The sequence below is a fragment of the Canis aureus genome, chromosome 22 (assembly GCF_053574225.1).
Source record: "Canis aureus isolate CA01 chromosome 22, VMU_Caureus_v.1.0, whole genome shotgun sequence".
Lineage (NCBI taxonomy): Eukaryota > Metazoa > Chordata > Mammalia > Carnivora > Canidae > Canis > Canis aureus.
Genome location: NC_135632.1, coordinates 58322662 through 58394256, shown reverse-complemented (window position 1 = coordinate 58394256; position 71595 = coordinate 58322662).

Here is a 71595-nt window from a genome sequence, read left to right as displayed (position 1 = left end):
GTCACCAGGTCCAGGAGAGGTCCAGGTGGGGACCAGAGTCACCAGATCCAGGTGAAGTCCAGGTGGGGACCAGAGACACAAGATGCAGGTGAAGCAAAGGTGGGGACCAGAGTCATTAGGTCAAGATGAGGCCCAGGTGAGGACCAGAGTTATCAGGTACACGTGAGGCCCCGGTGCGGATAAGAGGCAACAGGTCAATGTGAGGCCGACTTGGGGACCATGGTTATCAGGTCTACTTGAGGCCCAGGTGTGGAACACAGTAAGCAGGTCCAGGTGAGTCCCCGGTGGTGACAAGTGTCACCACGTCCAGGTGAGGCCCAGGTGGGGACCAGGATCACCAGGTACAGCGGAGGCCCTTGAAAGAAACAGAGTCAACAGTTCGAGGTCAGGCGCAGGTGGCAACCAGGGTCAGCAGGTCCAAGTCAGGCCAAAGTGGGGTTCACAGTCACCAGTGCACGGTGAGACCCAGAGTGGGACCAGAGTCACCTGGTCCAGGTGAGGTCCAGTTGTGGAACACAGTCACCGGGTCCCCATTTTGCCCAGTTGAGGACCATGGTCAACAGGGCCAGGTGAGGCCCAGATGGGGACCGGAGTCCCCAAATCCAGGTGAAACTCAGGTGGGGACCGCAGTCACCAGATCCAGGGTAGTCTCAGGTGGAGACCAGAATCACCAGGTCCAGGTGAGGTGCTGGTGGCAACCACACTCACCAGGTCCCCGTCAGGCCCTGGTGGGGACCAGAGTCACGAGGTACATGAGAACGTAGAAACACTGCAGCCACCAGGTCCACATGATGTCCATGTGGGAACGAGAATCACCAGTTACAGATGAGGACCAGGTGGGGTTCCGACTCACCATGTCCAGGCGAGACCCAGGTGGGAACCAGTGTCACCATGTCCAGGTGTGGCCCAGGTGAAGACCAGAGTTAATAGGTCCGGCTGGGTCACTGTTAGTGAACAGTGTAACCATATCCTGATGCTACTCACGTGGGTACCAGAGACACCAGGTCCTGGTGAGGCCCAGGTGGGAACAGAGACATGAGGTCCAGGTGAGGTCCCGATGGGAACCACAGTCACCAGGTCAGGTGAGGCCATGCTTAGGATCAGAGTCACTAGTTACAAGTGACGCCCAGGTGGAGCCAGAGTCACCTGGTACAGAAGAGGCCAAAGTCAGGACCAGAGTTACCAGGATCAGGTCAGTCCCAGTGGGGAATAGAGTCACCATGTCCCGATGATGCCTAGGTAGAACCAGAATCAACAGGTCCAGATGAGGCGCAGGTGGGGAGCATGATCACCAGATCCCGGTGAGGCCCAGTTCAGGACCAGAGTCACCAGGTCAAGTTGAGGCCAAGAGGTCTACCAGATTTATCTGGTCTAGGTGACTTCCAAATGGGGACCAGAGTCACCATGTCAGGCTGAGGCCCAGAGAGGTTCCAGAGTCATCATGTCCAGGTGAGGCTAAAGTGTGGAACAGAATAACCAGGTGCCAATGATGCACAGGTGAGGACCAGAGACACCAGATCTGGGTGACGTGCAGATACGATCAGAGTCACCAGTTGCACGTGAGGCCAGGAAAGATTCCACAGCAATCAGGTCCAGGTGGGGAACAAAGTCACCAGAACTGGGTGAGCCCCAGATGGGGACCAGATTCACCAGGTCTAGTTGAGGCCCAGGTGGTGACCAGATCCCCGGATCTGGGAGAGGACCAGGTATGGACCAGATTCACCAGGTCCAAGTGAGGCCCACGTGGGTACCTGTGTCACCAGGTATGGGTGAGGCCCAGGTGGCAGCCCCACTCACCAGGTCCAGGTGAGGCCAAACTGCAGGCAATGCAGAGGAACCGTGTTCCGATGATACCCAGGTAGGGACGAGAGTTACCAGGTCAGGTGAGGTCAACCTGCAGGTCATTCAGTGGAAACATGTCCCGATGATGCCAAGTAGGGACCAGAGTCACCAGGTCCAGGTGAGGCCAACCTGCAGGTCATGCAGTGGAACCATGTGCCGATGATGCCCAGGTAGGGACCAGAGTCACCAGGTCCAAATGAGGCCCAGATGGAGCATATTCACTAGGTCCAGGTGAGGCCCAGTTGAGGACCAGAGTCACCAGACCTGGTTGAGTCCCAGAGGGGTACCATAATCCCCTGGTCCGGGTGACATCCATATGGGGATCAGAGTCACCAGGTCAGGTTGATAGCCAGAGAGGTTTCAGAGTCATCATGTCCAGGGGAGCCTCAGGTATGGAACAGAGTCACCAGGACCAATGATGCCCAGGTGAGGACCAGAGTTACCAGGTACACGTGAGGCCCCGGTGGAGATCAGAGGCAACAGGTCCATGTGAGGCCGGCTTGGGGACCATGGTCAACAGGTCTAATTGAAGCCCAGGTGTGGAACACAGTAAGCAGGTCCAGGTGAGTCCCCGGTGGTGACAAGAGTCACCACGTCCAGGTGAGGCCCAGATGCGGACGAGGATCACCAGGATCAGGGGAGGCCCTTGAAAGAACCAGAGCAACAGTTCGAGGTCAGGCGCAGGTGGAAAACAGGGTAAGTAGGTCCAAGTCAGGCCAAAGTGGGGTTCACAGTCACTAGGGCACGGTGAGACCCAGAGGGGGACCAGAGTCACCTGGTCCAGGTGATGTCCAGTTGTGGAACACAGTCCCCGGGTCCCAATATTGCCCAGTTGAGCACCATGGTCAACAGGGCCAGGTGAGGCACAGATGGGGACCGGAGTCCCCAAATCCAGGTGAATCCCAGGTGGGGACCACAGTCACCAGATCCAGGGTAGTCTCACATGCAGACCAGAATCATCAGGTCCAGGTGAGGTGCAGGTGACAACCAAATTCACCAGGTCCCAGTGAGGCCCTGGTGGGGACCAGAGTCACAAGGTACATGAGAAGCTAGAAACACTGCAGCCACCAGGTCCACATGATGTCCAGGTGGGAACGAGAATCACCAGTTACAGGTGAGGACCAGGTGGCGATACGACTCACCATGTCCAGGTGAGACCAAGATGGGAACCAGTGTCACCATGACAGGTGTGGCCCAGGTGAAGACCAGAGTGAATAGGTCCGTCTGGGTCACTGTTAGTGAACAGTGTAACCATATCCTGATGCTACCCAGGTGGGTACCAGAGACACCAGGTCCTGGTGAGGCCCAGGATGGACCAGAGACATGAGGTCCACGTGAGGTCCGATGGGAACCACAGTCACCAGGTCAGGTGAGGCCATGCTTTGGATCAGAGTCACCAGTTACAGGTGAGACCCAGGTGGAGCCAGAGTCACCTCGTAGAGAAGAGGCCAAAGTCAGGACCAGAGTTACCAGGATCAGGTCAGTCCCAGAGGGGAATAGGGTAACCATGTCCCGATGATGCCCAGGTAGAACCAGAGTCACCAGGTCCAGATGAGGCGCAGGTTAGGAGCATGTTCACTAGGACCCGGTGAGGCCCAGTTGAGGACCAGAGTCACCAGGGCAAGTTGAGGCCTAGAGGGGTACCAGATTCACCTGGTCTGGTGACATCCAGATGGGGACCAGAGTCACCATGTCTGGCTGAGGCCCAGAGGGGATCCAGTGTCATCATGTCCAGGTGAGTCTCAGGTGTGTAACAAAGTATCCAGGTTATAATGGTCCAAAGGTGAGGACCAGAGTCACCAGATCTGGGTGACACCCAGTTAGGATCCGAGTCACCAGTTACAGGTGAGGCCAAGAAGGAGTCCACAACAATCAGGCCCAGGTGGGAAACAAAGTCACCAGGAATGGGTGAGGCCCAGATTGGGACCAGATTCACCAGGTCCCGGTTATTCCCAGGTGGTGACCAGAGTTACCAGTTCAGGGTGAGGACAAGGCAAGGAGCAGATTCACCAGATCCAAGTGAAGCCCACGTGGGGACCTGTGTCACCAGGTATTGGTGAGCCCCAGGTGGCAGCCCCACTCACCAGGTCTAGGTGAGGCCAACCTGCAGGCAATGCAGAGGAACAGTGTTCCGATGATGCCCAGGTAGGGAACAGAGTTACCAGGTCCAGGTGAGGTCAGTCTGCAGGCCATTCAGTGGAACCATGTCCCGATGATGCCAAGTTGGGACCAGAGACACCAGGTCCAATGATGCCCAGATGGAGCATATTCACTAGGTCCAGGTGAGGCCCAGTTGAGGACCAGAGTCACCAGATCTCGTTGACGCCTAGAGGGGTACAAGAATCACCTGCTCCAGGTGACATCCAGGTGGGGACCAGAGTCACCAAGTCCGGGTGAGGCCCAGAGAGGTTACAGAGTTATCATGTCCAAATGAGGCTCAGGTGTGAAAGAGAGTCACTACGTAACAATGATGCCCAGAAGATAACCAGAGTCACCATGTCTGGGTGACGTGCAGATAGCATCAGAGTCACCAGTTCCAGGTGAGGCCAAGAGAGTCCACAGCAATCAGGTCCAGGTGGGGAACAAAGTCACCAGGACTGGGTGAGGCCCAGATGGGGACCAGATTCACCAGGTCCAGGTGAGGCCGAGGTGGTGACCAGAGTCCCCGGGTGTGGGAGAGTTCCAGGTAAGGACCAGATTCACCAGGGCAAGAGGCCCACGTGGGGACCTGAGTCACCAGGTATGGGTGAGGCCCGGGGGACAACCCAACTCAGCAGGTCCAGGTGAGGCCAACCTGCAGGCCAGAGTCACCAGATCCACGTGAGGCCCTAGAGGGGAACGGAGTCACCAGTTAAATGTGAGTCTACAAGGACACCACAGTCACCAGGTCCAGGTGTGGTTCATGTGGGAACGAGAGGCACCAGGTCCAGGTGAGACCATAGGTGGGGACCACAGTCACGAGGTCCAGATTGAGGCCTACGTTGGGGGACCACAGTCATCAGGACCAGAAGAGGCCAAAGTGCGGAGAAAAGTTTTCATGTCCAGGTGAGGCCCAGGTGGGGAACAGACTAACCATGTCCCATTGATGTCAGGTTGGATAAGAGTCACAAGGTCCAGACGAGGCCTAAGTGAGGAGTAGATTCTCCAGATCCTGTTGAGCCCAGTTGAGGACCAGTATCCCCAGCTCCGGGTGAGTCCCAGAGGAGGACCAGAGTCACCCGGTTCTGGTGATATCCAGGTCGGGACCAGAGTCACCAGGTCAGGGTTTGGCCCAGAGGGGGACGAGATCACTAGGTCCAGGTGAGGCCCCCATGTGGCACTGAGATACCAGGTCCCATGATACCCATTTGAGGACCTGAGTCACCAGGTCCAGGTGAGGTCCCTGTGGGAACCGGAGACCTCATCAAGATGAGGCCCAGGTTGGACCACAGTCACTAGGTCCAGGTGAGGCCCAGGTATATAAGAGAGTATCCAGGTCCCAATGATGCCCAGGTAAGGACCAGAGTCAACAGGTGCAGGAGAGGCCCAAATATGGATCACAGTCATTGTGTTCCAGGTGAGGCCAGATGGAGACCACAGGAACCAGGTCCAGGAGAGCCCCATATGGGAACCAGAGCCACCAGATCCAGGTGAGGTCCAGGTGGGACCACAGTCACAAGGTCCAGGTGAGGCGCAGGTGGCAACAGGATTCACCAAGTCCAGGTGAGGCCCAGGTGGCGACCAGTCACCAGAACCAGGTGCGGACCAGCTAAGGACCAGATTCACCAGGCCGAAGTGATACCCAAAGGGTGACCAGAGTCACCAGGTAAGGGTGGGTCACCGAGGGGGAACCTGAGTAACCAGTTTATTTTGAGGCCCAGAATGGGACCAGAGGTCCCTGGTCAAAGTGAGTCCCAGGTGTGGAATATAGTTTCCAGGTCCCAATGATGCCTGGGTGAGGACCAGAGTCACTAGGGCCATGCAGGCCCAGATATGGGAACAGAATCACTAGGTCCTGGTGAGGCATAGATAAGACCACAGTCAGCAGTATCAGGTGAGCCCCTTGTGGGAACCAGAGCCACTCTATCAAAGTGAGTTTCAGGTCTATGTGAGGCCCACGTGAGGACCAGATTCATCATGTCGAATTGAGGCCTAGATGGGGACAAGTGTCACCAGGTCTGGGTGCGGCCTAGGTGGGGCAAGATTCAGCAGTTCTGATTTAGGTCAAAGTGAGGACGAGAGACACCAGGTCAGGTGAGGCCAAACTGAGGACCAGAGTCACCAGATCCAGGTGAGGTCCATGTTGGAAAGAGAGTCTCGAGGTCCAAAAGTGGTCCAGGTGGGGACCAGAGTCACCAGATCCAGGTGAAGTCCAGGTGGGGACCAGAGACACCAGATCCAGGTGAAGCCCAGGTGGGGACCAGAGTCACTAGGTCCAGATGAGGCCCAGGTGAGGACTAGAGTTACCAGGTACACGTGAGGCCCCGGTGGGGATCAGAGGCAACAGGTCCATGTGAGGCCGGCTTGGGGACCACGGTCAACAGGTCTACTTAGGCCCAGGTGTGGAACACCGTAAGCAGGTCCAGGTGAGTCCCCGGTGTTGACAAGAGTCACGTGTCCAGGTGAGGTCCAGGTGGGGACCAGGATCACCAGGTACAGCGGAGGCCCTTGAAAGAAACAGAGTCAACAGTTCGAGGTCAGGCGCAGGTGGCAACCAGAGTCAGCAGATCCAAGTCAGGCCAATGTGGGGTTGACAGTCACTAGGGCACGGTGAGACCCAGAGGGGGACAGAGTCACCAGCTCCGTTGAGGTCCAGTTGTGGAACGCAGTCACCGGGTCCCAATTTTACCCAGTTGAGGACCATGGTCAACAGGGTCAGGTGAAGCCCAGATGGAGACCGGAGTCCCCAAAGCAGGTGAAGCCCAGGTGGGGACCACAGTCACGAGATACAGGGTAGTCTCAGGTGCAGACCAGAATCACCAGGTCCAGGTGAGGTGCAGATGGCAACCACACACACCAGGTTCCGGTGAGGCCCTGGTGGGGACCGGAGTCACGAGGTACATGAGAAGCTAGAAACACTGCAGCCAGAAGGTCCATATTATGTCCATGTGGGAACGAGAATCACCAGTTACAGGGGAGGACCATTTGTGGATCATATTCACCATGTCCAGGTGAGACCCAGGTGGGAACCAGTGTCAACATGTCCAGGTGTGGCCCAAGTGAAGACCAGAGTTAATAGGTCCGGATGGGTCACTGTTAGTGAACAGTGTAACCGTATCCTGCTGCTACCCAGGTGGGTACCAGAGACACCAGGTACTGGTGAGCCCCAGGAGGGACCAGAGACATGAGGTCCAGGTGATGTCCCGATGGGACCCACAGTCACCAGGTCAGGTGAGGACATGCTTAGGATCAGAGTCACCAGTTACCGGTGAACCCAAGGTGGAGCCAGAGTCACCTGGTACAGAAGAGGCCAAATCAGGACCAGAATTACCAGGATCAGGTCAGTCCCAGTGGAGAATACAGTAACCATGTCCCGATCATGCCCAGGTAGAACCAGAGTCACCAGGTCCAGATGAGGCACAGTTGGGGAGCATATTCACTAGGTCCCGGTGAGGCCCAGTTGAGGACCAGGGTCACCAGGTCTAGTTGAGGCCTAGAGGGGTATCAGATGCACCTGGTCTAGGTGACATCCAGATGGGGACCAGGGTCACCACGTCAGGGTGAGGCCCAGAGGGGATCCAGAGTCATCATGTCCAAGTGAGGCTCAGGTGTGGAACAGAGTCACCAGGTACCAATGATGCCCAGGTGAGGACCAGAGTCTCAGGGTCTGGGTGACGCGCAGATAGGATCAGAGTCACCAGTTCCAGGTGAGGCCAAGAAAGAGTCCACAGCAATCAGGTCCAGGTGGGGAACAAAGTGCCGAGGACTGGGTGAGGCCCAGATGGGGACAAGATTCACCAGGTCCGGGTGATTCCCAGGTGCTGAACAGAGTTACGAGTTCCGGGTGAGGACCAGGTAAGGACTAGATTCAACAGGTCCAAGTGAGGCCCACGTGGGGACCTGTGTCACCAGGTATTGGTGAGGCCTACGTGGCAGCCCCACTCACCAGGTCCAGGTGAGGCCAACCTGCAGGCCATGCAGAGGAACCGTGTCCCGATGATGTCCAGGTAGGGACCAGAGTCACCAGGTCCAAATGAGGCCCACATGGAGCATATTCACTAGGTCCAGGTGAGGCCCAGTTGAGGACCAGAGTCACCAGATCTGGTTGAGGCCTAGAGGGGTACCAGAATCCGCTGGTCCAGGTGACATCCAGATGGGGGCCAGAGTCACCAGGTGAGGGTGAGGCCCAGAGAGGTTCCAGAGTAATCATGTCACGGTGAGGCTCAGGTATGTAACAGAGTCACCAGGTACCAATGATGCCCAGGTGAGGACCAGAGTCACAATGTCTGGGTGACGCGCAGATAGGATCAGAGTCAAGAGTTCAAGATGAGGCCAAGAAAGAGTCCACAGCAATCAAGTCCAGGTGGGGAACAAAGTCACAAATACTGGGTGAGGCACAGATGGGGACCAGATTCACCAGATTCAGGTGAGGCCAAGGTGGTGACCAGAGTCCCTGGGTCTGGGAGAGGACCAGGTAAGGACCAGATTCAGCAGGTCCAAGAGGCCCACGTGGTGACCTGAGTCACTAGGTATGGGTGAGGCCCAGGTGGCACCCCCACTCACCAGGTGCAGGTGAGGCCAACCTGCAGGCCTTAGTTACCAGATCCAGGTGAGGCCCTAGTGGGCCCGGAGTCACCAGGTAAGTGTGAGTCTACAAGAACACCACAGTTACCAGGTCCAGGTGTGGTTCATGTGGGAACGAGAGTCACCAGATCCAGGTGAGACCCAGGTGGGGACCACAGTCACCAGGTCCAGACGAGGCCTAGGTGCGGGGACCAGAGTCATCAGGACCAGTTGAGGCCAAAGTGTGGAGCAAAGTTATCATGTCCATTTGAGGCCCAGGTGGGGAACAGAGTAACCATGTCCCATTGATGCCAGGTGGTAAAAGAGTCACAAGGTCCAGACGAGGCCTAAGTGAGGAGGAGATTCACCAGGTCCTGTTTAGGTCCAGTTGAGGACCAGTGTCCCTGTTCCGGGTGAGTCCCAGAGGGGTACCAGAGTCACCCGGTTCTGGTGATATCCAGGTGGTGACCAGAGTCACCACGTCAGGGTGAGGCCCAGAGGGGGACGAGAATCACTAGGTCCAGGTGAGGCCCCGATATGGAACTGAGAAACCAGGTCCCATGATGCCCATATGAGGACCTGAGTCACCAGGTCCAGATGAGGTCCCTGTGGGAACCAGTCACCTCGTCCCGGGGAGGCCCAGGTGGGACCACAGTCACCAGGTCCAGGTGAGCCCCTTGTGGGAACCAGAGCCACTCTATCCAGCTGAGTCCCAGGTCCATGTGAGGCCCACGTGAGGACCAGATACATCTTGTCAAATTGAGGCAGAGCTGGGGACAAGAGTCACCAGGACTCGGTGCGGCCTACGTGGGGCAATATTCAGCAGTTCTGAATTAGGTCAAAGTGGGGACGAGGGACACCAGGTCCAAGTGAGGCCATACTGAGGACCAGCGTCCCCAGATCCAGGTGAGGTCCATGTTGGAAAGAGAGTCACCAGATCCAGGAGAGGTCCAGGTGGGGACCAGAGTCACCAGATCCAAGTGAGACCCAGGTGGGAATCAGTGTCACCATGTCCAGGTGTGGACCAGGTGAAGACCAGAGTTAATAGGTCTGGCTGTGTCACTGTTAGTGAACAGTGTAACCATATCCCGATGCTACTCAGGTGGGTACCAGATACAAGGTCCTGGTGAGGCCTAGGTGGGACAAGATACATGAGGTCCAGGTGAGGTCCCGATGGGAACCACAGTCACCAGGTCAGGTGAGGCCATGCTTAGGATCAGAGTCACCAGTTACAGGTGAGGCCCAGGTGGAGCCAGAGTCACCTGGTATAGAAGAGGCCAAAGTCGGGACCAGAGATACCACGAACAGGTCAGTCCCACTGAGGAATAGAGTAACCACGTCCCTATGATGCCCAGGTAGAACCAGAGTCACCAGGTCCAGATTAGTCACAGGTTGGGAGCATGTTCACTAAGTCCCGGTGAGGCCCAGTTGAGGACCAGCTTTACCAGGTCAAGTTGAGGCCTAGATGGGTACCAGATTCACCTGGTCTAGGTGACATCCAGATGGGGACCAGAGTAACCATGTCAGGGTGAGGCCCAGAGGGGATCCAGAGTCATCATGTCCAGGTGAGGCTCAGGTGTGGAACAGAGTATCCAGGTCATAATGGTCCACAGGTGAGGACCAGAGTCACCAGATCTGGGTGAGACCCAGTTTGGATCCGAGTCACCAGTTCCAGGTGAGGCCAAGAAGGAGTCCACAGCAATCAGGCCAGGTGTGGAACAAAGTCACCAAACCTGGGTGAGGCCCAGTTGAGGACCAGATTCACCTTGCCCAGGTGATTCCCAGGTCGTGACAAGAGTTACAAGTTCCGGGTCAGGACAAGGTAAGGACCAGATTCACCAGGTCCAATTGAGGCCCACGTGCAGACCTCTGTCACCAGGTATGGTGAGGCACAGGTCACAACCCCACTCACCAGGTCCGGGTGAGGCCAACTTGCAGGCCATGCAGAGGAAACATGTCCCGTTGATGCCCAGGTAGGGACTAGAGTTACGAGGTTCAGGTGAGGCCAAACTGCAGGCCATGCAGTGGAACATTGTCCCGATGATGCCCAGGTAAGGACCAGAGTCACCAGGTCCAAATGAGGCCCAAATGGAGCATATTCACTAGATCCAGGTGAGGCCCAGTTGAGGACCAGAGTCACCAGATCTGAGTGAGGCCCAGAGAGGTTCCAGAGTCATCATGTCCAGGTGAGGCTCAGGTGTGGAACAGAGTCACCAGGTCGCAGTGATGCCCAGGTGAGGACCAGAGTCACCAGGTCTGGGTGACACGGAGATAGGATCAGAGTCACAAGTTCCAGGTGAGGCCAAGAAAGAGTCCACAGCAATCAGGTCCAGGTGGGGAACAAAGTCACCAGGACTGGATGAGGCCCAGATGGGGACCAGATTCACCAGGTCCAGGTGATTCCCAGGTGGTGACCAGAGTTACGAGTTCCGGGTGAGGACCAGTTAAAGACCAGATTCACCAGTTCCAAGTGAGGCCCACGTGGGGACTTGTGTCACCAGGCATGTGTGAGGCCCAGTTGACAACCCCACTCTCCATGTCCAGGTGAGGCCAAACTGTAGGCCATGCAGTGGAACCACGTCCCGATGATGCCCAGGTAGGGACCAGAGTCACCAGGTCCAAATGAGGCCAGATGGAGCATATTCACTAGGTCCAGGTGAGGCCCAGTTGAGGACCAGTGTCACCAGATCTGGTTGAGTCCTAGAGGGTTACCAGAATCACCTGGTCCAGGTGACATCCAGATGCGGACCAGATTCACCAGGTCCAGGTGAGGCCCAGGTGGTGACCAGAGTCCCCGGGTGTGGGCGAGCACCAGGTAAGGACCAGATTTACCAGGTCGAAGAGGCCCACGTAGGGACGTGAGTCACCAGGTATGGGTGAAGCACATGTGGCAACCCCACTCACCAGGTCCAGGTGAGGCCAATCTGCAGGTCAGAGTCACCAGATCCAGGTGAGGCCCTAGTGGAGACCGGAGTCACCAGGTAAATGTGACTCTACAAGAACACCACAGTCAACAGGGCCAGGTTTGATTCATGTGGGAATGAGAGTCACCAGGTCCAGGTGAGACCCAGGTGGGGACCAGAGTCACCAGATCCAGGTGAGGCCAACCTGCAGGTCATGCAGTGGAACCATGTCCCGATGATGCCCATGTAGGGACCAGAGTCACCAGGTCCAAATGAGGCCCAGATGGAGCATATTCACTAGGTCCAGGTGAGGCCCAGTTGAGGACCAGAGTCACCAGATCTTGTTGAGGCCTAGAGTGGTACCAGAATCACCTGGACCAGGTGACATCCAGATGGGGACCAGTGTCACCAGGTCAGGGTGAGGACCAGAGATGTTCCAGAGTCATCATGTCCAGGTGAGGCTCATGTGTGGAACAGAGTCACCAGGTACCAATGATGCCCAGGTGAAAACCAGAGTCACCAGGTCTGGGTGACGCGCAGATAGGATCAGAGTCACCAGTTCCAGGTGAGGCCAAGAAAGTGTCCACAGCAATCAGGTCCAGGTGGGGAACAAAGTCACCAGGACTTTGTGAGGCCCAGATGGGGAACAGATTCACCATGTCCAGGTGATTCCCAGGTGATGACCAGAGTTACCAGTTCCCGGTTAGACCAGGTAAGGACCAGATTCACCAGGTCCAAGTGAGGCCCATGTTGGGACCATTGTCACCAGGTATGGGTGAGGCCCAGGTGGCAATCCCACCTACCGGGGCCAGGGGAGGCCAACCTACAGGCCATGCAGAGGAACCATGTCCCGATTGTGCCCAGGTAGGGACCAGAGTTACCAGGTCCGAGTGATGTCAACCTGCAGGCGATGCATTGGAACCATGTATCGATGATACCCAGGTAGGTACCAGAGTCACCAGGTCCAAATGAGGCGCAGATGGAGCATATTCACTAGGTCCAGATGAGGCTCATTTGACGACAGAGTCACCAGATATGGTTGAGGCCTACAGGGATACCAGAATCACCCGGTCCAGGTGACATACAGATGGGGACGAGAGTCACCAGGTCAGGGTGAGGCCCAGAGAGGTTCCAGAGTCATCATGTCCAGGTGAGGCAAAGGTGAGGAACAGAGTCACCAGGTACCAATGATGCCCAGGTGAGGACCAGAGTCACCAGATCTGGGTGACGCGCACATAGGATCAGAGTCACCAGTTCCAGGTGAGGCCAAGAAGGTGTCCATAGCAATCAGGTCCAGGTGTGAAACAAAGTCACCAGGACTGTTTGGGGCCCAGATGGGGACCAGATTCACCAGGTCAAGGTGAGGCCCAGGTGGTGTCCAGAGACCCTGGATCTGGGAGAGGTCCAGGAAAGGAACAGATTCACCAGGTCAAAGAGGCCCCCGTGGGGACCTGAGTCACCAGTTATGGGTGAGGGCCAGGTGGCAACCCCACTCACCAGGTCCAGGTGAGGCCAACCTGCAGGCCAGAGTCACCAGATCCAGGTGAGTCCCTAGTGGGGACCAGAGTCACCAGGTAAATGTGAGTCTAGAAGAACTCCACAGTCACCATTTCCAGGTGTGGGTCATGTGGGAAAGAGAGTCACCAGGTGCAGGTGAAACCCATGTGGGAACCACAGTCAACAGGTCCAGATTGAGGCCTAGGTGGGGGGACCAGAGTCATCAGGAGCAGTTGGGCCAAAGTGTGGAGCAAAGTTATCATATCCACGTGAGGCCCAGGTGGGGAACAGAGTAACCATGTCTCATTGATGCCAGGTGGGAAAAGAGTCAGAAGGTCCAGACAAGCCCTAAGTGAGGAGTAGATTCACCAGGTCCTGTTGAGGCCCAGTTGAGGATCAGTGTCCCCAGCTCCAGGTGAGTCCCAGAGGGGGACCAGAGTCACCCGGATCTGGTGATATCCAGGTGGGGACCAGAGTAACCACGTCAGGGTGAGGCCCAAAGGGGGACGAGAATCACTAGGTCCAGGTGAGGCCCCGATGTGGAACTGAGAAACCAGGTCCCATGATGCCCATGTGAGGACCTGAGTCACCAGGTCCAGGTGAGGTCCCTGTGGGAAACAGTCACCTGGTCCAAGTGAGGCCCAGGTGGGACCACCGTCACCAGGTCGAGGTGAGGCCCAGGAATATAAGAGAGTATCCAGGTCCCACTGATGCCCAGGTAAGGACCTGAGTCAACAGGTCCAAGAGAGGCAAAAATATAAATCAGAGTCATTGTGTTCCAGGTGAGGCCAGATGGAGACCACAGGAACCAGGTCCAGGAGAGCCCCATATGGGAACCAGAGCCACCAGAATCAGGTGAGGTCAAGGTGAGAACACAGTCACAAGGTCCAGGTGAGGCGCAGGTGGCAACAGGATTCACCAACTCCATTTGAGTCCCAGGTGGCGACCAGTCACCACATCCAGGTGAGGACCAGCTAAGGACCAGATTCACCAGGCCCAAGTGAAGCCCAAGGGGTGACCAGAGTCATCAGGTAAGGGTGAGGCCCAAAGGGGGAACCAGAGTAACCAGTTTAGTTTGAGGCCCAGAATGGGACCAGAGTTCCTTGGTCAAAGTGAGGCCCAGGTGTGGAATAGAGTATCCAGATCCCAATGATGCCTGGGTGAGGACCAGAGTCACTAGGGCCATGCAGGCCCAGATGGGGAACAGAATCGCTCTGTCCTGGTGAGGCATAGAATAAGACCAGAGTCACCAGTATCAGGTGAGCCCCTTTTGGGAACCAGAGCCACTCTATCCAGCTGAGTCCCAGGTCCATGTGAGTCCCACTTGAGGACCAGATTCATCAGGTCAAATTGAGGCATAGCTGGTGACAAGAGTCACCAGGTTTGGGTGCGGCCTAGATGGGGCAAGATTCAGCAGTTCTGAGGTAGGTCAAAGTGGGTACGAGAGACACCAGGTCCAGGTGAGGCCAAACTGAGGACCAGAGTCACCAGATCGAGGTGAGGTCCAGGTGGGGACCAGAGTTACCAGATCCAGGTGACGTATAGGTGGGGACTAGAGTCACTAGGTCCAGATGCGGCCCAGGTGAGGACCAGAGTTACCAGGTACACGTGAGGCCCCGATGGGTATCAGAGGCAAGAGGTACTTGTGAGGCCGGCTTGGGGACCATGGTCAACAGGTCTACTTGAGGCCCCGGTGTGGAACACATTAACCAGGTGCAGGTGAGTCCCAGGTGGTGACAAGGGTTACCACGTCCAGGTGAGTCCCAGGGTGGGACCAGGATCACCAGGTACAGGGGAAGCCCTTGAATGAACCAGAGTCAACAGTTCGAGGTCAGGCACAGGTGTCAACCAGGGTCAGCAATTCCAAGTCAGGCGAAAGTGTGGTTCACAGTCACTAGGGCACGGTGAGTCCCAGAGGGGCACCAGAGTCACGTGGTCCAGGTGAAGTCCAGATGTGGAAATCAGTCACCGCGTCCCATTTTGCCCAGTTGAGGACCATGGTCAAAAGGGCCAGGTGAGGCCAAGATGGTGACCGGAGTCCCCACATCCAGGTGAAGCCCAGGTGGGGTCCACAGTCACCAGATCCAGGGTAGTCTCACGTGCAGACCAGAATCACCGGGTCCAGGTGAGGTGCAGATGGCAACCACACACACCAGGTCCCGGTGAGGCCCTGGTGGGGACCAGAGTCAAGAGGTACATGACAAACTAGAAACACTGCAGCCACCAGGTCCACATGATGTCCATGTCGGAACGAGAATCACCAGTTACAGGTGAGGACCAGGTGGGGATCCGACTCACCCTGTCCAGGTGAGACCCAAGTGGGACGCAGTGTCACCATGTCCAGGTGTGGCCCAGGTGAAGACCAGAGTTAATAGGTCCGTCTGGGTCACTGTTAGTGAATAGTGTAACCATATCCTGATGATACCCTGTTGGTACCAGAGACATCAGGTCCTGGTGAGGCCCAGGTGTGACCAGAGACATGAGGTCCAGGTGAGGTCCCGATGGGAATCACAGTCACCAGGTCAGGTGAGGCCATGCTTACGTCAGAGTCACCAGTTACAGGTGAGGCCCAGGTGGATCCAGAGTCACCTGGTACAGAAGAGGCCAAAGTCAGGATCAGTGTTACCAGGTCATGTCAGTCCCATTGGGAAATAGAGTAAACATGTCCCGATGATGCCCAGGTAGAACCAGAGTCACCAGGTCCAGATGAGGCGCAGGTAGGGAGCATATTCACTAGGTCCTGGTGAGGCCCAGTGAGGACTAGAGTCACCAGGTCTAGTTGAGGCCTAGATGGGTACCAGATTCACCTGGTCTAGGTGACATCCAGATGGGGACCAGAGTCACCATGTCAGGGTGAGGGCCAGAAAGGATCCAGAGTCATCATGTGCAGGTAGGCTCAGGTGTGGAACAGAGTATCCAGGTCATATTGGTCCACAGTAGAGGACCAGAGTCACCAGATCTGGGTGAGGCCCAGTTAGGATCATCGTCACTATTTCCAGGTGAGGCCAAGATGGAGTCCACAGCAATCAGGTCCAGGTGGGGAACAAAGTCACCAGGACTGGGTGAGGCCCAGAGGGGACCAGATATACCAGGTCCAGGTGATTCCCAGGTGATGACCAGAGTTACAAGTTCCGGATGAGGACCAGGTAAGGACCAGATTCACTAGGTCCAAATGACGCCCTGATAGAGCATATTCACTAGGTCCAGGTGAGGCCCAGTTGAGGACCAGAGTCACCAGATCTGGTTGAGGCCTAGAGGGGTACCAGAATCACCTGGTCCAGGTGTCATACAGATGGGGACCAGAGTCACCAGCTCAGGGTGAGGCCCAGAGAGGTTCCAGAGTCATCATGTCCAGGTGATGCTCAGGTGTGGAACAGAGTCACCGGGTACCAATGATGCCCAGGTGAGGACCAGAGTCACCAGGTCTGGGTGACGCGCAGACAGTATCAGTGTCACCAGTTCCATGTGAGGCCAAGAAAGAATCCACAGCAATCAGGTACAGGTGGGTAACAAAGTCAACAGGACTGGGTGAGGCCCAAATGGGGACCAGATTCACCATGTCCAGGTGTGGCCCAGTACAAGACCAGAGTTAATAGGTCCGGATGTGTCACTGATAGTGAACAGAATAACCATATCCTGATGCTACCCAGGTGGTAACCAGAGACACAAGGTCCTGGTGAGGCCCAGGAGGAACAGAGACATGAGGTCCAGGTGAGGTCCCGATGGGAACCACAGTCACCAGGTCAGGTGAGGCCATGCTTAGGATCAGAGTCACCAGTTACAGGTGAGGCCCAGGTGGATCCAGAGTCACCAGGTCCAGATGAGGCGAAGGTGGGCAGCATATTCACTACGTCCCGTTGAGGCCCAGTAGAGGACCAGAGTCACCAGGTCTAGTTGAGGCCTAGAGGGGCACCAGATTCACCTGGTCTAGGTGCCTTCCAGATGGGGACCAGAGTAACCATGTCAGGGAGTGTCCCAGAGGTGATCCAGAGTCATCATGTCCAGGTGAGTCTCAGGTGTGGAACAGAGTATCCAGGTCATAATGGTCCACAGGTGAGGACCAGAATCAACAGATCTGGGTGAGGACCAGTTAGGATCAGAGTCAACAGTTCCAGGTAAGGCTAAGAAGGAGTCCACAGCAATCAGGTCCAGGTGGGGAAAAAAGTCACGAAGACTGGGTGAGGCCCAGATGGGGACACAGATTCACCAGGTCCAAGTGATTCCCAGGTGGTGACCAGAGTTACCAGATTCACCAGGTCCAGGTGATTCCCAGGTGGTGACCAGAGTTACCAGATACACCAGGTCCAAGTGAGGCCCACGTAGGGGCCTTTGTCACCAGGTATGGGTGAGGCCCAAGTGGCAAGCCCACTCACCAGGTCCAGGTGAGGCCTACTTGCAGGCCATGCAAAGTAACCGGGTACCGATAATGCCAAGGTAGGGACCAGAGTTACCAGGTCCAGGTGAGGCCAACCTGCAGGCCATGCATGGAACCAGGTCCCCATGATGCCCAGGTAGTGACCAGAGTAACTAGGTCCAAATGAGGCCAAGATGGAGCATATTCACTAAGTCCAGCCGAGGCCCAGTTGAGGTCCAGAGACACCAGATCTGGTTGAGGCCTAGTGGGGTACCAGAATCACCTGGTTCAGGTGACATCCAGATGGGGACCAGAGTCACCAGGTCAGGGTGAGGCCCAGAGAGGTTCCAGAGTCATCATGTCCAGGTGAGGCTCAGGTGTGGAACAGAGTCACCAGGTACCAATGATGCCCAGGTGAGGATCAGAATCACCAGGCCTGAGTCACGCGCACAGAGGATAAGAGTCACCAGTTCCAGGAGAGGCCAAGAAAGAGTCCAAAGCAATCAGGTCCAGGAGGGGAACAAAGTCACCAAGACTGGGTGAGGCCCAGATGGGGAAGAGATTCACCAGGTCCAGGTGAGGCCCAGGTGGTGACCAGAATCCCCAGGTATGGGAGAGGACCATGTAAGGACCAGATTCACCAGGTCCAAGAGGACCACGTGGGTTCCTGAGTCACCAGGTATGGGTGAAGCTCAGGTGGCAACCACACCCACCAGGCCCAGGTGAGGCCAACCTGCAGGCCACAGTCAGCAGATCCAGGTGAGGCCCTAGTTGGGACCGGTGTCACCAGGTAAATGTGAGTCTACAAGAACACCACAGTCACCAGGTCCAGGTGTGGTTCCTGTGGGAACGAGAGTCAACAGGTCAAGGTGAGACCCATGTGGGGACCACAGTGACCAGGTCCAAATTGAGGCCTAGGTGGTGGGACGAGAGTCATCAGGAGCAGTTGAGGCCGAAGTGTGGATCAAAGTTATCATGTTCAGGTGAGGCCCAGGTGGGGAACAGAGTAACCATGTCCCATTGATGCCAGGTGGGAAAAGAGTCACAAGGCCCAGACGAGGCCTAAGTGAGGAGTAGATTCACCAGGTCTTGTTTAGAACCAGCTGAGGACCAGTGTCCCCAGCTCCGGGTGAGTCCCAGAGGGGGACCAGAGTCACCCGGTTCTGGTGATATCCAGGTAGGGACCAGAGTCACCACGTCAGGGTGAGGCCCAGAGGGGGACAAGAATCACTAGGTCCAGGTGAGGCCCCGATGTGGAACTGAGAAACCAGGTCCCATGATGCCCATATGAAGACCTGAGTCACCAGGTCCAGGTGAGGTCCTTGTGGGAACCAGTCACCTCGTCCAGGTGAGGTCCAGGTGGGACCACAGTCTCAAGGTCCAGGTGAGGCGCAGGTGGCAACGGGATTCACCAAGTCCAGGTAAGGCCCAGGTGGCGACTAGTCACCAGATCCAGGTGCGGAACAGCTAAAGACCAGATTCTCCAGGCCCAAATGAAGCCCAACGGGTGACCAGAGTCACCAGGTCAGGGTGAGGCCCAGAGGGGGAACCAGAGTAACCAGTTTAGTTTGAGGCCCAGAATGGGACCAGAGGTCCCTGGTCAAAGTGAGGACCAATTGTGGAATAGAGTATCCAGGTCCCATTGATGTCTGGGTGTGGACCAGAGTCTCTAGGGCCATGCAGGCCCAGATGGGGAACAGAATCACTAGGTCCTGGTGAGGCATAGAATAAGACCTGAGTCACCAGTATCAGGTGAGGGCCTTTTTGGAACCAGAGCCACTCTGTCCAGCTGAGGCCAAACTGAGGACCAGAGTCACCAGATTGAGGTAAGGTCCAGTTGGGGACCAGAGTCACCAGATCCAGGTGAAGTCCAGGTGGGGCCAGAGTCCGTAGGTCCAGATGCGGCCCACGTGAGGATCAGAGTTACCAGGTACACGTGAGGCCCCGATGGGTATCAGAGGCAACAGGTACTTGTGAGGACGGCTTGGGGACCATGGTCAACAGGTCTACTTGAGGCTCAGGTGTAGAACACAGTAACGAGGTCCAGGTGAGTCCCCGGTGGTGACAAGAGTCACCACGTCAAGTTGAATCCCAGGTGGTGACCAGGATCACCAGGTACAGGGGAGGTCCTTGAATAAAGCAGAGTCAAAAGTTCGAGGTCAGGCACAGGTGGCAACCAGGGTCAGCAGCTCCAAGTCAGGCCAAAGTGGGGTTCACAGACACTAGGACACGGTGACACCCAGAGGAGGACCAGAGTCACCTGGTGCAGGTGAGGTCCAGTTGTGGAACACAGTCACCGGGTCCCAATTTTGCCCAGTTGAGGACCATGGTCAACAGGGCCAGGTGAGGCCCAGATAGGGACCGGAGTCCCCAAATCAAGGTGAAGCCCAGGTGGGGACCACAGTCACCAGATCGAGGGTAGTCTCAGGTCCAGACCAGAATCACCAGGTCCAGCTGTGGTGCAGGTGGCAACCAAACTCACCAGGTCCCGGTGAGGCCCTGGTGGGGACCAGAGTCACAAGGTACATGAGAAGCTAGAAACACATGGGATCCCTGGGTGGGTTTTGCGCCTGCCTTTGGCCCAGGGCGCTATCCTGGAGACCCGGGATCGAATCCCACGTTGGGCTCCCTGTGCATGGAGCCTTCTTCTGCCTCTGCCTGTGTCTTGCCTCTCTCTCTCTCTCTGTGACTATCATAAATAATAAAAATTAAAAAAAAAGAAGCTAGAAACCCTGCATCCAACAGGTCCACAAGATGTCCATGTGGGAACGAGAATCATCAGTCACAAGTGAGGACCAGGTGGGGATCCGACTCACCATATCGATGTGAGACCCAGGTGGGAACCAGTGTCACCATGTCCAGGTGTGGCCCAGGTGAAGACCAGAGTTAATAGGTCCGGCTGGGTCACTGTTAGTGAACAGTGTAACCATATCCTGATGCTACCCAGGTGGGTACCAGAGGCACCAGGTCCTGGTGAGGCCCAGGTGGGACCAGAGACATGAGGTCCAGGTGAGGTCCCGATGGGACCCACAGTCACCAGGTCAGGAGAGCCCATGCTTAGGCTCAGAGTCACCAGTTACAGGTGAGGCCCAGGTGGAGCCAGAGTCACCTGGTACAGAAGAGGCCAAAGTCAGGACCAGAGTTAGCAGGATCAGGTCACTCCAAGTGGGAATAGAGTAACCATGTCCCGATGATGCCCAGGTAGAACCAGAGTCACCAGGTCCAGATGAGGCGCAGGTGGGGGGCACGTTCACTATGTCCCGTTGAGGCTGAGTTGAGGACCAGAGTCACCAGGTCTAGTAGAGGCCTAGAGGGGTACCAGATTCACCTGATCTAGGTGACATCCAGATGGGGACCAGAGTCCCCAAGTCAGGCTGAGGCCAAGAGGGGATCCAGAGTCATCATATCCAGGTGAGTCTCAGGTGTGGAACAGAGTATCCAGGTCATAATTGTCCTCAGGTGAGGACCAGAGTCACCAGATCTGTGTGAGGCCCAGTTAGGATCAGAGTCACCAGTTCCAGGTGAGGCTATGGAGTCCACAGCAATCAGGACCAGGTGGGGAACAAAGTCACCAGGACAGGGTGAGGCCCAGATGGGGATCAGATTGACCAGGCCCAGGTGATATCCTACTGGTGACCAGAGTTACCAGTTCCGGGTGACCACCAGGTAAGGACCAGATTCACCAGGTCCAAGTGAGGCACACGTGGCGACCTGTGTCACCAGACATGGGTGAGGCCCAGGTGACAAACCACTCACCAGGTCCAGGTGAGGCCAACCTGCAGGCCATGCAGAGGAACCAGGTCCCGATGATGCCCAGGTAGGGACCAGAGTTACCAGGTCCAGGTGAGGCCAACCTGCAGGTCATGCAGTGAAACCGTATCCCGATGATGCCCAGGTAGGGAACAGAGTCACCAGGTCCAAATGAGGCCCAGATGGAGCATATTCACTAGGTCCACGTGAGGCCCATTGAGGACCAGATTCACCAGACCTGGTTGAGGCCTACAGGGGTAACAGAATCACTTGGTCCAGGTGACATCCAGATGGGGACCAGAGTCACCAGGTCAGGTTGAGTCCCAGTGACCTTCCAGAGTTAAGAAGTCCAGGGGAGCCTCAGGTGTGGAACAGAGTCACCAGGTACCAATGATGCCCAGGTGAGGACCAGATTTACCAGGTACACGTGAGGCCCCGGTGGGGATCAGAGGCAATAGGTCCATGTGAGGCCGGCTTGGGGACCATGGTCAACAGGTCTACTCCAAGCCCAGGTGTGGAACACAGTAAGCAGGTCCAGGTGAGTCCCCGGGTGTGACAAGAGTCACCACGTCCAGGTGAGGCCCAGGTGGGGACCAGGAACACCAGGTAAGGGGAGGCCTTTCAAAGAACCAGAGTCAACAGTTCGAGGTCAGGCGCAGGTGGCAAGAAGGGTCAGCAGGTCCAAGTCAGGCCAAAGTGGGGTTCACAGTCACTAGGGATCGGTGAGACCCAGAGGGGGACAGAGTCATTTGGTCCAGGTGAGGACCAGTTGTGGAACACAGTCACCGGGTCCCAATTTTGCCCAGTTGAGGACCATGGTCAACAGGGCCAGGTGAGGCCCAGATTGGGACCGGAGTCCCCAAATCCAGGTGATGCCCAGGTGGGGACCACAGTCACCAGATCCAGGGTAGTCTCAGGTGCAGACCAGAATCTCCAGGTCCAGGTGAGGTGCAGGTGGCGAACACACTCCCCAGGTCCCTGTGAGGCCCTGGTGGGGACCAGAGTCACGATGTACATGAGATGGTAGAAACACTGCAGCCACCAGGTCTACATGAAGTCCCTGTGGGTACGAGAATCACCAGTTACAGGTGAGGACCAGGTGGGGATCCGTCTCACCATGTCCAGGTGAGTCCCAGGTGGGTACCAGTGTTAGCATGTCCAGGTGTGGCCCAGGTGAAGACCAGAGATAATAGGTCCGGGTGGGTCACTGATAGTGAACAGTGTAACCATATCCTGAAGCTACCCAGTGGACACCAGAGACACCAGGTCCTGGTGAGGCCCAGGAGGGACCAGAGACATGAGGTCCAGATGAGGTCCCGATGGGAACCACAGTCACCAGGTCAGGTGAGGCCATGCTTAGGATCAGAGTCACCAGTTACAGGTGCGGCCCAGGTTGAGCCAGAGTCACCTGGTACAGAAGAGGCCAAAGTCAGGACCAGAGTTACCAGGAACAGGTCAGTCCCAGTGGGGAATAGAGTAACCATGTCCCGATGATGCCCAGGTAGAAACAGAGTCACCAGGTCCAGATGAGGCGCAGGTGGGGAGCATCATCACTAGATCCAGGTGAGGTCCAGTTGAGGACCAGAGTCACCAGGTCAAGTTGAGGCCAAGAGGGCTACCAGATTCACCTGGTCTAGGTGACTTCCAGATGGGGACCATAGTCACCATGTCAGGCTGAGGCCCAGAGAGGTTCCAGAGTCATCATGTCCAGGTGAGGCTCAAGTGTGGAACAGAGTAACCAGGTGCCAATGATGCACAGGTGAGGGCCAGAGACACCAGATCTGGGTGACGTGCAGATACGATCAGAGTCACCCGTTCCACGTGAGGCCAAGAAACAGTCCACAGCAATCAGGTCCAGGTGGAGAACAAAGTCAACAGCACTGGGTGAGGCCCAGATGGGGACCAGATTCACCAGGTCCAGGTGATTCCCAGGTGGTGACAAGGGTTACTAGTTCTGGGTGAGGACCAGGTAAGGACCAGATTCACCAGGTCCAAGTGAGGCCCACGTGGGACCTGTGTCACCAGGTATGGGTTAGGCCCAGGTGGCAAGCCAACTCACCAGTTCCAAGTGAGGCCAACCTGCAGGCCATGCAGAGGAACCGTGTCCGATGATGCCCAGGTAGGGACCAGAGGTACGAGGTCCAGGTGACGCCAACCTGCAGGGCATGCAGAGGAACCGTGTCCCGATGATGCCCAGGTAGGGACCAGAGTTACCAGGTCAAGAAGAGGCCAACCTGCAGACCTTATGTGGAACCATGTCCCGATGTTGCCCACGTAGGGACCAGAGTAACCAGGTCCAAATGAGGCCCAGATGGAGCATATACACTAGGTCCAGGTGAGGCCCAGTTGAGGACCAGAGTCACCAGATCTGGTTGAGGCCAAGAGGGGTACCAGAATCCCCTGGTCAGGTGACATCCATATGGGGAACAGAGTCACCAGCTCAGGGTGAGGCACATAGTGGTTCGAGAGTCATCATGTCCAGGTGAGGCTCAGGTGTGGAACAGAGTCACCAGGTACCAATGATGCCCAGGTGAGGACCAGAGTCACCAGGTCTCGGTGACACGCAGATAGGATCAGAGGCACCAGGTCCAGGTGAGGCCAAGAAAGAGTCCACAGCAATCAGGTCCAGGTGGGGAACAAAGTCATCAGGACTGGGTGAGGCCCAGATGGGGATCAGATTGAGCAGGTCCAGGTGAGGCCCAGGTGGTGACCAGAGTACCCGGTTCTGGGAGAGGACCAGGTAAGGACCAGATTCACCAGGTCCAAGAGGCACACGTGTGGACCTGAGTCACCAGGTATGGGTGAGTCCCAGGTGGCAACCCCACTTACCAGGTCCAGGTGAGGCCAGCATGCAGGCCAGAGTCACCATATCCAGGTGAGGCCCTAGTGGGGATGAGAGTCACAAGGTAAATGTGAGTCTACAAGAACACCACAGTTACCAGGTCCTGGTGTGGTTCATGTGGGAACGGAAGTCACCAGGTCCAGCTGAGACCCAGTTGGGGACGACAGTCACCATGTCCAGATTGAGGCCTAGGTTGGGGGTCGAGAGTCATCAGGACCAGTTGAGGCCAAAGTGTGGAGCAAAGTTATCATGTCCAGGTGAGGCCCAGGCGGGGAACAAAGTAACCATGTCCCATTGATGCCAGGTGCGAAAAGAGGCACAAGGTCCAGACGAAGCCTAAGTTTGGAGTAGATTCACCAGGTCCTGTTGAGGTCCAGCTGAGGACCAGTGTCCCCAGCTCCGGGTGTGTCACCCGGTTCTGCTGATATCCAGGTGGGGACCAGAGTCACCAGTCAGGGTGAGGCCCAGAGGGGGCGAGAATCAGTAGGTCCAGGTGAGGCCCCGATGTGGAACTGAGAAACCCGGTCCCATGATGCCCATATGAGGACCTGAGTCACCAGGTCCAGGTGAGGTCCCTGTGGGAACCAGTCACCTCGTCCAGGTGAGGCCCAGGTGGGACCACAGTCACCAGGTCCAGGTGAGGCCCAGGTATATAAGAGAGTATCCAGGTCCCAGTGATGCCCAGGGAAGGACCAGAGTCAACAGGTCCAGGAGAGGCCCAAATATGCATCAGAGTCATTGTGTTCCAGGTGAGGCCAAATGGAGACCCCAGGAACCAGGTCCAGGAGAGCCCCATATGGGAACCAGAGCCACCAGATCCAGGTGAGGTCCAGGTGGGACCACAGTCACAAGGTCCAGGTGAGGCGCAGGTGGCAACAAAATTCACCAAGTCCAGGTGAGGCCCAGGTGGCAACCAGTCACCACATCCAGGTGCGAACCAGCGAAGGACCAGATTCACCAGGCCCAAGTGAATCTCAAGGGCTGACCAGAGTCACCAGGTAAGGGTGAGGCCCCGAGGGGGAACCAGAGTAACCAGTTTAGTTTGAGGCCCAGAATGGGACCAGAGGTCCCTTGTCAAAGTGAAGCCCAGGTGTGGAATAGAGTATCCAGGTCCCAATGATGCCTGGGTGAGGACCAGAGTCACTAGGGCCATGCAGCCCCAGATGGGGAACAGAATCACTAGGTCCTGGTGAGGCATTGAATAAAACCACAGTCAGCAGTATCAGGTGAGTCCCTTGTGGGAACCAGAGCCACTCTATCCAGCTGAGTCCCAGGTCCATGTGAGACCCACGTGAGGACCAGATTCATCAGTTCGAATTGAGGCATAGCTGGGGACAAGAGTCACCAGTTCTGGGTGCGGCCTAGGTGGGGCAAGATTCAGCAGTTCTGAGTAGTTCAAAGTGGGGACGAGAGACACCTTGTCAAGGTGAGGCCAAACTGAGGACCAGAGTCACCAGATCCAGGTGAGGTCCATGTTGGAAAGAGAGTCATCAGGACCAGGAGAGGTCCAGGTGGCGACCAGAGTCACCAGATCCAAGTGAAATCCAGTTGGGGACCAGAGCCACCAGATCCAGGTTAAGCCCAGACGGGGACCAGAGTCACGAGATCCAGGTGAAGTCCAGGTGGGGACCAGAGTCACTAGGTCCAGATGAGGCCAGGTGAGGACCAGAGTTACCAGGTACACGTGAGGCCCCGGTGGGGATCACAGGCAACAGGTTCATGTGAGGCCGGCTTGGGGACCATGGTCAACAGGTCTACTTGGGGCCCAGGCGTGGAACACAGTAACCAGGTCCACGTGATTAACCGGTGGTGACAAGAGTCAGCACGTCCAGGTGAGGCCCAGGTGGGGACCAGGATCACCAGGTTCAGGGGAGGCCCTTGAAAGTACCAGAGTCAACAGTTCGACGTCAGTCGCAGGTGGCAAGCAGGGTCAGCAGGTCCAAGTCAGTACAAAGTGGGGTTCACAGTCACAAGGGCACGGTGAGACCCAGAGTGGGACCAGAGTCACCTGGTCAAGGTGAGGTCCAGTTATGGAACACAGTCACCGGGTCCCAATTTGCCCAGTTGAGGACCATGGTCAACAGGGCCAGGTGAGGCCCACATGGGGACCGGAGTCCCCAAATCCAGGTGAAGCCCAGGTGGAGACCCCAGTCACCAGATCCAGGGTAGTCTCAGGTGGAGACCAGAATCACAAGGTCAAGGTGAGGTGCAGAAGGCAACCACACACACCAGTTGCCGGTGAGACCCTGGTGGGGACCAGAGTCACGAGGTATATGAGAAGCTAGAAACACTGCAGCCACCAGGTCCACATGATGTCCATGTGGGAAGGACAATCACCAGTTACAGGTGAGGACCAGGTGGGGATCCGACTCACCATGTCCAGGTGAGACCCAGGTGGGAACCAGTGTCACCATGTCCAGGTGTGGATCAGGTGAAGACTAGAGTTAATAGGTCCGGGTGGGTCACTGTTAGTGAACAGTGTAACCATATCCTAATGCTACCCAGGTGAGTACGAGAGACACCACGTCCTGGTGAGGCCCAGGTGAGACAAGAGACATGAGGACCAGGTGAGGTCCCGATGGGAACCACAGTCACCAGGTCAGGTGAGGCCATGCTTTGGATCAGAGTCACCAGTTACAGGTGAGACCCAGGTGGAGCCAGAGTCACCTGGTACAGAAGAGGCCAAAGTCAGGACCAGAGTTACCAGGATCAGGTCAGTCCCAGAGGGGTATAGAGTAACCATGTCCCAATGATGTCCAGGTAGAACCAGAGTCACCAGGTCCAGATGAGGCGCAGGTGGGGAGCATGTTCACTAGATCCCGGTGACGCCCAGTTGAGGACCAGGGTCACCAGGGCAAGTTGAGGCCTAGAGGGGTACCAGATTCACCTGGTCTAGGTGACTTCCAGATGGGGACCAGAGTCACCATGTCAGGCTGAGGCCCAGAGGGGATCCAGAGTTATCATGTCCAGGTGAGGCTCAGGTGTGTAACAAAGTATCCAGGTCATAATGGTCCACAGGTGAGGACCAGAGTCACCAGATCTGGGTGAGACCCAGTTAGGATCAGAGTCACCAGTTCAAGGTGAGACCAAGAAGGAGTCCACAGCAATAAGGCCCAGGTTGGAACAAAGTCACCAGGACTGGGTGAGGCCCACATGGGGACCAGATTCACCAGGTCCAGGTTATTCCCAGGTGGTGACCAGAGTTACCAGTTCCGGGTGAGGTCCAGGTAAGGACCAGATTCACCAGGTCCAAGTGAGACCCACGTGGGGACCTGTGTCACCAGGCATGGGTGAGGCCCTGGGGTCAACCCCACTCACCAGGTCCAGGTGAGGGCAACCTGCAGGCCATGCAGAGGAACCATGTCCCGATGATGCCCAGGTAGGGACGAGAGTTAACATGTCCAGGTGAGGCCAACCTGCAGGTCATGCTGTGGAGCCATGTCCCGATGATGCCCAGGAAGTGACAAGAGTCACCAGGTCCAAATGAGTCCCAGATGGAGCATATTCACAAGGTCCAGGTGAGGCCCAGTTGAGGACCAGAGTCATAGAGGTCCACAGGTGAGGACCAGAGTGACCAGATCTGGGTGACGCGCAGATAGGATCAGAGTCACCAGTTCCAGGTGAGGCCAAGAAAGAGTCCACAGCAATCAGGTCCAGGTGGGGAACACAGTCACCAGGACTGGGTGAGGGTCAGATGGGGACCAGATTCAACAGGTCCAGGTGAGGCCCAGGTAGTGACCAGAGTCCCCGGGTCTGGGTGTGGACCAGGTAAGGACCAGATTCACCAGGTCCAAGAGGCCCACGTGAGGAACTGAGTCACCAGGTATGGCGTGGCAACCCCACTCACCAGGTCCATGAGAGGCCAATCTTCAGGCCAGAGTCACCAGATCCACGTGAGGCCCTAGTGGGTCCGGAGTCACCAGGTAAATGTGCGTCTACAAGAACACCACAGTCACCAAGTCCAGGTGTGGTTCATGTGGGAACGAGAGACACCAGGTCCAGGTGAGAACCAGGTGGGGACCACAGTCACCAGTTCCAGATTGAGGCCTAGGTGGGGGACCAGAGTCATCAGGACCTGTTGAGGCCAAAGTGTGTACCAAAGTTATCATGTCCAAGTGAGGCCCAGGTGGGGAACAGAGTAACCATGTCCCATTGATGCCAGGTGGGAAAAGAGTCACAAGGTCCCGATGAGACGCAGGTGGCAACAGGATTCACCAAGTCCAGGTGAGGCCCACGTGGCGAACAGTCACCAGATCCATGTGTGGACCAGCTAAGGACCAGATTCACCAGGCCCAAGTTAAGCCCAATGGGTGACCAAATTTACCAGGTAAAGCTGAGGCCCAGAGGGGGAACCAGAGTCAAATGGTCCAGGTGAGGTCCAGTTGTGGAACACAGTCACCGGGTCCCAATTGTGCCCAGTTGAAGATCATGGTCATCAGGGCTAGGTGAGGCCCAGATGGGGACCGGAGTCCCCAAATCCAGGTGAAGCCCAGGTGGGGACCACAGTCACCAGATCCAGGGTAGTCTCAAGGGCAGACAAGAATCTGCAAAGTCCAGGTGAGGTGCAGGTAGCAACCCCACTCACCAGGTCAAGGTGAGGCCATCCTGCAGGCCATGCAGAGGAACCATGTCCCGATGATGCCCAGGTAGGGACTAGAATTACCAGGTCCAGGTGAGGCCAACCTGGAGGCCATGTATGGAACCATGTCCCGATGATGCCCAGGTAGGGACCAGAGTTACCAGGTCCAGGTGAGGCCAATGTGCAGGCCATGCAGTGGAACCATGTCCCGAAGATGCCCAGGTAGGGACCAGAGTCACCAGGTACAAATGAGGCCAAGACGGAGCATGTTCACTAGGTCCCGGTGAGGCCCAGTTGAGGACCAGGGTCACCAGGTCAAGTTGAGGCCAAGAGGGGTACCAGATTCACCTGGTCTAGGTGACTTTCAGGTGGGGAGCAGAGTCTCCATGTCAGACTGAGGCCCAGAGAGGTTCCAAAGTCATCATGTCCAGTTGAGGCTCAGGTGTGGAACAGAGTAACCAGGTACCAATGATGCCAAGGTGAGGACCAGAGTCACCAGATCTGGGTGAGGCCGAGATAGGATCAGAGTCACCAGTTCCAGGTGAGGCCAAGAAGGAGTCCACAGCAATCAGGTCCCGGTGGGGTGACAAAGTCACCAGGACTGGATGAGGACCAAATGGGGACCAGATTAACCAGGTTCATATGATTCCCAGGTGGTGACCCGAGTTAGGAGTTCCGGGTGAGGACCAGGAAGGGACCAGATTCACCAGGTCCAATTGAGGCCCACGTAGGGACCTGTGTCACCAGGCATGGGTGAGGCCAAGGTGACAACGCCACTCACCAGGTCCAGGTGAGGCCATCCTGCAGGCCATGCAGTGGAACCATATCCCGATGATGCCCAGGTAGGGACCAGAGTCACCAGGTCCAAATGAGGCCCAGATGGAGCATATTCACTAGGTCCAGGTGAGGCCCACTTGAGGACCAGAGTCACCAGATCTGGTTGAGGCCTAGAGGGGTACCAGAATCACCTGGTACAGGTGACATCCAGATGGGGACCAGAGTCACCAGGTCAGGGTGAGGCCCAGAGGGGTTCCAGAGTCATCATGTCCAGGTGAGGCTCAGGTGTGGAATAGAGTCACCAGGTACCAATGATGCCCAGGTGAGGACCAGAGTCACCAGGTTTGGGTGACGCGCAGATAGGATCAGAGTCACCAGTCCCAGTTGAGGCCAAGAAAGAGTCCACAGCAATCAGGTCCAGGTGGGGAACAAAGTCACCAGGACTGGGTGAGGCCCAGATGGGGAACAGATTCACCAGGTCCAGGTGAGGCCCAGTTGGGGACCAGAGTCCCCGGGTCTGTGAGAGGACCAGGTAAGGACCAGATTAACAGGTAAAAGAGGCCCACGTGGGGACCTCAGTCACCAGGTTTGGGTGAGGCCCAGGTGGCAACCCCACTCACCAGATCCAGGTGATGCCAACCTGCAGGCCAGAGTCACCAGATCCATGTGAGGCCCTAGTGGGGACCCGAGTCACCAGGTAAATGTGAGTTTACAAGAACACCACACTCACCAGGGCCAGGTGTGGTTCATGTGGGAATGAGAATCACCAGGTCCAGGTGAGACCAGGTTGGGACGTTAGTCTCCAAGTCCAGATTGAGGCCTAGGTGGGGGGACCAGGGTCATCAGGACCAGTTGAGAACAAAATGCGGATCTATGTTATCATGTCCCTGTGAGGCCCAGGTGCGGAACAGAGTAACCATGTCCCCTTGATGCCAGGTGGGAAAAGAGTCACAAGGTTCAGACGAGACCTAAGTGAGGAGTAGATTCAACAGGTACTTTTGAGATTCAGTTGAGGACCAGTGTCCCCAGCTCTGGGTTAGTTCCAGAGGAGGACCAGAATCACCCGGTTCTGGTGATATCCAGATGGGGACCAGAGTCACCATGTCAGGGTGAGGCTCAGTGAGGATCCAGAGTCATCATGTCCAGGTGAGGCTCAGGTGTGGAACAGAGAATCCAGGTATTAATGGTCCACAGGTGGGGACCAGAGTCACCAGATCTGGGTGAGGCCCAGCTACGATCAGAGTCACCACTTCCAGGTGAGGCCAAGAAGGAGTCCACAGTAATCAGGTCCAGGTGGGGAACAAAGTCACCAGGCCTGGGGAAGGCCCAGAAGGGGACCAGATTTACCAGGTCCAGGTGAGGCCCAGGTGATGAGCAGAGTCCCCGGGTCCGGGAGAGGACCAGGTAAGGACCGGATACACTAGGTCCAAGAGGCCCACGTGGGGACCTGAGGTACCAGGTATGGGTGAGGCCAGGTGGCAACCCCACTCACCAGGTCTATGTGAGACCAACCTGCAGGCCAGAGTCACCAGATCCAGGTGAGGCCCTAGTGGGGACCGGAGTCACCAGGTAAATGTGAGTCCACAAGGATACCACAGTCACCAGGTCCAGGTGTGGTTTATGTGGGAACGAGTGTCACCAGGTCCAGGTGAGAACCATATGGGGACCACAGTCACCAGGTCAAGATTGAGTCCTAGGTGGGTGGACCAGAGTCATCAGGACCAGTTGAGGCCAAAGTGTGGAACAAAGTTATCATATCCAGGTGAGTCCCAGTTGGGGAACAAAGTAACCATGGCCCATGGATGACAGGTGGGGAAAGAGTCACAAGGCCCAGACGAGGCCTAAGTGAAGAGTAGATTCACCATGCCATGTTGAGTTCCAGGTGAGGACCAGTGTACCAGCGCTGGGTGAGTCCCAGATGGGGACCAGAGACATCCGGTTCTGGTGATATCCAGGTGGGGACAAGAGTCACCACGTCAGGGTGAGGCCCAGAGGGGTACGAGAGTCACTAGGTCCAGGTGAGGCCCCGATGTGGAACTGAGAAACCAGGTCCCAATATGCCCATATGAGGACCTGAGTCACAAGGTCCAGGTGAGGTCCCTGTGGGAACCAGTCACCTCGTCCAGGTGAGGCCCAGGTGGGACCACACTCACCAGGTCCAGGTGAGGCCCAAGTATATAAGAGAGTATCCAGGTCCCAATGATGCCCTGGTAAGGACCAGAGTCAACAGGTCCAGGAGAGGCCCAAATATGGATCAGAGTCATTGTGATCCAGGTGAGACCAGATGGAGACCACAGGAATCAGGTCCAGGGGAGCCCCATATGGGAACCAGAGCCACCAGATCCATGTGAGGTCCAGGTGGGACCACAGTTACAAGGACCAGGTGAGGCGCAGGTGGCAACAAGATTCACCAAGTCCAGGTGAAGCCCAGGTGGCGACCAATCACCATCCAGGTGCGGACCTGCTAAGGATCAGATTCACCAGGCCCAGGTGAAGCCCAAGGGGTGACCAGAGTCACCAGGTAAGGGTGAGGTTCAGAGGGGGAACCAGAGTAACCAGTTTAGTTTGAGGTCCACAATGGGACCAGCGGTCCCTGGTCAAAGTGAGGCCCAGGTGTGGAATAGAGTATCCAGGTCCCAATGATGCCTGAGTGAGGACCAGATTCACTAAGGCCATGCAGGCCCAGATGGGGAACAGAATCACTAGGTCCTGGTGAGGCATAGAATAAGACCAGGGTCAGCAGTATCAGGTGAGCCCCTTGTGGGTACCAGAGCCACTCTTTCCAGCTGAGTCCCAGGTACATGTGAGGTCCATGTGAGACCACATTCATCAGGTCGAATTGAGGAATAGCTAGGGACAAGAGTCACCAGGTCTGGGTGCGGCCTAGGTGGGGCAAGATCCAGCAGTTCTGAGTTAGGTCAAAGTGGGCAAGAGAGGGGTTCCCTAGGTGGCGCAGTGGTTTGGCGCCTGCCTTTGGCCCAGGGCGCGATCCTGGAGATCTGGGATCGAATCCTACATCAGGCTCCCGGTGCATGGAGCCTGCTTCTCCCTCTGCCTGTGTCTCTGCCTCTCTCTCTTTCTGTGACTATCATAAATAAATAAAATTTTAAAAAAAAGTGGGCAAGAGAGACACCAAGTCCAGGAGAGGTCCAATTTGGGACCAGAGTCACCAGATCCAGGTGAAGCCAAGGTGGGGAGCAGAGTCACTAGGTCCAGATGAGGCCCAAGTGAGGACCAGTGTTACCAGGTACACGTGATGCCCCGGTGGGAATCAGAGGCAACAGGTTCATATGAGACCGGCTTCAGTACCATGGTCAACAGGTCTACTTGAGGCCCAGGTGTGGAACACAGTACCCAGGTCCAGGTGAGTTCCCGGTGGTGACAAGAGTCACCACGGCCAGGTGAGTCCCAGGGGGGACCAGGATCACCAGGTACAGGGGAAGCCCTTGAATGAACCAGAGTCAACAGTTCGAGGTCAGGCGCAGGTGTCAACAAGGGTCAGCAGGTCCAAGTCAGGCCAAAGTGGGGTTCACAGTCACTAGGGAACGGTGAGACCCAGAGGGGGACCAGAGTCACCTGGTCCAGGTGAGATCCAGGGATGGAACACCGTCACCGGGTCCCAATTTTGCCAGTTGAGGACCATGGTTGACAGGGCCAGGTGAGGCCCAGATTGGGAATCCTCAATCTGGATCAGAGTAACCAGTTCCAGTTGAGGCTAAGAAGGAGTCCACAGCAATCAGGTCCAGATTGACGCCTAGGTCGGGGGACCAGAGTCATCAGGACCAGTTGAGGCCAAAGTGTGGAGCAAAGTTATCATGTCCAGGTAAGGACCAGGTGGGGAACAGACTAACCATGTCCCATTGATGCCAGGTGCAAACAGAGTCAGAAGGTCCAGACGAGGCCTAAGTGAGGAGTAGATTCACCAGGTCGTGTTGAGGCCCAGTTGAGGACCAGTGTCCCCAGCTCCGGGTGAGTCCCAGAGGGGGACCAGAGTCACCCGGTTCTGATGATATCCAGGTGGGGACCAGAGTCACCACGTCCGGGTGAGGCCCAGAGGGGGACGAGAATCACTAGGTACAGGGGAGGCCCCGATGTGGAACTGAGAATCCAGGTGCCATGATGCCCATTTGAGGACCTGAGTCACCAGGTCCAGGTGAGGTCCTTGTGGAAACCAGTCACCTCGTCCAGGTGAGGCCAGGTGGGACCACAGTCACCAGGTCAAGGTTTGGCCCAGGTATATAAGAGAGTATCCAGGTCCCAATGATGCCCAGGTAAGGACCAGAGTCAACAGGTCCAGGAGAGGCCCAAATATGTATCACAGTCATTGTGTTCCAGGTGAGGCCAGATGGAGACCACAGGAACCAGGTCCAGGAGAGCCCCATATGGGAACCAGAGCCACCAGATCCAGGTGAGGTCCAGGTGGGACCACAGTCACAAGGTCCAGGTGAGGCGCAGGTGGCAAGAGGATTCATCTAGTCCACGTGGGGCCCAGGTGACGACCAGTCAGCAGATCCAGGTGCGGACCAGCTAAGGACCAGAAACACCAGGCCCAAGTGAAGCCCAAGGGGTGACCGGAGTCACCAGGTAAGGGTGAGGACCAGAGGGGGAACCAGAGTAACCAGTTTAGTTTGAGGACCAGAATGGGACCAGAGGTCCCTGGACAAAGTGAGGCCCAGTTGTAGAATAGAGTATCCAGGTCCCAATGATGCCTGGGTGAGGACCAGAGTCACTAGGGCCATGCAGGCCCAGATGGGGAACAGAATCACTAGGTCCTGGTGAGGCATAGAATAAGACCACAGTCAACAGAATCATGTGAGCCCCTTGTGGGAACCAGAGCCACTCTATCCAGCTGAGTCCCAGGTCCATGTGAGGCCCACGTGAGGACCAGATTCATCAGGTCGACCTGAGGCATAGCTGGGGACAAGAGTCACCAGATCTTGGTGCGGCCTAGGTGGGGCAAGATTCAGCAGTTCTGAGTTAGGTCAAAGTGGGGACGAGAGACAACATGTCCAAGTGAGGCCAAACTGAGGACCAGAGTCACCAGATCCAGATGAGGTCCAGGTGGGGACCAGAGTCACCAGATCCAGGTGAAGACCAGGTGGGGACCAGAGTCACTAGGTCCAGATGAGGCCCAGGTGAGGACCAGAGTTACCAGGTACACGTGAGGCCCCGGTGGGGATCAGAGGCAACAGGTGCATGTGAGCCTGGCTTAGGGACCATGGTCAACAGGTCTACTTGAGGCCCAGGTGTGGAACACAGTAAGCAGGTCCAGGTGAGTCCCCAGTGGTGACAAGTGTCACCACGTCCAGGTGAGTCCCAGTTGCGGACTAGGATCACCAGGTACTGGGGAGGCCCTTGAAAGAACCAGAGTCAACAGTTCGAGGTCAGGCACAGGTTTCAACCAGGGTCAGCAGGTCCAAGTCAGGCCAAAGTGGGGTTCACAATCACTAGGGCATGGTGAGACCCAGAGGGGCACCAGTGTCATGTGGTCCAGGTGAGGTCCAGTTGTCGAACACAGTCACCGCGTCCCAATTTTGCCCAGTTGCCGACCTTGGTCAAAAGGGCCAGGTGAGGCCAAGATGGGGACCGGAGTCCCCAAATCCAGGTGAAGCCCAGGTGGTACCACAATCACCAGATCCAGGGTAGTCTCAGGTGCAGACCAGAAACAGCAGGTCCAGGTGAGGTGCAGGTTGCAATCACACTCACCAGGTCCCGGTGAGGCCCTGGTGGGGACCAGAGTCACGAGGTACATGAGAAGCCAGAAACACTGCAGCCACCAGGTCCACATGTTGTCCATGTGGGAAGGAGAATCACCAGTTAGAGGTTAGGACCAGGTGGGGATCTGCCTCACCATGTCCAGGTGAGACCCAGGTGGCAACGAGTGTCACCATGTCCAGGTGTGTCCCAAGTGAAGACCAGAGTTAATAGGTCCGGTTGGGTCACTCTTAGTGAACAGTGTATCCATATCCTGATGCTACCCAGGTGGGTACCAGAGACACCAGGTCCTGGTGAGGCCCAGGTTGGACCAGAGACATGAGGTCCAGGTGAGGTCCCGATGGGAACCACAGTCACCAGGTCAGGTGAGGCTATGCTTAGGACCAGAGTCACCAGTTACAGGTGAGGCCCAGGTGGAGCCAGAGTCACCTGGTACAGAAGAGGCCAAAGTCAGGACCAGAGTTACCAGGATCAGGTCAGTCCCATTGGGAACAGAGCAACCATGTTCCGATGATGCCCAGGTGGGGACCAGAGTCACTAGGTCCAGATGAGGCCCAGGTGAGGACCACAGTTACGAGGTACACGTGAGGCCCCGGTGGGGATCAGAGGCAGCAGGTCCTTGTGAGGCCGGCTTGGGGACCATGGTCAACAGGTCAACTTGAGGCCCAGGTGTGGAACACAGTAAGCAGGTCCAGGTGAGTCCCCAGTGGTGACAAGTGTCACCACGTCCAGGTGAGTCCCAGTTGCGGACTAGGATCACCAGGTACAGGGGAGGCCTTTGAAAGAACCCGAGTCAAAAGTTCGAGGTCAGGCACAGGTTTCAACCAGGGTCAGCAGGTCCAAGTCAGGCCAAAGTGGGGTTCACAGTCACTAGGGCATGGTGAGACCCAGAGGGTCACCAGAGTCATGTGGTCCAGGTGAAGTCCAGTTGTCGAACACAGTCACCGCATCCCAATTTTGCCCAGTTGAGGACCATGGTCAAAAGGGCCAAGTGAGGCCAAGATGGGGACCGGAGTCCCCAAATCCACGTGAAGCCCAGGTGGGGACCACAGTCACCAGATCCAGGGTAGTCTCAGGTTCAGACCAGAAACTGCAGGTCCAGGTGAGGTGCAGGTGGCAATCACACTCACCAGGTCCCAGTGAGGCCCTGGTGGGGACCAGAGTCACGAGGTACATGAGAAGCTAGAAACACTGCAGCCACCAGGTCCACATGTTGTCCATGTGGGAACGAGAATCACCAGTTACAGGTTAGGGCCAGGTGGGGATCTGACTCACAATTTCCAGGTGAGACCCAGGTGGCAACGAGTGTCACCATGTCCAGGTGTGTCCCAAGTGAAGACCAGAGTTAATAGGTCCGGCTTGGTCACTGTTAGTGAACAATGTAACCATATCCTGATGCTACCCAGGTGGGTACCAGAGACACCAGGTCCTGGTGAGGCCCAGGTGGGAACAGAGACATGAGGTCCAAGTGAGGTCCCGATGGGAACCACAGTCACCAGGTCAGGTGAGGCCATGCTTAGGATCAGAGTCACCAGTTACAGGTGAGGCTCAGGTGGAGCCAGAGTCACCTGGTACAGAAGAGACCAAAGTCAGGACCAGAGTTACCAGGATCAGGTCAGTCCCAGTGGGGAATAGAGTAACCATGTCCCGATGATGCCCAGGTAGAACCAGAGTCACCAGGTCCAGGTGAGGCACAGGTGGGGAGCATATTCACTAGGTCCAGGTGAGGCCCAGTTGAGGACTAGAGTCACCAGGTCTAGTTGAGGCCTAGAGGGATACCAGATTCACCTGGTCTACTGACATCCAGATGGGGACAAGTGTCACCATGTCAGGGTGAGCTCCAGAGGGGATCCAGAGTCACCGTGTCCAGGTGAGGCTCAGGTGTGGAACAGAGTATCCAGGTCATAATGGTCCACAGGTGAGGACCAGAGTCACTAGATCTGGGTGAGGCCAAGTTAGGATCAGAGTCACCAGTTCCAGGTGAGGCCAAGACGGAGTCCACAGCAATCAGGTCCAGGTGGGGAACAAAGTCACCAGGACTGGGTGAGGCCCAGATGGGGACCAGGTTCACCAGGTCCAGGTGATTCCCAGGTGGTGACCAGAGTTACCAATTCCGGGTGAGGTCCAGTAAGGACCAGATTCACCAGGTCCCAGAGGACCAAGTGGGGAACACTTTCACCAGGTATAGGTGAGGCTCAGTTGGCAACCTTACTCACCAGGTCCAGGAGAGGCCAACCTGCATGCCAGAGTCACCAGATCCTGGTGAGGCCCTAGTGGGGAGGGGAGTCAACAGGTAAATGTGAGTCTACAAGAACACCACAGTCACCAGGTCCAGGTGTGGTTCATGTGGGAACGAGCGTCACCAGGTCCAGGTTGAGGCCTAGGTGGGGGGACAAGAGTCATCAGGAAAAGTTAAGGCCAAAGTGTGGAGCAAAGTTATCATTTCCAGGTGAGGCCCAGGTGGGGAACAGAGTAACCATGTCCCATTGATTCCAGGTGGGAAAAGAGTCACAAGGTCCAGACGAGGCCTATGTGAGGAGGTCACCAGGTCCTGTTGAGACCCTGTTGAGGACCAGTGTCCCCATCTCCGGGTGAGTCCCATAGGGGGACCAGAGTCACCAGGTTCTGGTGATATCCAGGTGGGGACCAGAGTCACCACGTCAGCGTGTGGCCCAGAGTGGGACAAGAATCACTAGGTCCAGGTGAGGCCCCGATGTGGAATTGAGAAACCAGGTCCCTTGATGCCCATATGAGGACCTGAGTCACCAGGTCCAGGTGACGTCCCTGTGGGAACCAGTCACCTCGTCCAGGTGAGGTCCAGATGGGACCAGAGTCGCAAGGTCCAGGTGAGGCGCCGGTGGCAACAGGATTCACCAAGTCCAGGTGAGGCCCAGGTGACGACCAGTCACCAGATCCAGGTGCGGAGGAGCTAAGGACCAGATTCTCCAAGCCCAAGTGAAGCGCAACCGGTGACCCGAGTCACCAGGTCAGGGTGAGGCCCAGAGGGGGAACCAGAGTAACCAGTTTAGTTTGAGGCCCAGAATGGGACCAGAGGTCCCTGGTCAAACTGAGGCCCAGATGTGGAATAGAGTATCCAGGTCCCAATGATGCCTGGGTGAGGACCAGAGTCACTAGGGCCATGCAGGCCCAGATGGGGAACAGAATCATTAGGCCCTGGTGAGGCAGAGAATATGACCACAGTCAGCACTATCAGGTGAACCCCTTTTGGGAACCAGAGCCACTTTATCCAGCTGAGTCCCAGGTCCATGTGAGGTCCACGTGAGGACCAGATGCATCAGCTCGAATTGAGGCATAATTCGGGACAAGAGTCATCAGGTGTGGGTGCGGCCTAGGTGGGGCAAGATTCAGCAGTTCTGAGTTAGGTCAAAGTGGGGACGAGAGACACCAGGTCCAGGTGAGGCCAAACGGAGGACCAGAGTCACCAGATCCAGGTGAGGTCCAGATGGGGACCAGAGTCACCAGATCCAGGTGAGGTCCATGTTGGAAAGAGAGTCACCAGGTCCAGGAGAGGTCCAGGTGGGGACCAGAGTCACCAGATGCAGGTAAAGTCCAGGTGGGGATCAGAGTCACCAGATCCAGGTGAAGCCCATGTGGGGACCAGAGTCACTATGTCCAGATGAAGCCCAGGTAAGGACCAGAGTTACCAGGTACACGTGAGGCGCCGGCAGGTATCAGAGGCAACAGGTCCATGTGAGGCAGGCTTGGGGACCATGGTCAAGAGTTCTACTTGAGGCCCAGTGTGGAACACTGTAACCAGGTCCAAGTGAGTCCCCGGTGGTGACAAGAGTCACCAGGTCCAGGTGAGGCCCGGGTGGGGACCAGGATCACCAGGTACAGGGGAGGCCCTTGAAAGACCCAGAGTCAACAGTTCGAGGTCAGGCGCAGGTGGCAACCAGGGTCAGCAGGTCCAAGTCAGGCCAAAGTGGGGTTCACAGTCACTAGAGCACGGTGAGACCCAGAGGGGGACCAGAGTCACCTGGTCCAGGTGAGGTCCAGGTGTGGAACACAGTCACCGTGTCCCAAATTTGCCCAGTTGAAAACCATGGTCAACAGGGCCAGGTGAGGTCCAGATGGGAATCGGAGTGCCCAAATCCAGGTGAAGCCCAGGTTGGTACCATAGTCACCAGATCCAGGGTAGTCTCAGGTGCAGACCAGAATCACCAGGTCCAGGTGAGGTGCAGGTGGCAACCACACTCACCAGGTCCCGGTGAGGCCCTGGTGGGGACCAGAGTCACGAGGTACATGAGAAGCTATAAACACTGCAGCCACCAGGTCCACATGATGTCCATGTGGGAAAGAGAATCACCAGTTACAGGTGAGTACCAGGTATGGATCCGACTCACCATGTCCAGGTCAGACCTAGGTGGGAACCAGTGTCACCATGTCCAGGTGTGGCGAGGTGAAGACCAGAGTTAATAGGTCCGGCTGGGTCAATATTAGTGAACAGTGTAACCATATCCTGAAGCTACCCAGGTGGGTACAAGAGACCCCAAATCATGGTGAGGCCCAGGTGGGACCAGAGACATGAGGTCCAGGTGAGGTACCGATGGGAACCACAGTCACCAGGTCAGGTGAGGCCATGCTTAGGATCAGAGTCACAGGTTACAGGTGAAGCCCAGGTGGAGCCAGAGTCACCTGGTACACAAGAGGCCAAAGTCAGGACTAGAGTTACCAGGATCAGGTCAGGTCCTGTGGGGAATAGAGTAACCATGTCCAGATGATGCCCAGGTAGAATCAGAGTGACCAGGTCCAGATGAGGCGCAGGTGGGGAGCATATTCACTAGGTCCCGGTGAGGCCCAGTTGAGGACCAGAGTCACCAGGTCTAGTTGAGGCCTAGAGGGGTACCAGATTCACCTTGTCTAGGTGACATCCAGTTGGGGAACAGAGTCACCATGTCAGGCTGAGGCCCAGAGGGGATCCAGAGTCATCATGTCCAGGTGAGGCTCAGGTGTGGAACAGAGTATCCAGACCATAATGTTCCAAGGTGACGAGACTTACCAATTCTGGTTGAGGACCAGGTAAGGACCAGATTCACCAAGTCCAAGTGAGGCCCACTTGGGGACCTGTGTCACCAGGCATGGTGGAGGCCCATGTGGCAACCCCACTCACCAGGTCCTGGTGAGTCCACCCTGCAGGCCATGCAGAGGAACCATGTCCCTATGATGCCCAGGTAGGGACCTGAGTTACCAGGTCCAGGTGAGGTCAACCTGCAGGCCATGCAGTGGAACCATGTCCCCATGATGCCCAGGTAAGGACCAGAATCACCAGGTCCAATGAGGCCCAGATGGAGCATATTCACTAGGTCCAGGTGAGGCCGTGTTGAGGACCAGAGTCACCAGATCCGGTAGAGGCCTAGAGGGGTACCAGAATCACCTGGTCCAGGTGACATCCAGATGGGGACCAGGGACACCAGGTCAGGGTGAGGACCAGAGAGCTTCCAGAGTCATCACGTCCAAGTGAGGCTCAGGTGTGGAACAGTGTCACCAGATACCAATGATGCCCAGGTGAGGACCAGAGTCACCAGGTCTCGGTGACGCTCAGATAGGATCATAGTCACCAGTCCCAGGTGAGGCCAAGAGAGAGTCCACAGCAATCAGGTCCAGGTGGGGAACAAAGTCACCAGGACTGGGTGAGGCCCAGAGGGGGACCAGATTCACCAGGTCCAGATGAGGCGAGGTGGTGACCAGAGTCCCCGGGTCTGGGAGAGGACCAGGTAAGGACGAGATTCACCAGGTCCAAGAGGCCCACGTGTGGAACTGAGTTACCAGGTATGGGTGAGGCCCATGTGGCATCCCTACTCACCAAGTCCAGGTGATGCCAACCTGCAGGCCAGAGTCACCAGATCCAGGTGAGGCCCTAGTGGGGACCGGATTCACCAGGTAAATGTGAGTGTGCAAGAAAACCACAGTCACCAGGTCCAGGTGTGGTTCATATGGGAAGGAGAGTCACCAGGTCTAGGTGTGACCCAGGTGGGGACCATAGTCACCAGGTCCAGATTGAGGCCTAGAAGGGGGGACCAGTGTCATCAGGACAAGTTGCGGCCAAAGTGTGGAGCAAAGTTATCATGTCCAGGTGACGTCCAGGTGGGGAACAGAGTAACCATGTCCCATTGTTACCAGGTGGGACAAGAGTCACAAGGTCCAGAAGAGGCCTATGTGAGGACTAGATTCACCAGGTCCTGTTGAGGCCCAGTTGAGCACCAGTGTCCCCAGCTCTGGGTGAGTCCCAGAGGGGGATCAGAGTCACCCGATTCTGGTGATATCCAGGTGGGGACAAGACTCACCAAGTCAGGTTGAGGCCCAGTGAGGGACGAGAATCACTAGTTTCAGGTGAGGCCCCGATGTGGAACTGAGAAAAAAGGTCCCATAATGCCCAAATGAGGACCTGAGTCACCAGGTCCAGGTGAGGTCCCTGTGGGAACCAGTCAACTCGTCCTGGTGAGGCCCAGGTGGGACCACAGTCACCAGGTCCAGGTGAGGCCCAGGTATATAAGAGAGTATCCAGGTCCCAATGATGCCCAGGGAAGGACCAGACTCAACAGGTCCAGGAGAGGCCCATATATGGATCAGAGTCATTGTGTTCCAGGTGAGGCCAGATGGAGACCACAGGAACCAGGTCCAGGAATACCCCATATGGGAACCAGAGCCACTAGATCCAGGTGAGGTCCAGGTGGGACCACAGTCACAAGGTCCAGGTGAGGCGCAGGTGGCAACAGGATTCACCAAGTCCAAGTGAGGCCCGGATGGCGACCAGTCACCAGATACAGGTGCGGACCAGCTAAGGACCAGATTGACCAGGTCCATGTGAAGACCAATGGGTGACCAGAGTCACCAGGTAAGGGTGAGGCCCAAAGGGGGAACCAGAGTAACCAGTTTAGTTTGAGGCCCGAATGGGACCAGAGGTCCCTCGTCAAAGTGAGGCCCATGTGTGGAATAGAGTATCCAGGTCCCAATGATACCTGGGTGAGGACCAGAGTCACTAGGGCCATGCAGGCCCAGATGGCGAACAGAATCACTAGGTCCTGGTGAGGCATAGGATAAGACCACAGTCACCAGTATCAGGTGAACCCCTTGTGGGAACCAGAGCCATTCTATGCAGCTGAGTCCCAGGTCAGTCCCAGTGGAGAATAGATTAAGCATGTCCCGATGATGTCTAGGTAGAACCAGAGTCACCAGGTCAAGATGAGGCGCAGGTTGGGAACATGTTCACTAGGTCCCGGTGAGGCCCAGTTGAGGACCAGAGTCACCAAGTCAAGTTGAGGCCTAGAGTGGTACCAGATTCACCTGGTCTAGGTGACATCCAAATGGGGACCAGAGTCACCATGTCAGGCTGAGGCCCAGAGGGGATCCAGAGTCATGATGTCCAGGTGAGGCTCAGGTGTGGAAAAGAGTATCCAGGTCATAATGGTCCACAGGTGAGGACCAGAGTCAGAAGATCAGGATGAGGCCCAGTTATGATCAGAGTCACAAGTTCCAGGTGAGGCCAAGAAGGAGTCCACAGCAATCAGGTCCAGGTGAGGAAAAAAGACACCAGGACTTGGTGAGGCACAGATGGGGACCAGATTCACCAGGTCCAGGTGAAGCCCAGGTGGTGACCAGGGTTACCAGTTCCGGGTGACCACCAGGTAAGGACCAGATTCACCAGGTCCAATCTAGGCCCACGTGGGGACCTTTGTCACCAGGTATGGGTGAGGCGAGGGGACATAACTACTCACCAGTTCCAGGTGAGTCCAACCTGCAGGCCATCCAGAGGAACAAGGTCCCGATGATGCTCAGGTAGGGACGAGAGTTACCAGGTCCAGGTGAGGCCAACCTGAAGGCCATGCAGTGGAACCATGTCCCGATGAAGCCCAGGTAGGGACCAGAGTCACCAGGTCCAGGTGAGGCCAACCTGCAGGTCATGCAGTGGAACCATGTCCCGATGATGCCCAGGTAGGGACCAGAGTCACCAGGTCCAAATGAGGCCCAGATGGAGCATATTCACTAGGTCCAGGTGAGGCCCAGTTGAGGACCAGAGTCACCAGACCTGGTTGATGCCCAGAGGGGTACCATAATCCCCTGGTCCAGGTGACATCCATATGGGGACCAGAGTCACCAGGTCAGGTTGATAGCCAGAGATGTTCCAGAGTCATCATGTCCAGGGGAGCCTCAGGTATGGAACAGAGTCACCAGGACCAATGATGCCCAGGTGAGGACCAGAGTTACCAGGTACACGTGAGGCCCCGGTGGGGATCAGAGGCAACAGGTCCATGTGAGGCCGGCTTGGGGACCATGGTCAACAGGTCTAATTGAGGCCCAGGTGTGGAACACAGTAACCAAGTCCAGGTGAGTCCCCGGTGGTGACAAGTGTCACCACGTCTTGGTGAGGCCCAGATGCGGACGAGGATCACCAGGATCTGGGGAGGCCCTTGAAAGAACCAGAGTCAACAGTTCGAGGTCAGGCGCAGGTGGCAAACAGGGTAAGCAGGACCAAGTCAGGCCAAAGTGGGGTTCACAGTCACTAGGGAACGGTGAGACCCAGAGGGGGACCAGAGTCACCTGGTCCAGGTGAGGTCCAGTTGTGGAACACAGTCCCCGGGTCCCAATATTGCCCAGTTGAGGACCATGGTCAACAGGGCCAGGTGAGGCACAGATGGGGACCGGAGTCCCCAAATCCAGGTGAATCCCAGGTGGGGACCACAGTCACCAGATCCAGGGTAGTCTCACGTGCAGACCAGAATCATCAGGTCCAGGTGAGGTGCAGGTGACAACCAAACTCACCAGGTCCCAGTGAGGCCCTGGTGGGGACAGAGTCACAAGGTACATGAGAAGCTAGAAACACTGCAGCCACCAGGTCCACATGATGTCCATGTGGGAACGAGAATCACCAGTTACAGGTGAGGACCAGGTGGCGATCCGACTCACCATGTCCAGGTGAGAACCAGGTGGGAACGAGTGTCACCATGACAGGTGTGGCCCAGGTGAAGACCAGAGTTAATACGTCCGTCTGTTTCACTGTTAGTGAACAGTGTAACCATATCCTGATGCTACCCAGGTGGTTACCAGAGACACCAGGTACTGGTGAGGCCCAGGTGGGACCAGAGACCTGAGGTCCAGGTGAGGTCCGATGAGAACCACAGTCACCAGGTCCGGTGAGGCCATGCTTTGGATCAGAGTCACCAGTTACAGGTGATACCCAGGTGGAGCCAGAGTCACCTGGTACAGAAGATGCCAAAGTCAGGACCAGAGTTACCAGGATCAGGTCTGTCCCAGTGGGGAATAGAGTAACCATGTCCCGATGATGCCCAGGTAGAACCAGAGTCACCAGGTCCAGATGAGGCGCAGGTGGGGAGCATGTTCACTAGGTCCCGGTGAGGCCCAGTTGAGGACCAGAGTCACCAGGACAAGTTGAGGCCTAGAGGGGTACCAGATTCACCTGGTTTAGGTGACATCCAGATGGGGACTAGAGTCACCATGTCAGGGTGAGGCCCAGAGTAGATCCAGAGTCATCATATCCAGGTGAGGCTCAGGTGTGGAACAAAGTATCCAGGTCATAATGGTCCACAGGTGAGGACCAGAGTCACCAGATCTGGGTGAGACCCAGTTAGGATCAGAGTCACCAGTTCCAGGTGAGGCCAAGAAGTAGTCCACAGCAATCAGGCCCAGGTGGGGAACAAAGTCACCAGGACTGGGTGAGGCCCAGATGGGGACCAGATTCACCAGGTCCCGGTGATTCCCAGGAGGTGACAGAGTCACCAAATCCAGGTGAAGCCCAGGTGGGGACCAGAGTCACTAGGTCCAGATGAGGCCCAGGTGAGGACCAGAGTTACCAGGTACTCGTGAGGCCCCGGCGGGGATCAGAGGCAACAGGTCCATGTGAGGCCGGCTTGGGGACCATGGTCAACAGGTCTACTCCAAGCCCATGTGTGGAACACAGTAAGCACGTCCAGGTGAGTCCCCGATGGTGAGAAGAGTCACCACGTCCAGATGAAGCCAAGGTGAGGACCAGGATCACCAGGTAAGGGGAGGCCCTTGAAAGAACCTGAGTCAACAGTTCGAGGTTAGGCGCAGGTGGCACAAGGGTCAGCAGGTCCAAGTCAGGCCAAAGTGGGATTTACAGTCACTAGGGAACGGTGAGACCCAGAGGGGGACCAGAGTCATGTGGTCCAAGTGAGGTCCAGTTGTGGAACACAGTGACCGGGTCCCAATTTTGCTCAGTTGAGGACCATGGTCAACAGGGCCAGGTGAGGCCCAGATGGGGACCGGAGTCCTCAAATCCAGGTGAAGCCCAGGTGGGGACCACAGACACCAGATCCAGGGTAGTCTCAGGTGCAGACCAGAATCTCCAGGTCCAGGTGAGGTGCAGGTGGCGAACACACTCACCAGGTCCCGGTGAGGCCCTGGTGGGGATCAGAGTCACGAGGTACATGAGAAGCTAGAAACACTGCAGCCACCAGGTCCACATGATGTCCATGTGGGAACTAGAATCACCAATTATAGGTGAGGACCAGGTGGGGATCCGACTCACCATGTCCAGTGAAGACCCAGGTGGGAACCAGTGTCAGCATGTCCAGGTATGGCCCAGGTGAAGACCAGAGATAATAGGTCCGGGTGGGTCACTGATAGTGAACAGTGTAACCATATCCTGAAGCTACCCAGTGGATACAGAGACACCAGGTCCTAGTGAGGCCCAGGAGGGACCAGAGACATGAGGTCCAGATGAGGTCCCGATGGGAACCACAGTCTCCAGGTCAGGTGAGGCCATGCTTAGGATCATAGTCACCAGTTACAGGTGAGGCCCAGGTGGAGCCAGAGTCACCTGGTACAGAAGAGGCCAAAGTCAGGACCAGAGTTACCAGGTTCAGGTCAGTCCCAGTGTGGAATAGAGTAACCATGTCCCGATGATGCCCAGGTAGACCAGAGTCACCAGTTCCAGATGAGGCGCAGGTGGGGAGCATGTTCACTAGGTCCCAGTGAGGCCCAGTTGAGGACCAGAGTCACCAGGTCAAGTTGAGGCCAAGAGGGGTACCAGATTCACCTGGTCTAGGTGACTTCCAGATGGGGAGCAGAGTCACCATGTCAGACTGAGGCCCAGAGAGGTTCCAGAGTCATCATGTCCAGTTGAGGCTCAGGTGTGGAACAGAGTATCCAGGTACCAATGATGCCAAGGTGAGGACCAGAGTCACCAGATCTGGGTGAGGCCCAGTTAGGATCAGAGTCACCATTTCCAAGTGAGGCCAAGAAGGAGTACACAGCAATCAGGTCCAGGTGGGGTGACAAAGTCACCAGGACTGGATGAGGACCAGATGGGGACCAGATTAACCAGGTTCATGTGATTCCCAGGTGGTGACCCGAGTTAGGAGTTCCGGGTGAGGACCAGGAAGGGACCAGATTCACCAGGTCCAATTGAGGCCCACGTGGGGACCTGTGTCAACAGGCATGGGTGAGGCCAAGGTGACAACGCCACTCACCAGGTCCAGGTGAGGCCATCCTGCAGGCCATGTAGAGGAACCATGTCCCGATGATGCTCAGGTAGGGACGAGAGTTACCAGGTCCAGGTGAGGCCAACCTGAAGGCCATGCAGTGGAACCATGTCCCGATGATGCCCAGGTAGGGACCAGAGTCACCAGGTCCAAATGAGGCCCAGATGGAGCATATTCACTAGGTCCAGGTGAGGCCCAGTTGAGGACCAGAGTCACCAGACCTGGTTGAGGCCTAGAGGGGTACCAGATTCACCTGGTCTAGATGACATCCACATGGGGACCAGAGTCACCACGTCAGGGTGAGGCCCAGAGGAGATCCAGAGTCATCATGTCCAGGTGATGCTCAGGTGTGGAACAGAGTATGCAGGTCATAATGATCCACAGGTGAGGACCAGAGTCACCAGATCTGGCTGAGGCCCAGTTATGATCAGAGTCACCAGTTCCAGGTGAGGCCAAGAAGGTGTCCACAGCAATCAGGTCCAGGTGGGGAACAAAGTCACCGGGACTGTGTGAGGCCCAGATGGGGAATATTCACCAGGCCCAGGTGATTCCCAGGTGGTGACCAGATTACCAGTTCCGGGTGAGGACCAGATAAGGACCAGATTCACCAGGTCCAAGTGAGGCCCACGTGGGGACCTGTGTCACCAGGTATGGGTGAGGCCCAGGTGGCAACCCCACTCACCAGGTCCAGGTGAGGCCAACCTGCAGGCCATGCAGATGAAGCATGTCCCGATGATGCAAGGTAGGGACCCGAGTTACCAGGTCCAGGTGAGGCCAACCTGCTGGCCATGCAGTGGAACCAGGTCCCCATGATGCCCAGGTAGGGACCAGAGTCACCAGGTCCAAATGAGGCCAAGATGGAGCATATTCACTAGGTCCAGCGGAGGCCCACTTGAGGACCAGAGACACCAGATCTGGTTGAGGCCTAGAGGGGTACCAGAATCACCTGGTGCAGGTGACATCCAGATGGGGACCAGAGTCACCAGGTCAGGGTGAGGCCCAGAGAGGTTCCAGAGTCATCATGTCCAGGTGATGCTCAGGTGTGGAACAGAGTCACCAGGTACCAATGAGTCCCAGGTGAGGACTAGAGTCACCAGGCCTGAGTCACGCGCAGAGAGGATAAGAGTCACCAGTTCCAGGTGAGGCCAAGAAAGAGTCCACAGCAATCAGGTCCAGGTGGGGAACAAAGGAACCAGGACTGGGTGAGGCACAGATGGGGAAGAGATTCACCAGGTCCAGGTGAGGCCGAGGTGGTGACCAGAGTCCCCGGGTCTGGTAGAGGACCAAGTAAGGACCAGATTCACCAGGTCCAAGAGGCCCACGTGGGGACCTGACTCACCAGGTATGGGTGAGACACAGGTGGCTACCCCACTCGCCAGGTCCAGGTGAGGCCAACCTGCAGGCCAGAGTCACCAGATCCACGTGAGGCCCTAGTGGGCACCAGAGTCACAAGGTAAATGTGAGTCTACAAGAACACCACAGTCAGCAGGTCCAGGTGTGGTTCATGTGGGAACGAGAGTCACCAGGTCCAGGTGAGACCCAGTTGGGACAACAGTCACCAGGTCCACATTGAGGCATAGGTGGGGGGACCAGAGTCATCAGGACCAGTTGAGGGCAAACTGTGGAGCAAATTTATCATGTCCAGGTGAGACCCAGGTGGGGAACAGAGTAACCATGTCCCATTGATGCCAGGTGGGAAAAGAGTCACAAGGTCCAGACGAGGCCTAAGTGAGGAGAAGATTCACCAGGTCCTGTTGAGGTCAAGTTGAGGACCAGTGTCCCCAGATCCGGGTGAGTCCCAGAGGGGACCAGAGTCACCCGGTTCTGGTGATATCCAGGTGGGGACAGAGTCAGCACGTCACGGTGAGGCCCAGAGCGGGACGAGAATCACTAGGACCAGGTGAAGCCCCGATGTGGAACTGAGAAACCAGGTGAATGATGCCCATATGAGGCCCTGAGTCACCAGGTACCGGTGAGGTTCCTGTCGGAACCAGTCACCTCGTCCAGGTGAGGCCCAGGTGGGACCACAGTCACCAGGTCCAGGTGAGACCCAGGTATATAAGAGAGTATCCAGGTCCCAATGATGCCCAGGTAAGGACCAGAGTCAACAGGTCCAGGAGAGGCCCAAATATGTATCAGAGTCATTGTGTTCTAGGTGAGGCCAGATGGAGACCACAGGAAGCAGGTCCAGGGGAGCCCCATATGGGAACCAGAGGAACCAGATCCAGGTGAGGTCCAGGTGGGACCACACTTACAAGGACCAGGTGAGGCGCAGGTGGCAACAGGATTCACCAAGTCCAGGTGAGGCCCAGGTGGCGACCAGTCACCAGATCCAGGTTCGGACCAGCTATGTACCAGAATCAACAGTCCCATGTGAAGCGCAAGGTGTGACCAGAGTCACCAGGTAAGGGTGAGGCCCAGAGGGGGATCCAGAGTAACCATTTTAGTTTGAGGCACGGAATGCGACCAGATGTCCCTGGTCAAAGTGAGGCCCAGGTGTGGAATAGAGTATCCAGGTCCCAATGATGCCTGGGTGAGGACCAGTGTCATTGGGGCCATGCAGGCCCAGATGGGGAACAGAATCACTAGGTCCTGGTGAGGCATAGAATAAGACCACAGTCAACAGTATCAGGTGAGCCCCTTGTGGGAACCAGAGCCACTCTATCCAGCTGAGTCCCAGGTCCATGTGAGGCCCACGTGAGGACCAGATTCATCAGTTCGAATTGAGGCATAGCTGGGGACAAGAGTCACCAGGTCTGGGTGCGTATTATGTGGGGCATGATTCAGCAGTTCTGAGTTAGGTCAAAGTGGGGACGAGAGACACCAGGTCCAGGTGAGGCCAAACTGAGGACCAGAGGCACCAGATCCAGGTGAGGTCCAGGTTGGAAGGAGAGTCAGCAGGTCCAGGAGAGGTCCAGGTGGGGACCAGAGTCACCAGATCCAGGTGAAGTCCAGGTGGGACCAGAGTCACCAGATCCAGGTGAAGCCCAGGTGGGGACCAGAGTCACTAGGTCCAGATGAGGCCCAGGTGAGGACCAGAGTTACCAGGTATACGTGAGGCCCCGGTGGGGATCAGAGTCAACACGTCCATGTGAGGCCGCCTTGGGGACCATGGTCAACAGGTCTACTTGAGGCCCAGGTGTGGAACACAGTAACCAGGTCCAGGTGAGTCCCCGGTGGTGACAAGATTCACCATGTCCAGGTGAGGCCCAGGTGGGGACCAGGATCACCAGGTACAGGGGAGGTCCTTGAAAGAACCAGAGCCAACAGTTCGAGGTCAGGCGCAGGTGGCAACCAGGGTCAGCAGGTCCAAGTCAGTCCAAAGTGGGGTTCACAGTCACTAGGGCACGGTGAGACCCAGAAGGGGACCAGAGTCACCTGGTCCAGGTGAGGTCCAGTTGTGGAACAGAGTCACTGCGTCCCAATTTTGCACAGTTGAGGACCATGGTCAACTGGGCCAGGTGAGGCCCAGATGGGGACAGGAGTCCACAAATCCAGGTGAAGCCCAGGTGGAACCGCAGTCACCAGATCAAGGGTAATCTCAGGTGCAGACCAGAATCACCAGGTCCAGGTGAGGCCAACCTGCAGGCCAGAGTCACCAAATCCAGGTGGGGACCGGAGTCAACAGGTAAATGTGAGTCTACAGGAAAACCACAGTCACCAGGTCCAGGTGTGGTTCATGTGGGAACGACAGTCACCAGGTCCGGTGAGACCCTGGTGGGTACCACAGTCACCAGGTCCAGATTGAGGCCTAGGTGGGGGGACGAGAGTCATCAGGACCATTTTAGGCCAAAGTGTGGAGCAAAGTTATCATGTCCAGGTGAGGCCCAGGTGGGGAACAGAGTAACCATGTCCTATTGATGCCAGGTTGGAAAAGAGTCACAATGTCCAGACGAGGCCTAAGTGAGGAGTAGATTCACCAGGTCCTGTTGAGGCCCAGATGAGGACCAGTTTCTCCAGCTCCGGGTGTGTCACCCGGTTCTGGTGATATCCAGGTGGGGACCAGAGTCACCAGTCAGAATGAGGCCCAGATGGGGACGAGAATCACTAGGTCCAGGTGAGGCCCCGATGTGGAACTGAGAAACCAGGTCCCATGATGCCCATCTGAGGACCTGAGTCACCAGGTCCAGGTGAGGTCCCTGTGGGAACCAGTCACCTCGTCCAGGTGAGGCCCAGGTGGGACCACAGTCACCAGGTCCTGGTGAGGCCTTGGTATATAAGAGAGTATCCAGGTCCCAATGATGCCCAGGGAAGGACCAGAGTCAGCAGATCCAGGAGAGGACGAAATATGGATCAGAGTCATTGTGTTCCAGAAGAGGCCAGATGGAGACCACAGGAACCAGTTCCAGGAGAGCCCCATATGGGAACCAGAGCCACTAGATCCAGGTGAGGTCCAGGTGGGACCACAGACAAAAGGTCCGGCTGAGGCGCAGGTGGCAACAGGATTCACCAAGTCCAGGTGATGCCCAGGTGGCGACCAGTCACCACATCCAGGTGAGAACCAGCTAAGGACCAGATTCACCAGGCCCAATTGAAGCCCAAGGGGTGACCAGAGTCACCAGGTAAGGGTGAGGCCCAGAGTGGTTCGAGAGTCCAGAGCCTCATGTCCAGGTGAGTCTCAGGTGTGGAACAGAGTCACCAGGTACCAATGATGCCCAGGTGAGGACAAGAGTCACCAGGTCTGGGTGAAACACAGATAGGATCAGAGTCACCAGGTCCAGGTGAGACCATGAAAGAGTCCACAGCAATCAGGTAAAGGTTGGGAACGAAGTCACCAGGACTGAGTGAGGCCCAGATAGGGACCGGATTCACCAGGTCCAGGTGAGGCCCAGGTGGTGACCAGAGTCTCCGGGTCTGGGAGAGACCAGGTAAGGACCAGATTCACCAGGTCCAAGAGGCCCACGTGGAGACCTGAGTCACCAAGTATGGGTGAGGGCCAAGTGGCATCCCCATTAACCAGGTCCATGTGAGGCCAACCTGCTGGCCAAGTCACCCGATTCACATGAGGCCCTAGTGGGGACTGGAGTCACCAGTTAAAAGTGATTCTACAAGAACAACACAGTCATCAGGACCTGGTGTGGTTCATGTGGGAACGAGAGTCACCAGGTCCAGGTGAGACCCAGGTGGGGACCACAGTCACCAGGTCCAGATTGAGGCCTAGGTCGGGGACCAGAGTCATCAGGACCAGTTGAGGCCAAAGTGTGGAGCAAAGTTATCATGTCCATGTGAGGCCCAGGTGGGGAAGAGTAACCATGTCCCATTGATGCCAGGTGGGAAAAGAGTCACAAGGTCCAGACGAGCCCTTAGTGAGGAGTAGATTCACCAGGTCCTGTTGAGGCCCAGTTGAGGACCAGTGTCCCCAGCTCCGGGTGAGTCCCAGAGGGGGACCAGTGTCACCCGGTTCTGGTGATATCCAGGTGGGGACCAGAGTCACCACGTCAGGGTGAGGCCCAGAGTGGGACGAGAATCACTAGCTCCAGATGAGACCCCGATGTGGAACTGAGAACCCTGGTCCCATGATGCCCATATGAACACCTGAGTACCAGGTCCAGGTGAGTTCCCTGTGGGAACCAGTCACCTCATCCAGGTGAGGCCCTGGTGGGACCACAGTCACCAGGTCCAGGTGAGGCCCAGGTATATAGAGAGTATCCAGGTCCCAATGATGCCCAGGTAAGGTCCAGAGTCAACAGGTCCAGGAGAGGTCCAAATATGGATCAGAGTCATTGTGTTCCAGGTGAGGCCCGATGGAGACCACAGGAACCAGATCCAGGAGTGCCCCTTATGCGAAACAGAGCCGCCATATCCAGGTGAGGTCCAGGTGGGACCACAGACACAAGGTCCAGGTGAGGCGCAGGTGGCAACAGGATTCACCAAGTCCAGGTGAGGCCCAGGTGGCGACCAGTCACCAGATCCAGGTGAGGACCAGCTAAGGACCAGATTCACCAGGCCCAAGTGAAGCCCAAGGGGTGACCAGATTCACCAGGTAAGGGTGAGGCCCAGAGGGGGAACCAGAGTAACCAGCTTACTTTGCGGCCCAGAATGGGACCAGAGGTCCCTAGTGAAAGTGAGCGCCACTTGTGGAATAGAGTATCCAGGTCCTAATGATGCCTGGGTGAGGACCAGAGTCACTAGGGCCATGCAGGCCCAGATGGGGAACAGAATCACTAGGTCCTAGTGAGGCATAGAATAAGACCACAGTCAGCAGTATCAGGTGAACCCCTTCTGGGTACCAGAGCCACTCTTTCCAGCTGAGTCCCAGGTCCATGTGAGACCCACGTGAGGACCAGATTCATCAGGTCGAATTGAGGCATAGCTGGGGACAAGAGTCACCAGGTCTCGGTGCGTATTATGTGGGGCAAGATTCAGCAGTTCTGAGTTAGGTCAAAGTGGGGATGAGAGACACCAGGTCCAGGTGAGGTCAAACTGAGGACCAGAGTCACCAGATCCAGGTGAGGTCCATGTTGGAAAGAGAGTCACCAGGTCCAGGAGAGGTCCAGGTGGGGACCAGAGTCACCAGATCCAAGTGAAGTCCAGGAGGGGACCAGAGTCACCAGATCGAGGTGAAGCCCAGGTGGGGACCAGAGTCACTAGGTCCAAATGAGGCCAGGTGAGGACCAGAGATACCAGGTACAATGAGACCCCGGTGGAGATCAGAGGCAACAGGTCCATGTGAGGCCATCTTGGGGACCATGGGCAACAGGTCTACTTGAGGCCCAGGTGTGGAACACAGTAAGCAGGTCCAGGTGAGTGCCCGGTGGTGACAAGAGACACCACGTCCAGGTGTGGCCCAGGTGAAGACCAGAGCTAATAGGTCCGGCTGTGTCACTGTTAGTGAACAGTGTAACCATATCCTGATGCTACCCAGTTGGGTACCAGAGACACCAGGCCCTGGTGAGGCCCAGGTGGGACCAGAGACATGAAGTCCAGGTGAGGTCCCGATGGGAACCAGAGAGACCAGGTCAGGTGAGGCCATGCTTAGGATCAGAGTCACCAGTTACAGGTGAGGCCCAGGTGGAGCCAGAGTCACCTGGTACAGAAGAGGCCAAAGTCAGGACCTGAGTTACCAGGATCAGGTCAGTCCCAGAGGAGAATAGAGTAACCATGTCCCGAATTTGCCCAGGTAGAACCAGAGTCACCAGGTCCAGATGAGGCGCAGCTGGGGAGCTTGTACACTAGGTCCCCGTGAGGCCCAGTTGATGACCAGAGTCACCAGGTCTAGTTGAGGCCTAGAGGCATACCAGATTCACCTGGTCTAGGTGACATCCAGATGGGGACCAGAGTGAACATATCAGGCTGAGTCCCAGAGTGGATCCAGAGTCATCATGTCCAGGTGAGGCTCAGGTGTGGAACAGAGTATCCAGGTCATAATGGTGCACAGGTGAGGTCCACAGTCACCAGATCTGGGTGAGGCCCAGTTAGGATCAGAGTCACCAGTTTCAGGTAAGGCCAAGAAGGAGTCCACAGCAATCAGGTCCATGTGGTGAACAAAGTCACCAGGACTTGGTGAGGCCCAGATGGGGACCAGATTCACCAAGTCCAGCTGATTTCCAGGTGGTGAGCAGAGTTACGAGTTCCGGGTGTGGACCAGGTATGGACCAGAATCACCAGGTCCAACTGAGGCCCACGTGGGGTCCTGTGTCACCAAGTATGGGTGAGGCCCAGTTGGCAACCACACTCACCAGGTCCAGATGTGGACAACCTGCAGGCAACGCAGAGGAACAATGTCCCGATGATGCCCAGGTCGGGACCAGAGTTCCCATGTCCAGCTGATGCCAACCTGCAGGCCATGCAGTGGAACCATTTCCCGATGATTGCCAGGAAGTGACCAGAGTCACCAGGTCCAAATGAGGCCCAGATGGAGCATATTCACTAGGTCCAGGTGAGGCCCAGTTGAAGACCAGAGTCACCAGAACTGGTTGAGACCTAGAGCGGTACCAGAGTCACCTGGTCCAGGTGACATCCCGATGGGGACCACATTAACCAGGTTAGTGTGAGGCCCAGAGAGGTTCCAGTGTCATCATGTCCAGGTGAGGCTCAGGTGTGGATCAGAGTCTCCAGGTACCAATGATGCCCAGGTGAGGACCAGAATCACCAGGTCTGGGTGACGCTCAGATAGGCTCAGAGTCACCAGGTCCAGGTGAGGCCAAGAATTAGTCCACAGAAATCGGGTCCAGGTGGGGAACAAAGTCACCAGGACTGGGTGAGGCCCAGATGGGGACCAGATTCACCAGGTCCAGGTGATTCCCAGGTGGTGACAAGGGTTACCAGTTATGGGTGAGGACAAGGTAAGGACCAGATTCACCAGGTCCAAGTGAAGCCCACGTGGGACCTGTGTCACCAGGTATGGGGAGACCCAGGTTGCAACCTCACTCACCAGGTCCAGGGGAGGCCAAACTGAAGGCCATGCAGAGGAACCGTGTCCCGATGACGGCCATGTAGGGACCAGAGATTCGAGGTCCAGGTGAGGCCAACCTGCATGCAATGCAGTGGAACCATGTCCCGATGATGCCCAGGTAAGGACCAGAGTCACCAGGTCCAAATGAGGGCCAGATGGAGCATATTCACTAGGTCCAGGTGAGTCCGAGTTGAGGACCAAAGTAACCAGATCTGGTTGAGGCCTAGAGGGGTACCAGAATTCCCTGGTCCAGGTGACATCCAGATGGGGACCAGAGTCACCAGGTCAGGGTGAGGCCCAGAGAGGTTCCAGAGTCATCATGTCCAGGTGAGGCTCAGGTGTGGAACAGAGTCACCAGATACCAATGATGCCCAGTGGAGGACCAGAGTCACCAGGTCTGGGTGATGCGCAGATAGGATCAGAGTCACCAGTTCCAGGTGAGGCCAAGAAAGAGTCCACAGAAATCAGGTCCAGGTGGGGAACAAAGTCACCAGGCCTGGGGGAGGCCCACAAGGGGACCAGATTCACCAGGTCCAAGTGAGGTCCAGGTGGTGACCAGAGTCCCCGGGTCTGGGGGAGGACCAGGTAAGGACCAGATTCACTAGGTCCAAGAGGTTCACGTGGGGACCTGAGGCACCAGGTATGGGTGAGGCCAGGTGGCAACCCCAATCACCAGGTCCATGTGAGACCAACCTGCAGGCCAGAGTCACCAGATCCAGGTGAGGCCCTAGTGGGGACCGGAGTCACCAGGTAAATGTGAGTCCACAAGGATACCACAGTCACCAGGTCCAGGTGTGGTTTATGTGGGAACGAGAGTCACCAGGTCCAGGTGAGAACCATGTGGGGACCACAGTCACCAGGTCAAGAAAGAGGCCTAGGTGGGGGGACCAGAGTCATCAGGACCAGTTGAGGCCAAAGTGTGGAGCAAAGTTATCATATCCAGGTGAGTCCCAGTTGGGGAATAGAGTAACCATGGCCCATTGATGCCAGGTGGGAAAAGATTCACAAGTTCCAGACGAGGCCTAAGTGAAGAGTAGATTCACCATGTCCTGTTGAGGTCCAGTTGAGGACCAGTGTACCCAGCCCCGTGTGAGTCCCAGAGGGGGACCAGAGTCATCCGGTTCTGGTGATATCCAGGTGGGGACAAGAGTCACCACGTCAGGGTGAGGCCCAGAGGGGTACGAGAGTCACTAGGTCCAGGTGAGGCCCCAATGTGGAACTGAGAAACCAGGTCCCAATATGCCCATATGAGGACCTGAGCCACAAGGTCCAGGTGAGGTCCCTGTGGGAACCAGTCACCTCGTCCAGGTGAGGCCCAGGTGGGACCACACTCATCAGGTCCAGGTGAGGCACAAGTATATAAGAGAGTATCCAGGTCCCAATGATCCCCAGGTAAGGACCAGAGTCAACAGGTCCAGGAGAGGCACAAATATGGATCAGAGTCATTGTGATCCAGGTGAGGCCAGATGGAGACCACAGGAAGCAGGTCCAGGGGAGCCCCATATGGGAACCAGAGGAACCAGATCCAGGTGAGGTCCAGGTGGGACCACACTTACAAGGACCAGGTGAGACGCAGGTGACAACAGGATTCACCAAGTCCAGGTGAGGCCCAGGTGGCGACCAGTCACCATCCAGGTGCGGACCTGCTAAGGATCAGATTCACCAGGCCCAGGTGAAGCCCAAGGGGTGACCAGAGTCACCAGGTAAGGGTGAGTTTCAGAGGGGGAACCACAGTAGCCAGTTTAGTTTGAGGCCCAGAAAGGGACTAGCGGTCCCTGGTCAAAGTGAGGCCCAGGTGTGGAATAGAGTATCCAGGTCCCAATGATGCCTGAGTGAAGACCAGATTCACTAAGGCCATGCAGGCCCAGATGGGGAACAGAATCACTAGGTCCTGGTGAGGCATAGAATAAGACCAGAGTCAGCAGTATCAGGTGAGCCCCTTGTGGGAACCAGAGCCACTCTTTCCAGCTGAGTCCCAGGTACATGTGAGGTCCATGTGAGGACCAGATTCATCAGGTCGAATTGAGGAATAGCTAGGGACAAGAGTCACCAGGTCTGGGTGCGTAATAGGTGGGGCAAGATTCAGCAATTCTGAGTTAGATCAAAGTGGGCAAGAGAGGGGTTCCCTAGGTGGCGCAGTGGTTTGGCGCCTGCTTTGGCCCAGGGCGCGATCCTGGAGACCTGGGATTGAATCCCACATCAGGCTACCGGTGCATGGAGCCTGCTTCTCCATCTGCCTGTGTCTCTGCCTCTCTCTCTCTCTGTGACTATCATAAATAAATAAAATTAAAAAAAAAAAGTGGGCAAGAGAGACACCAAGCCCAGGAGAGGTCCAATTTGGGACCAGAGTCACCAGATCAAGGTGAAGCCAATGTGGGGACCAGAGTCACTAGGTCCAGATGAGGCCCAAATGAGGACCAGTGTTACCAGGTACACGTGATGCCTCGGTGGGAATCAGAGGCAACAGGTCCATATGAGGCCGGCTTCACTACCATGGTCAACAGGTCTCCTTGAGGCCCAGGTGTGGAACACAGTAACCAGGTCCAGGTGAGTCCCCGGTGGTGACAAAAGTCCCCACGTCCAGGTGAGTCCCAGGGGGGGACCAGGATCACCAGGTACAGGGGAAGCCCTTGAATGAACCAGAGTCAATAGTTCGAGGTCAGGCGCAGGTGGCAACCAAGGTCAGCAGGTCCAAGTCAGGCCAAAGTGGGGTTCACAGTCACTAGGGCATGGTGAGACCCAGAGGGGGACCAGAGTCACCTGGTCCAGGTGAGGTCCAGGGATGGAACACAGTCACCGGGTCCCAATTTTGCCAGTTGAGGACCATGGTCAACAGGGCCAGGTGAGGCCCAGATTGGGGATCCTCAATCTGGATCAGAGTAACCAGTTCCAGTTGAGGCTAAGAAGGAGTCCACAGCAATCAGGTCCAGATTGACGCCTAGGTCGGGAGATCAGAGACATCAGGACCAGTTGAGGCCAAAGTGTGGAGCAAAGTTATCATGTCCAGGTGAGGCCCAGGTGGGGAACAGACTAACCATGTCCCATTGATGCCAGGTGGGAAAAGAGTCACAAGGTCCAGACGAGGCCTAATTGAGGAGTAGATAAACAAGGTCGTGTTGAGGCCCAGTTGAGGACCAGAGTCCCCAGCTCCGGGTGAGTCCCAGAGGGGGACCAGAGTCACCCGGTTCTGGTGATATCCACGTGGGGACCAGAGTCACCACGTCAGGGTGAGAACCATAATGGGAAGAGAATCACTAGGTCCAGGTGAGGCCCCGATGTGGAACAGAGAAACCACGTCCCATGATGCCCATATGAGGACCTGAATCACCAGGTCCAGGTGAGGTCCTTGTAGGAACCAGTCACCTCGTCCAGGTGAGCCCCAGGTGGGACCACAGTCACCAGGTCAAGGTTTGGCACAGGTATATAAGAGAGTATCCAGGTCCCAATGATGCCCAGGTAAGGACCAGAGTCAACAGGTCCAGGAGAGACCCAAATATGGATCACAGTCATTGTGTTCCAGGTGAGGCCAGATGGAGACAACAGGAACCAGGTCCAGGAGAGCCCCATATGGGAACCAGCGCCACCAGATCCAGGTGAGGTCCAGGTGAGACCACAGTCACAAGGTCCAGGTGAGGCGCAGGTGGCAAGAGGATTCACCAAGTCCACGTGGGGCCCAGGTGACGACCAGTCAGCAGATCCAGGTGCGGACCACCTAAGGACCAGATTCACCAGGCCCAAGTGAAGCCCAAGGGGTGACCGGAGTCACCAGGTAAGGGTGAGGACCAGAGGGGGAACCAGAGTAACCAGTTTAGTTTGAGGACCAGAATGGGACTAGAGGTCCCTGGACAAAGTGAGGCCCATTTGTAGAATAGAGTATCCAGGTCCCAATGATGCCTGGGTGAGGACCAGAGTCACTAGGGCCATGCAGGCCCAGATGGGGAACATAATCACTAGGTCCTGGTGAGGCATAGAATAAGACCACAGTCAACAGTATCAGATGAGCCCCTTGTGGGAACCAGAGCCACTCTATGCAGCTGAGTCCCAGGTCCATGTGAGGCCCACGTGAGGACCAGATTCATCAGGTCGAATTGAGGCAGAGCTGGGGACAAGAGTCACCAGGTCTGGGTGCGGCCTAGGTGGGGCAAGATTCAGCAGTTTTAAGTTAGGTCAAACTGGGGACGAGAGACACCAGGTTCAGGTGAGGTCCATGTTGGAAAGAGAGTCACCAGGTCCAGGAAAGGTCCAGGTGGGGACCAGAGTCATCAGATCCAGGTGAAGTCCATGTGGGGACCAGAGTCACCAGGTCAGGGTGAGGCCCAGAGAGGCTCCAGACTCATCATGTCCAGGTGAGGCTCAGGTGTGGAACAGAGTGTCCAGGTCATAATGGTCCATAGGAGAGGACATGAGTGACCAGATCTGGGTGACGCGCAGATAGGATCAGAGTCACCAGTTCCAGGAGAGGCCAAGAAAGAGTCCACAGCAATCAGGTTCAGGTTGGGAACACAGTCACCGGGTCCCAATTTTGCCCAGTTGAGTATCATGCTCAACAGGACCAGGTGAGGCCAAGATGGGGACCGGAGTCCCCAAATCCTGATGAAGCCCAGGTGGGGACCACAGTCACCAGATCCAGGGTATTCTCAGGTGCAGACCAGAATCACCAGGTCCAGGTGAGGTGCAGGTTGCAACCACACTCACCAGGTCCCGGTGGGGCCCTGGTGAGGACCAGAGTCACGAGGTACATGAGAAGCTAGAAACACTGCAGCCACCAGGTCCACATGATGTCCATGTGGGAACGAGAATCACCAGGTACAGGTGAGGACCAGGTGGGGATCCGACTCACCATATCCAGGTGAGACCCAGGTGGGAACCAGTGTCACCATGTCCAGGTGTGGCCGAGTTGAAGACCAGAGTTAATAGGTCCGGCTGGGTCACTCTTAGTGAACAGTGTAACCATATCCTGATGCTACCCAGGTGGGTACCAGAGACACCAGGTCCAGGTGAAGCCAAATTGAGGACCAGAGTCACCAGATCCGGGTGAGGTCCAGTTGGGGACCAGAGTCACCAGATCCAGGTGAAGCCCAGGTGGGGACCAGAGTCACTAGGTCCAGATGAGGCACAGGTGAGTACCAGAGTTACCAGGTACACGTGAGGCCCCGGTGGGGATCAGAGGCAACAGGTGCATGTGAGGCTGGCTTGGGGACCATGGTCAACAGGTCTACTTGAGGCCCAGGTGTGGAACACAGTAAGCAGATACAGGTGAGTCCCCATTGTTGACAAGGGTCACCACGTCCAGGTGAGGCCCAGTTGCGGACTAGGATCACCAGGTACAGGGGGGGGCCCTTGAAAGAAACAGAATCAACAGTTCGAGGTCAGGCGCAGGTTTCAACCAGGGTCAGCAGGTCCAAGTCAGGCAAAAGTGGGTTTCACATTCACTAGGGCATGGTGAGACGCAGAGGGGCACCAGAGTGATGTGGTCCAGGTGAGGTCCTGTTGTGGAACACAGTCACCGCGTCCCAATTTTGCCCAGTTGAGGACCATGGTCAAAAGGGCCAGGTGAGGCCAAGATGGTGACCGGAGTCCCCAAATCCAGGGAAGTCCTGGTGGGGACCACAGTCACCAGATCCAGGGTAGTCTCAGGTGCAGACCAGATACAGCAGGTCCAGGTGAGGTGCAGGTGGCAACCACACTCACCAGGTCCCGGTGAGGCCCTGGTGGGGACCAGAGTCACGAGGTACATGAGAAGCTAGAAACACTGCAGCCACCAGGTCCACATGATGTCCATGTGGGAACGAGAATCACCAGTTACAGGTTAGGACCAGGTGGGGATCTGACTCACAATTTCCAGGTGAGACCCAGGTGGCAACGAGTGTCACCATGTCCAGGTGTGGCTCAAGTGAAGACCAGAGTTAATAGGTCCGGCTGGGTCACTGCTGGTGAACAGTGTAACCATATCCTGATGCTACCCAGGTGGGTACCAGAGACACCAGGTCCTGGTGAGGCCCAGGTGGGACCAGAGACATGAGGTCCAGGTGAGGTCCCGATGGGAACCATAGTCACCAGGTCAGGTGAGGCCATGCTTAAGATCGGAGTCACCAGTTATAGGTGAGGCCCAGGTGGAGCCAGAGTCACCTGGTACAGAAGAGGCCAAAGTCAGGACCAGAGTTACCAGGATCAGGTCAGTCCCAGTGGGGAACAGAGTAACCATGTTCCGATGATTCCCAGGTAGACCCAGCGTCACCAGGTCCAGATGAGGCGCAGGAGGGGAGCATATTCACTAGGTCTCGGTGAGACCCAGTTGAGGACCAGTGTCACCAGGTATATTTGAGCCATTCAGGGGTAACAGATTCACCTGGTCTAGGTGACATCCAGATGGGGACCAGAGTCACCATGTCAGGGTGAGGCCCCGAGGGGATCCAGAGTCATCATGTCCAGGTGAGGCTCAGGTGTGGAACAGAGTATCCAGGTCATAATGGTCCACAGGTGAGGACCAGAGTCATTAGATCTGGGTAAGGCCCAGTTAGGATCAGAGTCACCAGTTCCAGTTGAGGACAAGAAGGAGTCCACAGCAATCAGGTCCAGGTGGGGAACAAAGTCACCAGGACTGGGTGAGGCCAAGATGGGGCCAGATACTCCAGGTCCAGGTGATTCCCAGGTGGTGACCAGGGTTACCAGGTCCGGGTGAGGACCAGGTAAGACGAGATTCAACAGGGCATACTGAGGCCCACGTCGGGACCGGTGTCACCATGCATGGGTGAGGCCCTGGTGGCAACCCCACTCACCATGTCCAGGTGAGGGCAACCTGCAGGCCATGCAGAGGAATCATGTCCCGAAGATGCCCAGGTAGGGACCAGAGTTACGAGGTCCAGGTGAGGCCAACCTGCAGGCCATGCAGTGGAACCATGTCCCGATGATGCCCACGTAGTTACAAGAGACACCAGGTCCAAATTAGGCCTAAATGGAGCATATTCACTAGGTTCAGGTGAGGCCCATTTGAGGACCAGTGTCACCAGATCTGGTTGAGGCCTAAAGGGGTACAAGAATCACCTGGTCCAGGTGACATCCAGATGGGGACCAGAGTCACCAGGTCAGGGTGAGGCCCAGAGATGTTCCAGAGTCATCATGTCCAGGTGAGGCTCAGGTGTGGAACAGAGACACCAAGTAACAAAGATGCCCAGGTGAGGACCAGAGTCACCAGATCTGGGTGACGCGCAGATACGATCATAGTCACCAGATCCAGGCGAAGCCCTAGTGGGGACCGGAGTCACCAGGTAAATGTGAGTCTACAAGAACACCACAGTCACCAGGTCCAGGTGTGGTTCATGTGGGAACGAGAGTCACCAGGACCAGGTGAGACCCAGGTGGGGACCACAGTCACCAGGTCCAGAATGAGGCCTAGGTCGGGGGACCAGAGTCATCAGCACCAGTTGAGGCCAAAGTGTGGAGAAAAGTTACCATGTCCAGTTGAGGCCCAGGTGGGGAACAGACTAACCATGTCCCATTGATGCCAGGTGGGAAAAGAGTCACAAGGTCAAGACGAGGCCAAAGTGAGGAGTAGATTCAATAGGTCCTGTTGAGGCCCTGTTTAGCACCGGTATCCCCAGCTCCGGGTGAGACCGAGAGGGGGAGCAGAGTCACCCGGTTCTGGTGATATCCAGGTGGGGACCAGAGTCACCATGTCAGGGAGAGGCCCAGAGGGGGACGAGAATCACTAGGTCCAGGTGAGGCCCTGATGTGGAACTGAGAAACCAGGTCCCATTATGCCCATATGAGGACCTGAGTCACCAGGTCCAGGTGAGGTCCCTGTGGGAACCAGTCACCTCGTCCAGGTGAGGCCCAGGTGGGACCAGAGTCACCAGGTCCAGGTAAGGCCCAGGTATATGAGAGTTTCCAGGTCGCAATGATGCCCAGGGAAGGACCAGAGCCAACAGATCCAGGAGAGGCCCAAATATGGATCAGAGTCATTGTTTTCTAAGTGAAGCCAGATGGAGACCAAGGCACCAGGTCGTAGAGAGCCCCATATGGGAACCAGAGCCACCAGATCCAGGTGAGGTCCAGGTAGGACCACAGTCAGTAGGTCCAGGTGAGGCGCAGTTGGCAACAGGATTCACCAAGTCCAGGTGAGGCCCAGGTGGCGACCAGTCACCACATCCAGGTCCGGACCAGCTAAGGACCAGATTCAATTGGCCCAAGTGAAAACCAAGAGGTGACCAGAGTCACCAGGTAAGGGTGAGACCCCGAGGGGGAACAAGAGTAACCAGTTTAGTTTGAGGCCCAGAATGTGACCAGAGGTCCCAGGTCAATGTTAGGCCCAGGTGTGCAATAGAGTATCCAGGTCCCAATGATGCCTGGGTGAGGACCAGTGTCACTAGGGCCATGCAGGCCCAGATGGGGAACAGAATCACTAAGTCCTGGTGAGGCGTAGAATAAGACAACAGTCGCCAGTATCAGGTGAACCCCTTGTGGGAACCAGAGCCACTGTATACAGCTGAGTCCCAGGTCCATGTGAGGCCCACGTGAGGACCAGATTCATCAGGTCGAATTGAGGCATAGCTGGGGAAAGAGTCACCAGGTCTCGGTGCGGCCTAGGTGGGGCAAGATGCAGCTGTTCTGAGTTAGGTCAAAGTGGGGACGAGAGACACGATGTCCAGGTGAGGCCAAACTGAGGATCAGAGTCACCAGATCCAAGTGAAGTCCATGTTGCAAAGAGAGTCACCAGGTCCAGGAGAGGTCCAGGTGGGGACGAGAGTCACCAATCCAGGTGTAATCCAGGTGGGGACCAGAGTCACCAGATCCAGGTGAAGCCCAGGTGGACACCAGAGTCACTGGGTCCAGATGAGGCCCAGGTGAGGACCAGAGTTACCAGGTACACGTGAGGCACCGGTGGGGATTAGAGGCAACAGGTCCATGTGAGGCCGGCTTGGGGACCATGGTCAACAGGTCTACTTGAGGCCCAGGTGTGGAACACAGTAAGCAGGTCCAGGTGAGTTCGCGTCGGTGACTAGAGTCACCACGTCCACGTGAGGCCCAGGTGGGGACCAGGATCACCGGGTACAGGGGAGGCCCTTGAAAGAACCAGAGTCAACAGTTGGAGGTCAGGCGCATGTGGCAACCAGGGTCAGCAGGTCCAAGTCAGGCCAAAGTTGGGTTCACAGTCACTAGGACACGGTGACACCCACAGGGGGACCAGAGGCACCTGGTCCAGGTGAGGTCCAGTTGTGGAACAGAGTCACTGCGTCCCAAATTTTGCACAGTTGAGGACCATGGTCAACAGGCCAGGTGAGGCCCAGATGGGGACCGGGGTCCCCAATTCCAGGTGAAGCCCAGGAGGGGACCACAGTCACCAGATCCAAGGTAGACTCAGGTGCAGCCCAGAATCAACAGGTCCATGTGATGTTCAGGTGGCAACCACACTCACCAGGTCCCAGTGAGGCCCTGGTGGGGACCAGAGTCACGAGGTACATGAGAAGCTAGAAACACTGCAGCCACCAGGTCCACATGATGTCCATGTGGGAACGAGAATCACCAGTTACAGGTGAGGACCAGGTGGGAATCCAACTTACAATGTCCAGGTGAGGCCCATGTGGGCACCAGTGTCACCATGTCCAGGTGTGACCCAGGTGAACACCAGAGTTAATAGGTCCAGCTGGGTCACTGTTAGTGAACAGTGTAACCACATCCTGATGCTACCCAGGTGGGTACCAGAGACACCAGGTCCTGGTGAGGCCCAGGTGGAACCAGAGACATGAGGTCCAGGTGAGGTCCCGATGGAACCAGAGAGACCAGGTCAGGTGAGGCCATGCTTAGGATCAGAGTCACCAGTTACAGGTGAGTCCCAGGTGGAGCCAGAGTCACCTGGTAGAGAAGAGGCCAAAGTCAGGACCAGAGTTACCAGGATCAGGTAAGTCGCAGGGGGAATACAGTAACCATGTCTCGATGATGCCCAGGTAGAAACAGAGTCACCAGGTCCAGATGAGGCGCAGGTGGGGAGCATGTTCACTAGGTCCCCGTGAGGCCCAGGTGAGGACCAGAGTCACCATGACAAGTTGAGGCCTAGAGGGATACCAGATTCACCTAGTCTAGGTGACAGCCGGATGGGGACCAGAGTCATCATGTCAGGGTGAGGCCCAGAGGGGATCCAGAGTTATCATGTCCAGGTGAGGCTCAGGTGTGGTACAGAGTATCCAGGTCATAATGGTCCATAGGGGAGGACCAGAGTCACCAGATCTGGGTGAGGCCCAGTTAGGATCAGAGTCACCAGTTCCAGGTGAGGCAGAGAAGGAGTCCACAGCAATCAGGTCCAGGTGTGGTGACAAAGTCACCAGGAGTGGATGAGGACCAGATGGGGACCAGATTAACCAGGTTCATGTGATTCCCAGGTGGGGACCTGAGTTAGGAGTTCCGGGAGAGTACCAGGTAAGGACCAGATTCACCACGTCCATGTGAGGCCCACGTGGAGACCTGTGTCACCAGGCATGGGTGAGCCCCAGGTGGCAACCCCACTCACTATGTCCAGGTGAGGCCAACCTGGAGGTCATGCAGGTTAACCGCGTCCCGATGATGCCCAGGTAGGGACCAGAGTTACAAGGTCCAGCTGAGGACAACCTACAGGCCATGCAGTGGATCCATGTTCCGATGATGCCCAGGTAGGGACCAGAGTCACCAGGTCCAAATGAGGCCCAGATGGAGCATATTCAATAGGTCCAGGTGAGGCCCAGTTGAGGACAAGAGTCACCAGAACTGGTTGAGGTCGAGAGGGGTACCAGAATCACCTGGTCCACGTGACATCCAGATGGAGACCAGAGTCACCAGGTCAGGGTTAGGCCCAGAGTGGTTCGAGAGTCCAGAGCTTCATGTCCAGGTGAGGCTTAGGTGTGGAACAGTGTCACCACGTACCAATGATGCCCAGGTGAGGACCAGAGTCACCAGGTCTGGGTGACACGCAGATAGGATCAGAGTCACCAGGTCCAGGTGAGGCCATGAAAGAGACCAGAGCAATCAGGTCAAGGTGGGGAACAAAGTCACCAGGACTGAGTGAGGCCCAGATGGGGACTGGATTCACCAGGTCCAGGTGAGGCCCAGGTGGTGACCAGAGTCCCTGGGTCTGGGAGAGGACCAGGTAAGGACTAGATTCACCAAGTCCAAGAGGCAGACGTGGAGACCTGAGTCACCAACTATGGGTGAGGCCCAAGTGGCATCCCCACTAACCAGGTCCATGTGAGGCCAACCTGCAGGCCAAGTCACCCGATACACGTGAGGCCCTTGTGGGGACTGGAGTCACCAGTTAAAAGTGATTCTACTAGAACAACACCGTCACCAAGACCTGGTGTGGTTCATGTGGGAACGAGAGTCACCAGGTCCAGGTGACACCCAGGTGGGGACCACAGTAACCAGGTCCAGATTGAGGCCTAGGTCGGGGGCCAGAGTCATCAGGACCAGTTGAGGCCATAGTGTGGAGCAAAGTTATCATGTCCATGTGAGGCCCAGGTGGGGAAGAGTAAACATGTCCCATTGATGCCAGGTGGGAAAAGAGTCACAAGGTCCAGACGAGGCCTAAGTGAGGAGTAGATTCACCAGGTCCTGTTGAGGCCCAGTTGAGGACCAGTGTCCCCAGCTCCAGGTGAGTCCCAGAGGGGGACCAGTGTCACCCGGTTCTAGTGATATTCAGGTGGGGACCAGAGTCACCACCTCAGGGTGAGGCCCAGAGGGGGACGAGAATCACTAGGTCCAGATGAGACCCCGAGGTGGAACTGAGAACCCTGGTCCCATGATGCCCATATGAGGACCTGAGTCACCAGGTCCAGGTGTGGTCCCTGTGGGAACCAGTCACCTCGTCCAGGTGAGGCCCAGGTGGGACCACAGTCACCAGGTCCAGGTGAGGCCCATGTATGTAGAGAGTATCCAGGTCCCAATGATGCCCAGGTAAGGACCAGAGTAAACAGGTCCAGGAGAGGACAATATATGGATCAGAGTCATTGTGTTCCAGGTGGGACCAGATGGAGACCACAGGATCCAGGTCCAGGAGAGCCCCATATGGGAACCAGAGCCACCAGATCCAGGTGAGGTCCAGGTGGGACCACAGTCACAAGGTCCAGGTGAGTCGCAGGTGCCAACAGGATTCACTAAGTCCAGGTGAGGCCCAGGTGGCCACCAGTCACCAGATCCAGATGCGGACCAGCTAAGGAACAGATTCACCAGGCCGAAGTGGAGCCCAAGGGGTGACCAGAGTCACCAGGTAAGGGTGAGGCACAGAGGGGAACTAGAGTAACCTGTTTAGTTTGAGGCCCAGAATGGGACTAGAGGTCCCTGGTCAAAAAGAGGCCCAGATGTGGAATAGAGTATCCAGATCCCAATGATGCCTGGGTGAGGACCAGAGTCACTAGGGCCATGCAGGCCCAGATGGGGAACAGAATCACTAGGTCCTGGTGAGGCATAGAATAAAGACCACAATCACCAGTATCAGGTGTGCCCCTTGTGGGAACCAGAGCCACTCTATCCAGCTGAGTCCCAGGTCCATGTGAGCCCCACGTCAGGACCAGATTCATCAGGTCGAATTGAGGCATAACTGGGGACAAGAGTCACCAGGTCTGGGTGCGGCTTAAGTGGGGCAAGATTCAGCAGTTCTGAGTTAGGTCAAAGTGGGGAAGAGAGACACCAGGTCCAAGTGAGGCCAAACTTAGGACCAGAGTCACCAGATCCAGGTGAGGTCCATGTTGGAAAGAGAGTCACCAGGTCCAGTAGAGGTCCAGGTAGGGACCAGAGTCACCAGATCCAGGTGAAGTCAAGGTGGGGACCAGAGTCACCAGATCCAGGTGAAGCCCAGGTTGGGACCAGAGTCACTAGGTCCAGATGAGGCCCAGGTGAGGACCAGAGTTACGAGGTACACCTGAGGCCCCGGTGGGGATCAGAGGCTGCATGTCCTTGTGAGGCCGGCTTGGGGACCTTGGTCAACAGGTCTATTTGAGGCCCAGGTTTGGAACACAGTAACCAAGTCCAGGTGAGTCCCCAGTGGTGACAAGGGTCATCACGTCCAGGATAGGCCCAGGTGGGCACCAGGATCACCAGGTACTGGGGAGGCCCTTGAAAGAAACAGAGTCAACAGTTCGACGTCAGGCGCAGGTGGCAACCAGGGTCAGCAAGTCCACGTCAGGCCAAAGTGGGGTTCACAGTCACGAGGGCACGGTGAGACCCAGAGGAGGACCACAGTCATGTTGTCCAGGTGAGGTCCAGTTGTGGAACACAGTCACCGGGTCCCAATTTTGCTCAGTTGAGGACCATGATAAACAGGTCCAGGTGAACCCAGGTGGGGACCAGAGTCACCAGATCCAGGTGAAGCCCAGGTGGGGACCACAGTCACCAGATCCAGGGTAGTCTCAGGTGCAGACCAGAATCACCAGATACATGTGAGTTGCAGGTGGTAACCACACACACCTGGTCCCGGTGAGGCCCCGGTGGGTCCAGAGACATAGGTACATGAGAAGCTAGAAACACTGCAGCCACCGGGTCCTCATGATGTCCATGTGGGAACGAAAATCACCAGTTACAGGTGAGGACCAGGTGGGGATCTGACTCACCATGTCCAGGTGAGACCCAGGTGCGAACCAGTGTAACCATGTCCTGGTGTGGCCCAGGTGAAGACCAGAGCTAATAGGTCCGGCTGGATGAGTGTTAGTGAACAGTGTAACCATATCGTGAGGCTACCCAGGTGGGTACCAGAGACACCAGGTCCTGGTGAGGCCCAGGTGTAACCGGAGACATGAGGTCCAGGTGAGGTCCCGATGGGAACCACAGTCACCAGGTCAGGTGAGGCCATGCTTAGAATCAGAGTCACCAGGTACAGGTGCAGCCAGAGTCACCTGGTAGAGAAGAGGCCAAAGTCAGGACCAGAGTTACCAGGATCAGGTCAGTCCCAGTGGGTAATACAGTAACCATGTCCCATTGATGCCCAGGTAGAACCAGAGTCACCAGGTCCAGCGAGGCGCAGGTGGGGAGAATATTCACTAGGTCCAGGTGAGGCTCAGATGAGGACCAAAGTCACCAGGACTTGTTGAAGCCTAGAGGGGTACCAGATTACCAGGTCTAGGGGACATCCAGATGGGGACCAGAGTCACCATGTCAGGGTGAGTCCCAGAGGGGATCCAGAGTCATCATGTCCAGGTGAGGTTCAGGTGTGGAAAGGAGTATCCAGGTCATAAGGGTCCACAGGTGAGGACCGGAGTCACCAGATCTGGGTGAGGCCCAGTTTGGAGCAGAGTCACAAGTTCCAGTTGAGGCCAAGAAGGAGTCCACAGCAATCAGGTCCAGGTGGGGAACAAAGTCACCAGGACTCGGTGAGGCCCAGATGGGGACCAGATTCACCAGGTCCAGGGGACTCCCAGGTGGTGACAAGGGTTACCAGTTCCGGGTGAAGACCAGGTAAGGACCAGATTCACCAGGTCCAAGTGAGGCCCACGTGGGACCTGTGTCACCAGGTATGGGTGAGGCCCAGGTGGCAAGCCCACTCACCAGGTCCAGGTGAGGCCAACCTGCAGGCCATGCAGAGGAACCGTGTCCCGATGATGCCCATGTAGGGACGAGAGTTACCAGGTCAAGAAGAGGCCAACCTGCAGACCATTATGTGGAAACATGTCCCGATGTTGCCCACGTTGGGACCAGAGTCACCAGGTCCAAATGAGGCCCAGATCGAGCATATTCACTAGGTCCAGGTGAGGCCCAGTTGGGGACCAGAGTCACCACATCTGGTTGAGGCCGAGAGGGTTACCAGAATCCCCTGGACCAGGTGATATCCAATGGGGACCAGAGTCACCAGGTCAGGGTCAGGCACAGAGAGGTTCGAGAGTCATCATGTTTAGCTGAGGCTCAGCTTTGGAACAGAGTCACCAGGTAACAATGATGCCCAGGTGAGGAACAGAGTCACCAGATCCGGGTGACGCGCAGATAGGATCAGAGTCACCAGGTCCAGGTGAGGCCAAGAAAGAGTCCACAGCAATCAGGTCCAGGTGGGGAACAAAGTCACCTGGACTGGGTGAGGCCTAGATGGAGACCAGATTCACCAGGTCCAGGTGAGTCCCAGGTGGTGACCAGAGTACCCGGTTCTGGGAGAGGACCAGGTAAGGACCAGATTCACCAGGTCCAAGAGGCCCACGTGAGGACCTGAGTCACCAGGTATGCGTGAGTCCCAGGTGGCACCCCCACTCACCAGGTCCAGGTGAGGCCAGCCTGCAGGCCAGAGTCACCAGATCCAGGTGAGGCCCTAGTGGTGACGGGAGTCACAAGGTAAATGAGCGTCTACAAGAACACCACAGTCACCAAGTCCAGGTGTGGTTCATATGGGAACGAGAGTCACCAGGTCCAGGTGAGACCCAGGTGGGGACCACAGTCACCAGGTCCAGATTGAGGTCTAGGTCGGGGGCCAGAGTCATCAGGACCAGTTGAGGCCATAGTGTGTAGCAAAGTTATCATGTCCAGGTGAGGCCCAGGTGGGGAACAGAGTAACCATGACCCATTGATGTCAGGTGGGAAAAGAGTCACAAGGTCCAGACGAGGCCTAAGTGAGGAGTAGATTCACCAGGTCCTATTGAGGATCAGCTGAGGACCAGTGTCCCCAGCTCCGGGTGAGTCCCAGAGGGGGACCAGAGTCACCCGGTTCTGGTGATATCCAGGTGGGGACCAGAGTCACCATGTCAGGGTGAGGCCCAGAGGGGGACAAGAATCACTAGGTCCAGGTGAGGCCCCGATGTGGATCTGAGAAACCAGGTCCCATGATGCCCATATGAGGACCTGAGTCACCAGGTCCAGGTGAGGTCCCTGTGGGAACGAGTCACCTCGTCCAGGTGAGGCCCAGGTGGATCCAGAGTTACCTGGTACAGAAGAGTCCAAAGAGAGGACCAGAGTTACCAGGATCAGGTCAGTCCCTGTGGGGAATAGAGTAACCATGTCCCAATGATGCCCAGGTAGGGACCAGAGTCACCAGGTCCAATTGAGGCCCAGATGGAGCATATTCACTAGGTACAGGTGAGGCCCAGTTGAGGACCAGAGTCACCAGATCTGGTTGAGTCCCAGAGGGTACCATAATCACCTGGTCCAGGTGACATCCAGATGGGGACCAGAGTCACAAGGTCAGGGTGAGGCCCAGAGAGGTTCCAGAGTCATCATGTCCAAGTGAGCCTCAGGTGTGGAACAGAGTCACCAGGTACCAATGATGCCCAGTTGACGACCAGATTCACCAGGTCTGGGTGACGCGCAGATAGGATCAGAGTCACCAGTTCCAGGTGAGGCCAAGAAGGAGTCCACAGCAATCAGGTCCAGGTGGGGAACAAAGTCACCAGGACTGGGTGAGGCCCAGATGGGGACCAGATTCACCAGGTCCAGGTGAAACCCAGGTGGTGACCAGAGTCCCCGGGTCTAGGAGAGGACCAGGTAAGGACCAGATTCACCAGGTAGAAGAGGCGCACGTGGGGACCTGAGGCACCAATTATGGGTGAGGCCCAGGTGGAAACCCCACTCACCAGGTCCAGGTGAGGCAAACATGCAGGCCAAAGTCACGAGATCGACGTGAGGCCCTAGCGGGGACCAGAGTCACCATGTAAATGTGAGTCTACCAGAACACCACAGTCACCAGGTCCAGGTGTGGTTCATGTGGGAACTTAGTCACCAGGTCCAGGTGAGACCCACGTGGGGACCACAGTCATCAGGTCCAGATTGAGGCCTAGGTGGGGGGACCAGAGTCATCAGGACCAGTTGAGGCCAAAGTGTTGAG